The sequence below is a fragment of the Gossypium raimondii genome, chromosome 8, assembly GCF_025698545.1.
Source record: "Gossypium raimondii isolate GPD5lz chromosome 8, ASM2569854v1, whole genome shotgun sequence".
Classification (NCBI taxonomy): domain Eukaryota; kingdom Viridiplantae; phylum Streptophyta; class Magnoliopsida; order Malvales; family Malvaceae; genus Gossypium; species Gossypium raimondii.
This window is the reverse complement of record NC_068572.1, coordinates 9326241-9398329: the sequence shown is the minus strand read 5'-3', so window position 1 is coordinate 9398329 and position 72089 is coordinate 9326241. Positions and strand designations below refer to the sequence as shown.

Sequence of the window (72089 nt, the reverse complement as noted above, 5' to 3'; positions counted from 1 at the left end):
TTACTTAATTATGATAATTAAATGATTGGTCTAAAATAGTTTTATTTTAATATTAATCTCATTATAGATTCTTATTATATTTTTCCTTTTTTATATATATATATATAACATCTAAAACTATTCATAGCCCCTCCTCAACTCTTAAATACACTACACCAAAATAGGTTTTTAGCGGCATTTTTTTAGCACCGCAAAAAATGCCGCTAACGACAACGTCGCTAACTTTTGCAGCGTTTACAGAAAAAACGCCGCTAAAGATCACGTTCTTTAGCGGCGCTTAAAAAAACGCCGCTAAAGATCATGTTCTTTAGCGGCGCTTGGTAAAAAAACGCCGCTATAGATCATGTTCTTTAGCGGCGCTTTCATCCCAAACGTCGCAAAAAGTAATGTTCTTTAGCGGCGCTTTTATAAAAAACGCCACTAATTTTGGGATTTTTGTAAAATAAAATTTTCCATTTTATTAGCCCTCCTGTAACAACAAATCAAAAGCAACTAGATCTAAACCAGCCAAAAACAATAAAATTATATAATATTTCAAATTAAATGAATAAAATAATAATAATATCAATAAATAAAAGTGAATTCATACTTTTCTTTACAAAAATGTTAAAAGTTAAAATGATAAAAATATTTATGCAACACACTATGACGGCGGAAGTTGCGACTGCTGAAACATCTTCATCATAATCTGAAGCTGCTGTTGAAGTTCGTCGTACTTTTTGCTCTGTTCTGCTTCTCTCGATGCTGCATCTGCTTTAAGTTGTAGTTGGAGTTCTTCATATTTCTTTTGAACCTCTGCTTCTCTCGCTACAGCCTCTGCTTCCCTCGTTGCCGCCTCTGCTTTAAGTTGTAGCTGGAGTTCTTCATATTTCTTTTGAACCTCAAATGTGGTCGCTTGCATCTGAGCCATCTGGTCTTTTAACCTCTGAACTTCAGCTTGAGCCTGACTCCCCGAAGCCATGTATTTCTGCGAGCTGGATCCAAAATATTGGGTTGGACTAACAAAAGATCCTTGAAATCGAACCCGACCATATCTTTCAGGACCCAAAATTTCAATAATAATCCGGTTATCAATGTCTTCTAGATGAACAGAACTATCACTAGAAGCAATCGCTTCGTACTCCGCCTTTTTATCCTTTAGTTTTTCCTAATAAATAAATCACATAGTTAGGAACGCAATATATATTAAAAAAACAAATGCAACATAACAATAGTCGCATTACAAGCAATGAATTAAACCATTAGAAAATAAACACTATAAATAACTAAAACAAGTCAAATCGTATTAAGTAAACGTACCATAATTTCACCAGCTTCAGGAGTCATAGCAGATCCATCTTTTTTCCTATGTGTAATTTCAAAAAGTTGAAGGCGTCCAACTTTTTGACCGGATGACCGTTTCTACAATATAGTAGTAAAAATATTATTTAATGGAAAGTTATACAAATTTGACAATATTAAAAAATTAAAAATACCTCTGCCTCAGCTACATATGCAAAACTTCTCGACCCGGCTGTGTGAGTGAATTTTTGTTTCTGCTTGCTGCTTTTTCCAACTCGTTCACGATCCTATGTTATGAAACTTTTAGTACGTAAATAGTAAATACTATAAACCAAAATAATTAAAATAGTTTGGAAGTACGTCATACCTCGCCTTTCTTCGAATGCCAAAATCTAACCGCATCTTCCCATTGGTACCTCAGCATACCTAGCGGGACATTTTGCAATTTCTCATCGAGGGTTGTTTTTTTCTTATAATAATATTTCTTCAAAGTACTTTTATGGTCTCTCCATCTTTTTCCCAATGCCTTCTTTACATAAGCATCTGAGACCTCTAAAGCAAACTTCCCCTACAAAAAACACAAGTTAATAAAGTAAATATAAATGAAACTATGTCCCAAGCATTACAGATGACATTAACATTTTGTTACCTTAATATTATCGAGGGCTTGGTTTTTGTTGCTATCGGGCATTTGATACCATGACTCGTAGTTGATAGGCAACATATTCGCATTTCATGCTAAAATGCCCATAAGATACATCCATCCTTGAAGAGGAAGTACTAGGCGGGCATTCTCCATGAAAAAACCATTGTTTATAACCTCGAACAAACCCATCAACAATTAGATGCTCGTATACAACTTCACGATAATGCCAGTTTATGTTGACACACTTCTTACACGGGCATAGAATCGTGTTCTCTTGGCTTGCATATTGAAATGCAAAATTTAGAAAAGTTTGTACTCCATTTCGATAACCGTCGCTTACCCTTGACAAATTCATCCAAGACCGGTCCATTTCTTAATTCTTGAAGTCTGATCTTGACAATAAATCGCACGGGTTTAGGATTTAGGAATAAGTATAATTAAGCTATGTAAGTTATGTAAGTTATATAAGTTGTGTATAATGTAAGTTATGAAAGTTACGTATTATGTAAGTTATTTAAGTTGTGTATTATGTAAGTCATGTAGGCTATGTATTATGTAAGTTATGAAAGTTTTATATAAGTGATTAAAATGTATTATGTAATTTATTTAAGTTATGTAAGTTGTGTATTATGCAAGTCATGTAGGCTATGTATTATGTAAGTTATTATGTTATTATGTAAGTTATGAAAGTTATATATAAGTTATTAAAATATATATAAATTTTAATATATATATTAAAATGTATATAAATATTATTAAGTTATTAAGTTATATATTAAAATTTATAAGTTATGTAAAATATGAACTCATAAGATTTAATTTCTCTATAAAGTTATGTATGATATAATAATCGTGGAATTGTATGTATATATAATTTATTTGGGTGAAAGAAAATTGAAAATTTAAGTGGAATTGCAATTTGAAATCCTAAAGTTAGCATGGGTTTTAGAACATAGTAAACCTCATACTATTATTGCTCTAAACTTTTTTTTGGGATACAATTCTGCATCTTGCATGCAGTCGATTACTAGTACATTTTTCTTTTGGTTGTATAAACAGATTGATATCCTTATTTTATTTTATTACAACTGCGGATTTATATTTATATTTTAAAAACTGTTCAGCATTAATATAAAATAAGTGTTAGTGCAATCGTACGATACATTGTATTCTGAAGAAAAAGTATGCAAGTTTTGAATCTTGATAGAATTTTTCTGAATATTACCTTGGTCCGAACAAAGCTGCTCTCGAATGGTAAAAAGAAAGAAAATACTTGTGACTATACCAACAAAAATAAAGAGTCAAACTATAGTAAAAACAAATAAAATCTATAAATTATGAGACAAAGGACTGTTTTCTTTAAAACTTTGATTATGAAATTAAAACATCATCCCAAACACCTTTTACTCGCTTTTCTTATTTAAAAAAAAAATACTAAGAAGTAAATAAGAGGTCTTAAATCTCTGAGTAATTGAATTCGAGTCTCGCTTTTAATAATTACGATGTGTGGGTTTTTAGTCCAACATGTGTATGCCAACTTTTCTTTTTTTTTATTCTTCATTTGTTGTGTTTTGTACTGTTATATTTGTTCTAAAATATTTATAATATACCAAAATATCTAAGCCAAGGACCAAATGACAGGAATTAAAATATTAAAATATTTTATTTGGTATATTTGTTATTTAAATACAAGAGAAGATGGAATTGCAATTTGTATACTTTTATTTACTTTCTTTGGCTTATGCAAGTCTTATTTGAGTTGAAGTATAAACCAGTAGCAACTACTATTCTTCAAGAGTTTTATTGTTTCAGTTCCTTTCTAACCATTATATATTATTATAATATGACCAACCAAAACATCTTTAATCTTTAATTATACAACTTAGAAAAATAATTTTATTTCCTTTTTCTTTAATTGGCAGTGACAAAATATATAATTTTAAAACATTAAGTATAAAAAGTTCAATTACAAAACCTGGATTTCGCGCAAAGGTCGAACACATATCTAACTTTTTTAATGAATATATAGAAGGACAAAAAAAGGGTTCAAAGTTGCCCTAAAATAAATTTACAGCAAGCAGCAAACAGTATGCATATGGCAAATACATTCAATCAGCGTGCCAGTACCAAGGACATTCATTTTTAAACCCGCAAATATCAATGCGTTTCAAAATTAAATTTCATATTTAAACAGTCCAAAAACAAATGCCCGACTAGAAACTAACCGATGACGACGGCCGTAGTAGTCCGACGGTGACGGAGATGCTCGAGCTTCTGATGTTTGCACAGCAGGTGGTCGGCCCGGACAAAGACAACGGCGAATGGGATTGTCGATTTTTCAGATGGCGCAAATTGAATAGGTTTGGGGTTAGGGATTTACTGAATTAATCTGGAATTGGGGGAAAGCGGGAAAATTTGGGATTTCGAGTTTAAGTGAGGGAATGATATGGCTGGAGAGAAAACGACGGCGTTTTCGTCTACAACTTAACCCATTTGTGGCGTTTAAAGCTAAAACGCCACTAAACCCTAAACAAAACGCGGAAAGTCAAATTATTTTTTATAAATTGATTTACTTTTTGAACAAAATGGCGTCGTTTTGCTATGCAAATATTTTTTTCTATTTTTTATAATTTTATTTATTTTTTGCGGCGTTTCCGCTATTGCTTATCTTTTGCGGTGTTTTTTACAAAATCGCCGCAAAATATTATTTCATTTTGAACAAAATGACGCCGTTTTTCTATGCACAAAATTTTTTATTTTTTTTAAATTAATTTATTTTTTGCGGCGTTTTTATGGAAAACGCTGCTATTTCATTTTGAACAAAATGACGTCGTTTTGCTATGCAAATAAATTTTTTTATTTTTTATAATTTTATTTATATTTTGTGACGTTTTTATAGAAAACGCCGCTAATTCTTATCTTTTGCGGCGTTTTTCACAGAAACGCCGCAAAATATCATTTCATTTTGAACAAAATGACGCCGTTTTGCTATGCTAATATTTTTTTTGTTTTTTTATAAATTGATTTTTATAAAATAATTGTATAAAATTTTATAAAATTTTATCATTTAACAAATCTCAAGTAAACCTTAACCTTAAACCCTAAATTAACCATTCAATACATATAAAGTCTATCTATTATATATCTCTTAAATAATTTAAACTATACTCATAATTTCAATATATTTGATTTATTATTATCTCTTTTACAATTATATAAGAACATATTTAAAATATAAATTAAAAAATAATTAATCTAAACTCAAAACCTTAACTCGACCCCTGAATCCCTAAACCTTAAATCCCTAACCCCTAAACCCCTAACATCTAACCCCTAAACCCTTAACCTCTAAACCTTAACCCTTAAACCTTAAACCCCTAACCCCTAAACATTATATAATGAACCCTAATACCCTAAACCTAAACCAAATATGATAAACTAAATATATAATAGCCTACATTATATAATGCATGGTTAAGAACAAAACGCTGCGTTTTGGTTAAGATATTTTGCGGCGCTCTTGAATAAACGCCACTAATAATACAGCAAAACGGCCTCGTATCAATAAATGTTAAAACATTTTTGTGGCGTTTTAAGCAAAGCGCCACTAACAATAAATCAAAACGCAGTCGCTTCATCAACACTTACCTCAAACCGGTGGCGTTTTCGAAAAATCGCCACGAATAACATTTACAAAACGGAATTGTTTCTATAAATGTTAGAACAACTTTGCGGCGTTTTAAGTAAAGCGCCACTAAATATAAGTTCAAACGAAGTCGTTTCCCCAACAGTTTACTCAAGCTTGTGGCGTTTCCTGAAAAACGCCACAAATACCATAGACAAAATGACTACATTTCAATAAACATAATTACAATTTTGCGGCATTTCTTGTAAAGCTCCACTAATAGCAACGTAAAACAGCGCAATTTTATTAACTACCAACAAAACTTTGCGGCATTTTCTTTAATCGCCACTAATAGAGCAGAACAAAACGGCGCCATTCCCCTTCTCAGTTACAAGATACAAACATACTAGCACGTGAGTTGTCAAATTAGTGTCATCCAAGATTGAAGTTAAATTGATCCAAAATTAAAACCAAAGTTATAAAATGGAAAAATTAATAATAATAAAAAGGAGAGAATAATACATTTTAAAAAAAATATAGTCCATTAAAGTATAGTCCTTTTGCGGCATTTTGCAAAAAACGCCACCAAAATTTTGCATCAAAACGTAACGTTTTGCTGTATCAGGCACAAATTTTGCGGCGCATTTTTAAAAAATGCCACTAATTTCTATCCTTTTACGGCGTGTGGTTGAAAACGCCACTAAGAGCACAGATCAAAACGCAACGTTTTGCCGTTTCTGAAACAAATTTGCGGCGTTTTTTTATAAACGCCACTAGGAACACAAAATAAAACGTCATCGTTTTTCATACTAATCCATATTTGTGGCATTTTTTACTAAAACACCACTAATGCATAAACACTAAAATAAATTTAATTTCTGTCATTTTTTATTAACCTTAAACCCTTAGAGCCATAAACAGTAAGACACTAACTATAAAAAACTTAACCCTAAACCGTAAACCCCAAATCCAAATAACAAACATTAACCACTAAACCTAAAATACTAAACATTAAACCCTAAAATCTAATATGATATACCCTAACACCTTAAACTTTAAACCATAAATATATATTATAAGTTACAATTAAAAGTAATTAAAAAGAATCGTATTGCTTGTTTAAACCCTAAAATAACTTTATTTTATCAAAATCCATAACCTTTAAACCCTAATACCCTAACCCTTAAAACGTAATTAAACACTAAGACTCGACTATAAAACTAAACTCCAAACAATAAAATTTAAAACACTAAATCCCAAACCCAATATAACAAACCCTAAACCATAAACTTAAAATTATAGTACTAAACATTAAACCTTAAACTATAAAAGCCCTTAAACTATAGCCCTTAAACCTCTTAAACCCTAAACCATAAAATTTTTTAATCAATATTAAATACTGCTTCCACAATTTTTTATAAACATATATAAGCTTTTACATTAATATATATCTATGTGTATATACATGTACATCAATATCCACATGAAATTTTTAGGGGTTTAGGGTTTTAAGGATTATGTTTTAGGGTTTAAGGATTTTGAGAAAGCCATATGGCCGGCATCGATTTTAACAGCTTAATGGTAACTTAAATGAAAACTTCTAATTATAATTAATATAAATAAATCAATTAAATAAAAAATAGAAAAATAATTATTTTGCAGCGCTTCATCAAAAATGCCGCTAAATCCCCGAATGCTCAGAAAACGGCATCGTTGGGCTTAGGCTTTTTGCGACGCTTCCACAAAAAACGCCGCTAAATCCCTGAATGCTCAGAAAATGACGTCGTTGGGCTTCGGTCTATTTGTGGCGCTTACTCAAAAACACCGCTAAAGTCCTAAGCATTAGCGGCGCTTTAACGAAAACGCCGCTAAATCCCTGAATGCTCAGAAAACGGCGTCGTTGGGCTTTGGTTTATTTGCGGCGCTTACTCAAAAATGCCGCTAAAGTCCTGAGCATTAGCAGCGCTTCGCCGAAAACACCACTAAATCCCCGAATGCTCAAAAAACGGCATCATTGGGCTTCGATTTATTTGTGGCATTTCCACAAAATCGCCACTAAAGCCCAGAATGGACGGAAAACGGCGTCGTTGTGCTTAGGTTTTTGCGGCGCTTTATGGAAAACGCCGCTAATGATCGATCTTTCGCGGTGTTTGTATAAAAAACGCCGCTAGAATTGCCACTAAAAGCCTGTTTTGGTGTAGTGATAGGAGGATAATGCGTTTCAGCGCACTCAAACCTACGTCCTCCTACACTAGTAACAATGCCGATGCCAATCGTGCTAAAACTCAATCGACATACAAATAAGAATGTTGAATACTAATTAATTCATATTATTGAAATTAATTATGTGTAGTAGTAAACTAAGTCTGCCAATAATCTCTTAGTTTAATGGCAAGAGTATTTGTGTTTTGACATGAAATTTTGAGTTTAATCCCTAATAATTTTATCTCTAATTATAATAATAATAAAACAAGTTGTGTAGACAAATTTTAAACAAGAAATCTTAATAGATATATATTTCTTAAAAATGAAAATATAAATATAAAATTATTCAATTTTAAACCATTTAAATAAATATATATGCTCTTTTTCTATACAATATCTAGAATAATGTCATGTGCCTAATTATTTCTAATGTTTTAACCGTTTTGAGCCATATCTTCCTTTGAACTTGTACCGTCCTAAGTCTCAAAACATTACAAGCCTAGAAGATCAATGTGACTTAAGCATTCTCTGTGCATAATCTTCCAAAATTGCTAACAATTATACTTAATGAATATTTTTTTTATTCACATGATTGTGTCTGCTACTTATCTATTTGATTTATGTTAATGGTGATATTGTTAAAATTTTGGTCATGGGAATTACTTCTAAGTTGTTAGTAATGTAACTTTGTAAACTAATCCTAATTTACTTTTAAAAAATTTCAAGGCATTGAACTATCAAGATTAAGTTGCATGTGCAATAAAATTTGTTATACCTTAATATTTGACAATTATGTTCTTAGTAGTAATAAAATTTAAGGGACGCCTTCTTTTTGCATGCTATATGTCTAGACTTGGTTTGCTTGAGGACAAGAAAAAAGTTAAGTGTGGTGGAGTTCAAGTGTTGGAGTGTGATCTGCCATGATCTAGGTTCTTATTTACATCCATCTTTACTAACTCTACCTTGTTTAAAGAAAGAAATCAAGTCATTTTTATTTTAATTTTTTTTCTTTTCTATTTTTTCCCATATATCTGCTTTGGTTGCTTGAGGACAAGCAACAAATTAAGTGTCAGGGAGTGATCTATCATGAATTACATTATTATTTACATCCTCTTTTACACATAATTGTAGCTTGTTTAATAGTAAATCAAATCATCTTAGTATATAATTATGTTTTCATGCTTGAAGTGGTGATTTATGCTTTTTAGTTGTTTTTATTACATCTTAGATATTTAAGTAAGGTTACATGGTCTTGTAGGACAAATCGGGAGCTAAAGATGCATATTCGGGCCAAAATTGCTGCCTATGTAGCGACACAGAAGTAAAAAAAAGTCCTGGAGTGAAACTGCCAACTGTGTTGCGACACCGACCTATGTTGCAACATTATAGGCCTATGTTGCAACACAACTTTTGCGCAGCCCAAAAATCCCTACAAGTGACAACTGTGCTTCTTAAGGCAATTAGGAGTATTTTTCCTAGTCGAACTCTAAGTACTTCAATGGTAGTTTAAACACTTTAATATTTCGACTTTAGTCTATATAAAGACCATTGTAACTAGATTAAACACACCATTAGAGGGAGACAAAAATCATTCTTAGGTTTTTATTTCGTTCTTAGTTTTTTCTTAGTTTATGTTATGTTCTTATAATTGAAAGATCATATTCTGAAGTGAGATTTTCGTGAGCGGAGATTGTTTCAAAGCCACGCTTTCATCGATAAATCCATGAGCATCTATTTCCCTTATTCTATTCTTTATATTTATTTCTTGAACATTGTTAATTGAATGTTTGTGTAAAGATTAGAATCAATTTATGCTTTATACATATTTCGTGTGATTCAACTGTTTGAACCTAATTAATTGATTGAAAGGTAGAGTTTAATTTGGATTGGTTGGATCTAGTTGAGTGCAATTAAACCCTAGGCTTGACGACCCTAGGAAGTCATATAGGTGGGAATTAACCCAAAATCAGAATTGCCTATTCGTGAAAACCTTACCCTGCAGCGATCTGAACTATGTCACCAAGAGATAAATAGTTCTTGTCGACTAGTTAGGTTAGTAGATAGTTGAGAAGCCCTACTAGGATAATTAGTAGCCAATTATTTAGAACCCTACATTAATAATTAATCAAGTAAAACAATTAGGCTAAAGGGACTCGCATAGTCGAAACAAGGGATAGGAGAAGCCGATACATGAACTTAGGAGTAGGTTTAGGTTTAGTTCAATTCATTTTGTTTATTATTATTATCATCCTACTTCCAGATTAACACTACTAATTCGTGACTCAAGTAGACTAGTAGTTATTTTTGGTAATTGGCTTAACTGCAGTTTTCCCCAAACTGTAATTTTTAGGGTACGATCCTCAAAATACTTACTAAGTATTTCGTTGTAAATAAACTACCTGTATACTTGAGGACAATGCCTCAATTCCATATATCTTGTAGCAGTATTCACACTCTCGATGTTAGTATGTCAGGAGGCAGTCAACCAATTAGGAAGGTTAACTCGCTTTAGGGTTTGCAACTAACTTCGAATTGGGGTTCTAGAGTGGATTAGTAATTGATTAAGTAATTATTAACTTCCGGCTCTAATTAACTTAACCTATTGGTTGATACTCCTTTATCTCCAGACATCACTTTCTCAACCAGGATAAATTACGATTTACTCAGTTTGACTTTATCTTCCGATCTCATCTACCCTATGATAACTTATTAGGGCCTTCAAGCCTAACAATTTAAGAATACATAATTTACACCAATTAATTTATCTCGAGAAATCTTAAATCCTTCGTTAGTCACATCTTCATCCACTCGTTAATCTCCCCTGAGGGATTTAACCACTCGTATTATTCATAATCTCAACTTCGATTGAATAAACCATGTAAGAAACACGATCAATTAGGAGAAGAAAAGATATTTGAATAATTGTAGATTGAGTATTGAATGGCGAACAAAGTAGCAAATCTCTCAATTGAAATAATGAAATAAAACAAATGCAAAGAAAAATATAAAATGAATACTTTGATTAAATAAACAAGTCCTTAAAATAAAAAATCATTTAAGAAGAAAAACAAGAAAGTATCTAAAAATTGAAAATAAAATAAACCAAAACTGATTCTAAACTACGAGGGTTTTTGAAGGCGTCTAGGATGACTTGATTACATTCAATCTCTAATGTCTTATTTATAGAGGTATGGGCAACCTAAATTAGGTCTTCGGCATGTCCCAGGTCTTCTTATAAATTTGATTACACAGACAAAAATAACTTTAAATTACTTGGGTGGGACGTCGATGTGTGTTGTGCCACACCAAGGTTTTGGCGCGACATAATACCCAATTCCAGCCTTAGTCGATTGTTTGGTGCTTTGACGGCTTGAGAAGCTTGTGCATCACCCGTCCCTTGTTTCCACGTCAATTGGGCCTTTATATCTTTATCCTACACACTCAATTGAACACATTAGAACAACTTAAGGCTCGTGTCGGCCTATTAAGTCACAACACATACAAAATGTGTTAAAAAACACTTCTTTTATTAACTTTCAATCTTAATACCTAAATACTAAAAATGAAATATAAAATCCTAAATTTATTAGAAAACAAGCTCCTTAAGTGCGAAATTGACCCAAATTGACTACTACATTTGACGGCAAGTCAAGCCTCATTCCAAAATTTGTAAATATTCATTGGAACCAAACTCGTAAGAACTTATCACCAGCTTTGTACGAGTTTTAGTAGTAGTTAGATTTTTAAATTCAAGTTGTTTAAGTATGTAATTAAATTGGAAACATAAATATTGCTAAGTTATTCGAGTTAGTGTAGCATTCGGTACCCAAACCTGACGATCGAATCAGGTATATGATGTTACAAAATTCATATATTCACATATTCACATATATCATATTCACAAACCACATTACAAACCACAAGGACATGTTCCATAAGTTCAACTAACATTGCAAAACAACTATGTACATGCCACATAACCAAACGTAAAACGTTCAAAAGGTTATCGAATCACTGATAGGATAGCGTAAGCTTCGTTGCGATCCGACCGACACGTTTCACAAATTAGAAATCTACAAGGAAAATAAGAGACAACGGGTAAGCATTTTAAATGTTTAGTAAGTTTATACGAAACTTACTTAATTTACCTTAACATTTCAACAATTTATACAATAGCAATAGATTCATATCTAATATGGCATATTTGACAACGTTACACTTTCATAAGCATTTCAACAAATATATCAAATGAGTTAGTTCAAATACATATCATGAACTTATAACACAAATATATATAACATTCCATCATATCAATTTATAACATATATATAATTTCATTCATTTATATATTCCTTCCGACCATTTCGTTTCCATTTAATACCATTTCCATTTCTGTCTTTCATTCGAAGAACCATAGTACATTGAATTCAAATACTCGAGACTAATTTGACCACATATCCTGACATTATTGGCTACTAACACTAGCTTCAGACTAGGGTTGCTAAAACTAGCTTGGTTCGATGCTGCTAACACTAGCTTTAGAGAATCAGTAACATATGTTGGAACTCAAGTCATCAAATTAATACCTGATCACAACATCCATTTGTTTATACAAGTTGACATATTCGGGCTGCTAACACTTGCTTTAGATCAGGGTTGCTAAAACTAGCTTTAGAGAATCCGCAACATATGTTGCATCTCAAGTCATCGTATTAATCCCTAATCACAACACCCGTTTTTCTTTTCCGTATCATTTCAAACCCTATAGCCATATACACACTTTTCATGTATCGAATAGTCATTCATATACATCTTAACCTCGTAACATCATCATATACACATTTTCCAATCTTATAACAATTTCACATCATTCGATACCATATATCTATTAATGTTAACCATGTATTTCATATTTTACAATTTAGTCCATTCGATGTAAAAAATCATTGAAATTACAATTAACCTAAATTAATAGACATTATAATATAATTCAAACATAACATAATATAACATAGTAAGTTCCATATGAAATTACCTGAGAAAACAACAAACAAGGTGTTAAGGACTAATCCGTAATTTCTCATTTTCTTCAATTATCTTCCAGTTGATTCAAATCCCAATCCATAATAATTCATTACAATTTATCAACTCTAAACATCTTTTAACAGCCTATTATAACCATAAGTCAGTTTAATTTCACTTTTAAAAAGTTTCCCAGGGTTTTGCTTTTTATTCAATTTAGTCTCTAAAACTGAAATAGCTATATCTTTCAAATTTAAACTTCGTTTTTCAATTCGACTTCAATTCCATCCTTTTATAACCCTCTATTTTCATAAATTATAAAATTTAACATTAATTTTGAAATATTTACACTTTAGTCCCTATATACAAAAACTAGCAATTAAATTTTACAAACTAGTTCTTTTTCATATTTAAGCTTAAATTCTAACCAATTAACGCCAATTTCATCAAGTAATCAACAATGGTAACTTTTTAAAATTTAACAATTTTACAAATTGTAATTGCAATAAAACGACTAAATCGGGCTTACCAAATTAAGGGTTGCAAATTAACAATTTTATTTACTTTAAACTAAACTTAATTAATTAATTCTAAAGCTTAATTAATGGATGAAAATTTGCACCAATAGTAATTGGTTAAATTGCTCAATCGGTCCTTCACTAATTAAAATTCTAATGATTAATTTTACTACTTTTACAATTTAATTATTATGCCTTAATTAGTCACTAATTCGGAAAAATTACCTATCCAAAATTCAATTCACCTATAGAATAACTCTGTAAATATTTAATAAAAATATTAACGGGCTCGATTTATGGAAATAAGGTCCCGATACCTCATTTTCCAATATCACGACTTTCGAATCATAACACTTGTATCTTAACTAAATATCCAATTAACAAAATCATCGACCAAAATTCAACATAATACTAAAGTTAACTCGTAAATATTAATTAATAATATTTAAAGACTTGATTACCAAAGAACGAGTTTCAAAATCACTGAAAAACGAATTATTACATAAATATTTTTTAATTTATAAAAATATTAACTTGAATAATTTTAGATCCATATTTTTAAATTTATAAAAATATTATCAAATATTAAAAACGTTCCCATAATTCACCCTACAAATATTGCAACTACAGAAGTATCAACACGACAATCCAGGATTTTTTTTTGTTCATAGTATTTTAGGGAATAGCTCTCCCATTCGCATCACCTAATCAAACCATCGAGGCCACAGCTGGTGGACTTTCAAAAGTATAAATTCTCATTACTAAAAGGGCTGCTCTATTAGCCAAAATATCAACGGCTTTATTGCTTTTGATCTGAGATAATCAAATCATGGTAAGCTGACTTGCAAGGTTAGGTTTTATAAAAAAAAAGATTGCACTACTTTTTCTATCCAACATTGATTCTACATTATATGCAATCTAATAAACGCTTCTTCTTCTTTTTTTAATTACATTATCTTTTGAAATACATTCTAAATGGAACAAAATTTGGCATAAACAAATCGAGAGATATCCATAACTAAAATATATTTTTTTAAATATGCTTTCAATGTAAAATATATTTTTCTGAAAAGTATGTAATTTTCTTCTACTTAAGAGAAAATCTCTTTTATTTTTATTACTAATATTTCTTCTTTTAGAATTTTACTTGCAATAAAATGATTCAAATTTATTTATAATATCAATAATTAAATTAAATTTATAAAATATATAAAATACAATTAAAAGTAGAAATAATTTATTAAAAGTAGAAAATAATAAAAATAAAAGGATATAAAAACATTTCCTTAATTGCTTCTCTTACTACAGGACATTGTAATTATCATCTTTGCCTAAAATGTTTCTCTAAGGAATGTTGAATACTAATTAGCTCATATCAGTGAAGTTTGTTTGGATTCAATTTTAACAATTTTATTCTTATTTAAAATTGTGCAGTAAATTTTGAACAGAAAATCGTAATAGATATATATTTCTTAAAAACAATAAAAACAAATTTATTCCATTTAATTTTTTCTGTTAGCCAAAATCATGCCATCATTGTGATGATTTCTGTTTACATATCTCTTTCTTTTCTCATGAATCATCATTATTAAAAATAGGGTAAACTACCAAAATAGTCACTTTTGTTTGGCTCAGGTTACATTTTAGTCACTGAGCCGTTAGTTTCTGTTAATTATGTAATAATGAATCGATGTGTACGTGAAATCATCATTTCAAACAAAAATTCTAGGTTAATTTATACAATCGGTCCTCATATTTTTTCGTTTGGAGCAATTTTTTTTTTCTTTTCTTTTTTAACTTTCTTTCTTTTCCATTCTCTTATGCTTCTCCCTTTGTTTTCCTCCCTTCTCCATTTCTTTCAACGTAGTTTTTCTTTGTTTTATTTCTTTGAACAATTTAATTTTTTCGAGTGAGGCGAGCTTGTGGACTAGTTACAAATGGAAAGCATAGAAAAACTATGTTAAAAGAAATGAAGAAGGGAGGAAAATAGAGGGAGAAGCATAAGAGAATGGAAAAAAAAGTTAGAAGAACATAAAAGAAAATTTTTAAATTGTTGAAAATGAAAAAATATAGGAACCAATTGTGGAATCTAACCTAAAATTTTCGTTGGAAATGATGATTTAATGTGCCACATCAACTTACCGTTACACCATTATCAAAAATTAACGACTCAGTGACTAAAATGTTACAACACGATAACGTAAGTGATTAAAACGTAACATTTCAAATATAAGTGAATAAAATGTAACCTGAGTCAAACAAAAGTGATTATTTTGGTAGTTTACCCTTAAAACTATTAAAGAGTTAAAGGTAAGAGTTATTCAAAGAGATTTTTGTAATTAGAACCAAATCAAAAACATTCCTAAAGTAAAATTCAATACCAAAACGAAATTGTAATTAGAACCAAATCAAAAACATTCCTAAAGTCAAATTCAATACCAAAACGAAAACTATATATAGCCTCAAATTACCTTATTCTCATGCACCTACTTTTCAGCAAATTGCCCCCAGTCTCTCTCTCTCTCTCTCTCTCTCTCTCTCTCTCTCTCTCTCCTTTCTTGCTCCGGTTGCCAAATGACAAACATGTCTTCCCATTCCATTCACCACCTCTTCCTTTGCTCCTCTCCTATTCCTTCTTCTTCTTTATCATTCTCCTACAACCATGTTAGCATACCTTTTGCAGGTATAGTTTAAATTATTAACTTATTCGTTTCATCAGTATTTTCACTTTGTCTACTTCATGTAAGTTGAATCATGTTTCCCCCCATATGGTAGGAGAAGGGGAGGAAAAAAAGCTTTTTTTCTTCTTTTTTACTTTCTGTTTTTCCTGCAAATAACACAAAACTTGGGAAAAACTCTTTGGGACTTCTTAGTGATTGAATTGATCATCACTCTGAAATTCCGGGATTCGTTGAAGTTAATTATTATATCAGTAGACAGTAGTCATTTTAGTTCAACCAAGTACCAAAATGTGGTCCATATTATGTCCTTTTTCTATGTTCTTATATTGAAGGTCATAATCACTAATCACTGAAGATATAATAATACTAATTAGATTAATTAATTCGACTATAGGCACTTGGCAGTCATGGGGTAAAGACAAAGGACATAACGTTGATACTCACCGCTTATGCAGAGCTATATCCAAGCCCCGCACTCAAGGTACTTTGCTTACCTTAATTACAACTTGACCACTTTGGTTTTTTTTTGCCCTCTATGATTATCAACAAATTTCATATTATTTAACCAAGGCACTAAACTTTATTTGCAGAATATGCTGGTGTGTTTCAAAATGGTTTGCCTGTGATAAAGTGGAACGAGGTTGTGGATGATGACATCCAAGAAGGGGAAGCTTTTAAGGTGAATAATTTCAGCCTCCCACGAAAAGTGAAAAAAAAAACAAATTTTTTTTATTCATATGTAATCATAAGCATTATATATATATATATATATATATATATATATATATACACGTGGTAATGTGATTTGTTTGTTTATCCAAAAAAGAGTCTGGAATTGAGTAAGATTAAGGAACATGTGGAAAATATTAGATCCGTGTTGGGTTCCATGGAGGATGGAGAGATAAGTTGTTCAGCTTATGACACGGCTTGGGTTGCTCTCATTAAAGACGTTAATGGCAGTGGTTCCCCTCAGTTCCCTTCTACCCTTGAATGGATTTCCGACAATCAACTTCCTGACGGATCATGGGGTGACAAACACATGTTCGTGGCCCATGATCGATTGATCAACACTTTAGCTTGTGTTGTAGCGTTGAAAACATGGAATCTTCATCCAGACAAATGCCGAAAAGGTACTTCAAAGGTTCTCATTTTGAATGTTATATTCATATCCGATACTTATATTCAAACCCAACATTTTTTTTCTCTCTCTTGAAAGGATTGTCATTTTTCAAAGAGAACATAAGCAAACTCGAAGATGAGAAAGCAGAGCATATGCCAATAGGGTTTGAAGTGGTTTTTCCTTCGCTTTTGGAAATAGCTCGAAGTTTGAACATTGAAGTACCGTATGAGTCTCCTATCTTTCAAAACATCTACGAACAGAGGGATCTAAAGCTCACAAGGTATATATATAAATTCCCAAGCTTTCCACAATTATTATGTGTGCATAATGTAATGCAAGTATTATATGTGTGGGATAGGATACCAAAGGAGATAATGCACAATGTGGCCACAACACTACTACATAGCCTTGAAGGGATGCTAGACTTGGATTGGAAAAAGCTTTTGAAGTTGCAGTGTCAAGATGGGTCTTTCTTGTTCTCACCATCCTCCACTGCCTATGCTGTCATGCAAACCAAAGACGAGAATTGTCTTAATTACTTAACCAAAATTGTTCAAAGATTCAATGGCGGAGTCCCCAACGTATACCCCGTTGATCTCTTCGAACATATTTGGGCTATCGACCGATTGCAACGCCTTGGGATTTCAAGATATTTCAACCCCGAAATTAAACAATGCCTAGACTATACTTATCGGTACGTGCAGCATATAAGTAATTAATTTTCCTAAAGTTGAAACTGATCGTCAACTTTGGTTTTCTTTTTTTAAATTTCAGATACTGGACTGAAGAAGGGATATGTTGGGCAAGAAACACTCGGGTTCAAGATATTGACGATACAGCCATGGGGTTTAGGTTACTAAGGTTACATGGATACGAGGTTTCTGCCGGTATAAAGCTTTGGATCATTACATATAGCTCTGAAAATGGATTGTTGTTTAGGTTACTAACATTCTTGGACTTGATATGAATGGAACAGACGTTTTTCGACATTTTGAGAAAGGCGGCGAGTTCTTCTGCTTTGTGGGACAGTCAAACCAAGCAGTAACTGGGATTTTCAACCTATATAGAGCTTCGCAACTGCGGTTCCCCGGAGACCAGATTCTTGAAGATGCCAACCGTTTTTCATCCGATTTCTTAAGAGAGAAACAAGCTAGTAATCAACTTTTAGACAAATGGATCATAAGCAAAGACTTATCTGGCGAGGTAAATTATATATTACATATACAAATATGGAATAATCAGTAAATAATAACAAGTACTTATTGAATAAAACAAAATAGAATTTATAAATAAATACCAAGTTTATATTTATAAATAATAAAATAAAATATTCTCCATAATAATATATATATATGTCACTACTTTATAAAATTGATTCTCTTATGACTGATCTGTCAATATCGCCTATTAATAAGTGATTAGATACAATGTGTTGAACTTTTTTTTTTCCGTTTTCAGTTACTGTATTACTTTTATTTCGCACGTACTTTTGTGTGTGTTTTAAGTAGGGTATTAGGTTATCCCTCCACCCTTAATGTTCCATTTGAAAAATGAAAAGATTTGAGTAAAAATATAAGTAAAATAATTTGAAGTTTTATTCAAAAGTGAGAAAATTTGAGTAAAAATACAAGTAAAACGAGTTTGGATAAAAATAAGTTCCGTTTTTAAATAGGTTGAGCTTCAGATAGATTTTTTGGTTCGAATTTTGTTAACATTTCGTTATTATATTGTTACTATTTTGTTGTTATTATTTAGATATTGTTAGTTTTACTTCTATTTTAGAGGTATTTGTTTCCTAAGTTATAATTATCTTAATGTTATTTAAGTATAAATTTTTTTAATGTATTTTAATTGACTGAGACACATTTATTTGATATATTGTATTTTTTAAATTTATTTTTATATAAAAAATTAATATATAAAGGTTTGGGTTTGAGTTTAGCATTTTTATTTTGGATCAAACTTGAGTAGAATTTTAAATCTATTTCTCTACCAAATTAAGGTATAAAATTTTATATTGACTCGGCTAGAATCCGATTTAACTTGACCCATGATCGGATCTAGTCTCAACCAACCAACCCTGGTAGCTTATTTTTTCTATTTAGTTTATTAGCGCACTACTCCATCTCCATAGAGTGGGAGTTTGCAAGTTAAAAGCCAATTAAGTTAATTATAAAATATTTTTGTTTCTAAAAACTAGTATTTTATTTATCTTACAATTTGACAAAACATTAGGTCAAGTTTTGAAAGTTTAAATATAATCAAAAATTTGAATTAAAAAAAACCCTTGACAACACTTGAAAATTATCTTTGTATATTTTGATACCTATTAGTTAATTAACAGGTTGGGTTTGCATTGAAGTTCCCATGGCTTGCAAGCCTTCCAAGAGTGGAAACCAGATTTTACATAGAACAGTATGGTGGGGACGATGAAGTATGGATCGGAAAGACTCTTTACAGGTTACCTTTTCCTTTTCCTTTTCATAGTATAATTAAAAGTAGAAACTTTTATTATTCAAAAGAAATTCTATATAAAATTACAAATAAAAATATATATATTCTGCTGAAGACAGGAAATTAAATAGCTTACATTCCATTTAAAATAAATTACAGGATGCCGTATGTGAACAACAATGCATACCTTGAGCTTGCAAAGCTAGACTTCAACAATTGTCAAGCTTTACATCAGATGGAATGGAATGGCATGCAAAGGCAACCCCTTAACCCCCTTGCTTGCTCAATTATTTTAAATATATATCTAATCATGTTTACTCACAGTAACTAACAATAAAAATGAGTTATGGGTATTCTATGAGTTGGAGCAGGTGGTACTGGGAAATGGGTCTGGGTGATTTTGGAATGAGCAGAAGATCCCTTCTCTTATCTTACTTTATGGCAGCGGCCAGCATTTTCGAGCCAGAAAGGTCCCAAGAGCGGCTGGCATGGGCTAAGACCGCCTTCTTGGTTGAGACCATCGCCTCTTCTTTTCACAGTGGAATACACAGACCGAGCGATTATGAGCTCAGAAAAAGATTTGTCCAAGTATTCACAAGTTTGGATGATGCACCATTTAGCCACTTTAATGGAAGGTATAACCACAACTGCTTACATTAATTTAAGCTAAATCATAAAACTTATGCTTGTTCAGATTTTATGTAAAAAGCTGTACTGCTGTATTAGTCAAAAAAAGGAATTCCTGTAAGCCATTTATGTAGGGACAGGATGGAAAGACTGACCTGGGTCAATGTGACATGCCTAAGAAAGATTGACAAAGAAAGTGATGTTTACATGTGATTTATGTTGTAGGAAGTTGGACTCAAACAGGACAATGCAGAAGCTCATTGACGCTTTACTTCGGACACTCAACTACCTATCCTTGGATGCACTTGTGGCTCATGGTCGAGACATTAGCCGTGACATTCGCCGTGCTGTAAGTAATCATTCTATCCATATCTATCTTTCCAGTAAAAATAAAATCGGACAGCTAAACCTAGTGTTGGAAACTAGAAATTCCAATGTGGTAATTTGGTGCTTTCTAAATGTTAATATTTTCCTTGTGGGGTTGAAAAAAGTGGGAAAAGTGGATGCTGAAATGGGCAGAGGAAGGTGATAGGCACCAAGGAGTAGCAGAATTAGTGGTGCAAACAATCAATCTTACCTCTGGATATTGGCCCACGGAGGAGCTAGTGCCTCACCCCCAATACCCGCGACTATCCAATCTCATCAATACAGTTTGCCATCAGCTCTGTCACTACCAAAAGCAAGAGGTCAGTTGCATGAAACCAACAAATCTTTCTTATCAATTCAGCTGCATTCTTTCAGCATTTTCCTATATATGTCCTGACATAAGTATGAGGATATGATCCTCCAGGACCAACTAAATACATAGAATTCATAGATGCTTACACTCACCCTTAAATTCAAATCCAAGTAACATAATTTACATATATATCATAGATGCTTTCATTGATCTTATAGGTGATTTTTAAGGGTAAGGGGATAAGCAATCCCTCTTGATAGTTTCAAACAATTTACTCATCATTTATGATGTGAGGTGTTGCAGGTGCATGACAATGGGTGCTTTAATAACACTGACACAGATCAGAGAAGAACCCGGGAAATAGAATCTGCCATGCAAGAACTTGTTCAAGTGGTACTCGAAAATTCCTCAGACGACATTGACTCCAGATTCAAGCAAACATTTCTCACAGTAGCACAGAGTTTTTACTATGCTGCACACTGTGACTTAGAGACTATCATATTTCACATTGCTAAAGTACTCTTTGAGAAAGTACACTGATCAATCCTTCTTTTAAATTTGATGTGACTGTGATCATTCTTAAAGATTAATTCCATTTATGAACAGAGCAGGTTATAAAGCAAAACATAAAATAAAATCAATAATATCTGTTTCATGGCCACAAAAATTGAAATAAGTACTCCTCGATCAATCCTTCTTTTATGGTTGATGTGACTGTGATCATTCTTAAGAATTAATTGCCTTTATGAATAAAGCAAGTCATAAACAAATAAAAAAGAAAAAATCAATAATATCTGATTCCATGGCCACGAAAAATTGAAATAACTATTTTAAGTAAACAAATAGAAAATGATAAAAGCAATGGCTCACAGATATGAAGTCTTTGATAAGATCCATAGGTTTGTCCAATTATACCAAGCATCTGGCTAGATCATTTCTAAAGTTTGAAACTTCAAATCATGCATGCAAAATGAAATGACAATACCCAAAAGGAAAATGTTGGTCATTGTAAAATCCAAAATGAATAATTTTATCAACGTAGATGTTCATAAAATTCTATAAAGAAAAATCTCATTTAATAATATTGGTATTGGTATCTCATAAATTTGGAAAATAACAGCATGTTTAAATATCCCTCTCTCCCACCAAGGAAATCAATTTCTAATATAACTCCTTCATAGACTAATCTAACACTTTGCATAGTTATCATCATCAAATGGCTCTACTTAATTTCTATTTATAAAGGTAGAGACGATTTTATAAATTACAACTTATTAATTCAAAATTAAAATAATAATTCAAATTTAGTAATAAAATAATGATAATTAGTTTATTTCAAATTTAAAACTACATTATTGCGCCTCGTAAGATTGATGGTTGGTAGAGAACAATCTTGGATTGATGATGATGAAACAAAACTCCAACTAAGGACGTTGTAATAATAATCTCTTATTGCGAGATACATGTGACGGCCCGATTTCAGTGGTATCAAAAAATACTATTTCAGAACCCAATTTCAGTGAATCAAGTCTGTAAGGACGAGAAATAGAGATTAGGGAAGTTATTATGAAAATATATTGAAATTCAGTTAAACAAATTAACTAAGAAAGTAGTTAATTAAAGCTCAATTATTAAATTATAAAAGTTCAATCGCTATTGAGTTTTAATTTAGAAAATGCTTGAGGACCTAAATAGCAATTATCTAATGAACCAAAATAGTTATTTAACCATTGTCCATCATGACTTAGTGGATGATGATGTTGATTTGCACTTTGTTTAGGTAATGGTTGATTAAGTATAATAATAACTTAATTAAACTAATTAAGTAAGCTTAATAAGATTAAACTATGTATAAAAATGAAAATATGGGAAGAAAGATTAGAATGCTCATCTTCTTCCACAGTCCAAAGAAAGAAAAGGGGGAGAAAACTTCAAGTCCTCCATCCATTTATCCAAACCAAAATTACTTAGAGCAAGAATTGGAAAGAAGTGGAACAAGTAAAGGAAAAGTTAAAGTTGTTGATTGAGCCTTGAAAGATCTACTCAGTTTGTGTTTTGAAAGGTAAGTTTTCATGGAACTTACTATCCTTCCTTTTTTGATAGGTATGCTTGTATTTGTTTCATGTTAATTTCATCTATGGTTAAACTCATGCTAAGATTATAATGGAAATTGACATATTATCTAGGAAACATAAATGAACGGGGGTAACTTGTGATAAGTTTAATGATGTTATGTCTATTGAATTGTAGCTAGAAGATTGGAAAAAGATCTTTATATATATCATTAAATTGTAGGTGTGATTTGTACATAGCTACAATCTATGAATTCCGAAAATTGATATGTAAGGGTCACAGCATATATATAAATATATATATATGCATATATGAATGGTTGATGCCCATGTAAACTTAGTAGAAAGGCTAGGATACAGTTGACATGCCAATAGAGTCATATGTGCATCTATGTATGGGTTTGTTAACAATGTGGAGATTATGATATGTCGTTTAGGATCCAACATTTGTTGTGGATCATCGAGTATTCATTGTCTCTCTATAGACCTTGGTGTGGTGGAGGGATGTATTTGCATATGTATATGCATTTGTTGCCCACGGGCTTCGCACTCAAGTACTTTGGTGTGGTGTAGTTTATGCTCACATGAGCTATCTTGGTGTGGTGTAGTTCACCCGTGTGTCCAAGTCCATTTTTACTAAGATTGTATTGGGTAAAACATTAAATTGAATCTTGAAACCAGGTAATGGAAAAAAAAAAAGAACTTGATTTGCTAAACTAAAAAAGTATGCGGCCTGTAATGGCATAGACGAGTAGCCTAGTGAAAAGAATTGAGAATAGAATTATCTTACAAAAATTGGTGCATCTTTATGATGATTTGGTTATAGTTATGACGTTTGACACATGAGCATAAATGTTTCTTATGCTTATCATGTTCGTAATGTTATGTGCCTTATTTAGCTAGATTTTTGCTTAGTTCAATTGGTATTTAACATGTTCACCTACTATCAAAGTAAGTACATTAAATTCCATCTGAACTTACTAAGCATTAAATGTTGCTTACCTATCATTGTTTCTTTTCATGTAGATCCTTAGGCATTGGAGATCCCAAATCCAGTTTAGTGCAAATACCACACTATCATTAAGACGAAAAGAGTATGTTTATTTTTGTACTTGTCATTGTGGCATGTATATAGGGAGTCTTTCTTGTAGTGGTCAATCTTTTGTAATGAATGTTAAAGTTGATTTTCAAATATAAGGTTGGAAATGTCAAGTTTATGGTCAGGTGTTTAATGTCAGCTAAATTCTTTTGATTTCAAAAACCTCATGAGTTTCATGTGCATAAGTTTACTTAATAAGGTAATGAGTTGAATTGGTATTTAAGTTGAAATGTTAAATTAAGTGATTATGGATGAAAATATTGCTGACAATTGCATTATTTGGGGACTTAAAATCAATTTCAATTTTTCAATTTGGGTAGGTTGAATTGAGTAGGTAACATTTGAGGGAGTCTGCCACCAAAGTCGTGACACAATTTTAATGATGTCATGACGTCAACCTACTACTTTTCAATTCATGACATTGCGCATCTAAAGTCGTGATGCTGAGCCTCTATCGACGAAATTACAATGTGGGTTTACCATAGTCGCAACTCCAACTCACAAAAATTTGAAAACTTTGCATTTTAGCCCATATTAAATCTCTGAGTATCCAAGAGTTCTCATAGAGTTGTATAAAGTTAGATTATGATTGTAAAGCGTGTCAAGATTGTGTAATGATCATAACAACATTTGTAAATTGTTTATTTGAATCGCAATCGCTTGTTGTTGCTTTGGTAACGAATGTGACATCTCATAACTTAGACCCGGCGATCTGGTCAGATATTGGATGCTACATTTAGTGGTATCAGAGATTAAATTTAGTTGATTCTAGTAATAAAATGAGATATACATCAAGTCTAGAAATACATGCAACGATAGTCTATAATAGTGTGATGTATCTTTGATTTAAATTGGCTTTGATTTTCTCTATAGATTATCCATGTCGGCTAAATCAAGACAAGTTGTAAATGATGAAGTAGAAAGTAATGCTCTTGCCTCTAATTAAGGAGCTCAAAGTTTGCCTACCCCGCAAGGGCTAAGGGGTGATGTTCTTGCATCTGGTGCCCTAAGTGTAGTATTCTCATCTATGTACAATTATAATTTTGTCGAATAGATTGGTTAATAAAATTATTCATGAATTACGTTAATATCTTTTTTATATTGTCCTCAATGGTTTTTGCATGTAAAGAAAAATAGAAACAAATATTAGCTCATTGGTTGTCTAACATTTAACTAATACTAAGCAATATTACGTGGTCGGATCGTAAAACGGAAAGACAACTTATATTACTAGATGAACCTAAATATGTCCATAATCTAATCGAAAATGAGTAAACCAATTGAAAGATTAATATTCTGTCTATCAAGTCCAATTAGAGAGATGTTTTGTCTTAAGCATTGGAACGGATGACTTCCAGAAGATAAATACATAGATGTGACTGACTGGACTGACAATACACTGGACCAGACCCAAGCAGAATAGATCAAATCTTTTTATAGAATTATTCAATTGTGACATTCATAGTGTGACATACCTTAATCCTGAGTAGATGATAGACTATGCATGTGTGACTCATATATTTTGATGTAACTAAAAGTCTGAGTTCAAATAGATAAGGAACCGAAAGTTAGTGCGTTGGGTATACGACTTAGTGCGTTGGGTATACGACTTTTTCCGTATGTAACATCATTTACAATAGTGGAATTCATAACCCAAGACATGAGTAAATGATATCCTCTCATTGGTATTACATGATAGATGAAAAGTAAATGTGGTCATGGGTCGTTCGTTTTTGTAATTAATGACTTAATTACTATTTAATAGTAATTGACTTTTCATGAAGGAAGATTTAATGGTTACCATGAGATAAAATATGATAATATTGGGAGAGTGGATTTATCCCAAAGAGATTAAAGATATCCTATGAGGGTAACACACTTATGACAAGGCCATTGGACGAGCACTGATCGAGTTGTTTTCGTAATGGCATGTCATTAGGGAGAGCTCAGTCACGATACTATAGTGGAATGACTTCGTGACTAAATGAGTTTATAATTAATAAGTAAAAAGCTAGAACTTATCATTTAAGCCCTAATCACATATGCCCAATCGATCCATTCGTTAGCTCGTTGAAACCAGAAATAAATTGCATATTGGATCAAATGGACAGAAATTTATAGAAATGGTAAAGTTAGTGAAATGAAAAATATTCGAAAATGGATGTGGTTTTCTCACTAAGTATAGAAATGACACGAGAATTAATTTATAATTTTTTGAATTATTATTTAATTAATTAAATAATTAAAGTTCGAAAATGAAATTAAATTAATTGGTAATTGTGAATCCGTTGAATGTAGAAAGATTAAATATATTTTATTATAGATTCTTTTATAGTAAAGTTGTTATGATTTTAACGGAATTAGAATCGGTTTGAGAAAATTATTTAATTGAAAATTTATTTAATTAATTTCATTATTATGTTTATTTCAGAAAATAGAAAAATAAGTATTGGGTTGGATCGAATTATAGTGTTAGGTTAAAAGTTCAAGAAGCACTTATAATTAGATCCGACATGAGAGAGACCCAAAAGGCCCTCATGTTGGATACATGGGATGGAAAACCCTAGTATATTTAACTAGGGTTGCCGCCCCTCTCTCTTCTAGTTCAACTAGGAAGTTGTTTTTTTTATTAAAATAGACTTCTACTAATTCAACAAGGTTTTCACTTCTTCTCCCTATAAATAGATAGCACCGATAGGGCTAAATGCACAAGAATAAGTTTTATGCAACTTTGAGATATTTTTATTTTGTCCGAAAATAGTGAGAATTTATTTCTAAGTATAAATTATACTTTATGGAATAACGATTCTACTAGTTTCTATTAAAGAGAGATTTTTGTTTTCCCACTGAAAGTAAAATAAATCATTTTTGGTTTAATGTTTTATTCAAATTAGTACGAGCCCACACTCGAAACAATACGTGGTATGAGAATAGCGGAAAAGGTCGTCCGGTTGAGAGTTGAGAATGAAAAGGATCTATCTAGTGAAAAATAGATGCGCAATTTCGAGAAACATTTATTGTTATAAATATCACAAATCAACTCGATTTTCAAAATTTTAATTTTTCATTGTCCAAGAAAGCTATTTTTGAACCGAATTTTTCCAGCAACTAGGAATGTTTTTATTCAAATGATGAACCAATGGTTCAACCAATTTATGGGAGCAACCCTTTCAACTCTCCAACAGCAAATGTCACCCCCTCCACCTAAAGTGTCCCTAGTTGCGCAAACTAAACCTCAAGCTCTTACACTAACACCAATTAACTACCTTCTAATTGAAAAACTCTACAAGTATGGGGCAGAGGATTTTAATGGTAAAAAGGATAACGACCAAGAAAACATTGAGTATTGGATAGAGAGTACTTAAGGAATTTTTGATAAACCGATGTGCACACCCGAGGATAGTTTGAGGTGTGTTGTATCTTTGCTTAAAGAGAAAGCATACCAATGGTAGGTAAATCTAACAACAATGACCCTGAAAGATTGAGTAAATTGAGAATTCTTCCAAACTAAATTCAAGAAGAAATACATAAGTCAGTTATATTTGGAGAGGAAGAAAAAAGAATTTATGGAGTTGAAACAAGGGAATATGATGGTGGCTGAATATGAGCAAGAATTCGTTTGATTGAGTAAATATGCCCAGAACTTGTGACCACTGAAACAGAAATGTGTACTCGATTCGAATAGGGACTAAAAGAATGCATTCAAATGTTGATCGGAGCCTTAGAGCTAAAAGAATTTATCATTTTGTCAGAACGAGCACAGAAAATGGAGGATATGCGAAATAAGAAGTAACAAGCTAAGTTTAAAAACCAAAATTTTGGTAAGTGAAGTATGGTTAGAACATTTCCATCACCATGAGCCAAGAAGACCAAAGACTTTCAAAGCCATTCCTCTACTCCTTCAAGGATCCAAAAGAGAGAAGGACAAAGACAATGCAATCAATGATCTCAAGCTACATCAGTTGCTAACACTAGAAGCATCTAGAATATGAGTAGACCTACTTGTGAACATTGTGGGAAAAATCTTGCTAGAGAGTATTGGTTGATGAAAGGATTTTGTTTCAATTGTGGCTCCAAAGAGCACTTCATGAGTGATTGCTCGAAAAAAGATGAGAAAGGTAATGAATTGATTGCAAAGCTAGTGTCAGCATTGCAGAAAGGTAGAAAATCAAGAATAGGTAGTACCATTGGAGGTACCAAGGAGGAGCAAGGGATACTTCTTTAAAACTTGAGACTTGTGTGCTTGCTAAAGCCTATGCTATGAGGGCCAGAGAGGAGGTTGACACTACTGATGTTATTATTGGTATATTTTCCTTATTTGATATACTTGTGCATGCATTAGTCGACCTTGGGTCGGCTAATTCATACATTTTCATGTCATTAGTTGTGGAGAGAGATATACCAATAGAAACTAAAAATTTTGACATGCGAGCAACTACCCATTGGGCCAGAGTATTATTGTTAATAAAATTTGTAAGAATTGTCCATTGAAAATCTAGGGACATGAATTTCTGGCCAACCTTATGCTATTACCATTTGATGAATTCAATGCAATTCTTGGTATGAATTGGTTAACTTCTCACGATGTCATAATAAATTGCAAGTTGAAGAGAACCTCACTGAAAGTCATGGAAGATGAGCTAGTGAATGTTGAGGCAAATAAATCTAAATGTTTAACCAATATAATTTTTGTAATAATGGCTCGATAATTAATTAGAAAAGAGTGTGAGCTGTATTTAGCCTATATCCTAGATATGCATATATCAGGATCTAAGGCGGATCAAGTCTCTACTATTCGAGAATTTCCAGATGTATTTCCAGAAGAGTTGTCAGGCTTTCGACCTGATAAAGAAGTTTAATTTGCTATTGAAACAACACCTAAGACTCTATCAATTTCCATTGTGCCTTGTAGAATGTCCTCAACTGAGTTAAAATAATTAAAAGCTTATTTGCAAGAACTACTAGATCGAAGGTTTATCAGGTCGAGTGTATTGCCTTGGGGAGCTTCAGTTCTGTTTGTGGAGAAAAAAGATAGGACGTTGAGACTGTGTATCGAGGACATTGAGACTGTGTATCGACTACAGAAAATTGAATAAGGTCACGATAAAGAAAAAAATCCACTTCCCCGAATTGATAATTTATTTGATCAACTCAAGGGATCGATCTTGTTTTCAAAGATTAACCTTCGTTCGAGATATTACCAACTCAAAGTTAAATGTTTGATAAGTTCTTGTTAATGTCGTTTGGGCTTACCAATGCCCCAGAAACCTTTATGGATTTAATGAATAGAATTTTTCAACCATACTTGGATCATTTTTTAGTAGTATTTATCGATGGCATTTTAATCTATTTAAAGAATGAAAAAAAGCATGATCGAAATTTTAGAATTATGTTACAAGTTTTAAGAGAGATGAAATTGTATTCTAAGTTTAGTAAATGTGAGTTTTGACTTTGAGAAGTGGGATTTTTAGGGCATGTAATATCAACTGAAGGCATTCGTGTCGGTCCAAGTAAAATTTCAGCCATTATAGATTGAAAACCCCCAAAGGATGTCACGGAAGTGAGGAGTTTTCATGGCCTAACGAGGTATTATCAACGATTTGTAAAAGGGTTCTCAATGATAGCTCTCCCATTAACTAAGTTACTACAGAAGAATGTTATTTTTGAATGGTCCGAGAGATGTGAGCAAAGTTTTGAAAAGTTGAAGACGATGTTGACTAAAACACCAATACTAACACAACCTGAGTTAGGGAAAGGATTTTTTAGTAGATGCATCTTAGATCGGTTTAGGATGTGTATTGATGTAAGGTGGTAAAGTAATTGCATACACTTCTCGACAACCCAAACCTCATGAGAAGAATTATCCCATTCACGACTTATTGCAATTCTTGTTTTTGCTTTAAATATTTGGAGACATTACCTTTACAGTGAGAGATGTCACATCCTTACGGATCACAAGAGTTTGAAGTATTTTCTAATACAAAAATAATTGAATTTAAGACAACATAGATAGCTTAAGCTACTCAATGATCAGATAATTAACTATCATCCATGAAAAACCAATGTTGTGGCTGACGCTTTAAGTTGAAAGTCTTTATTAGCTTTGAAGGCAATGAACGCACATTTGGCCTCGGAGTGTGATGACTCTATTTTAGCAGAATTAAGAATTAAACATATGTTTCTCCAAAGAATCCAAAAACTGTAGAAGTCTGATGACAAGCTCGAAGCAAAACGAAGACTAGTTGAAAATGGGAAAACCAGTGAGTTTAAGGTAAGCAAATATGGGAGTTTATACTTTCAAAGTATATTATGTGTACCGATTGATGCAAATTTAAAGCGAGACACTCTTTAGGAGGCTTACCATAGTACTTATGTGATGCATCTGGGTAGCAACAAAGTGTATAATTATCTGAAATCGTTTTACCGGTGGCCAAGCATGAAAACGAATATAACTAAATATGTGACAATGTGTCTAGTGTGTCAACAAGTAAAAGTTGAACATCAAGTTCCCTCGGACTGTTATAGCCTATAGCGATTCCTGAATGGATATTAGAGCGAACCACTATAGATTTTGTGACTAGGTTGCCATTATCACCTAAAAAGAAATATTCAATTTGGGTAATTGTTGACAAATGAAAAACTTCGCTCATTTTATTCTAGTAAAAGTTGATTATTAGTTGGAAAATTTAGTTAAATTGTATATTTTTTAGATCGTGAGATTGCATAAAGTGTCATTGTCCATCATTTTAGATCGAGACCCAAAGTTTACCTTTAGATTTTGGGGTAAGTTGTATAAACCATTAGGCACTAAATTTAACTTCATCACAACATTCCACCCTCAAACTGATGGCTAATTGAATTGAGTAATGCAAATACGTGAAGATATGTCGCGAAACTATGTGATTGAATTCGAAGGAAGTTAAGAAAGATTTCCACCTCTAGTGGAATTTGCATATAATAACAACTACCAATTGAGTATAAAAATGGCACCATACGAAGCTTTGTATGGTCATAAATGTTGAACTCCTCTTTGTTGGATGGAACTGAGTGAAAGTAAACTAATTGCAATTGATTTAGTTCATGAAACTGAAGATAAAATCAAGATTATTAGAGATCATTTAAAAGCTGCTACAGATAAACAAAAATCTTATGACGACTTGAAAAGAAAAGAAACGAGCTTAAAATAGGTGATAAAGTTTTTTTTTAAAGTATCATATTAGAAGAAAATTCTACGTTTCTGTAGAAAGGGGAAATTCAGTCCAAGATTTATTAGGCCTTATGAAGTTCTTGAAAGAGTTGGACTCGTGGCGTACCGTTTAGCACTACCACTGGAGTTAGATAAAATCCATAATATTTACCATGTTTCAATGCTGAGAAGATATCGATCTTATCCCTCCTACGTTTTAACTCTCGACGAAATTGAGCTACAGTCTAATTTAACCTATGATGAAGAACCATTTAAGATTTTAGCTCGAGAAGTGAAAGAATTGAAAAACAAACGTGTGTCATTGATGAAAGTCTTGGCGCCATCACAGCGTGGAAAAGTCTACATGGAAGCCGAAAGAAACAATGAAATTTCAATATCCCCACCTCTTTCCAAGTAAGTTTCGTGGACGAAATTTATTAAGGAGAGGAGAATTATAACGACCCGATTTCAATTGTATCAAAATATGCAATTTTGAGACCTCGTTTCTATGAATCAAGTCTATAAGGATGAAAAATAGAGATTAAGGAAGTTATTATGAAAATATATTGAAATTTGATAAATTAATTAAGAAAGTAGTTAATTAAAGCTCAAGGACTATATTGTAAAAGTCTAATCGCTATTGAGTTTTAATTTAGAAAATGCTTGAGGACTTAGATAAAAATGATCTAATGGGCTAAAATGGTTTTTAACCATTATCCATCATAACTTAGTGGATGATGATGTTGATTCGCACTTTGTTTAGCTAATGGTTGATTAAGTACAATAATAACCTAATTAAACTAATTAAGTACGCTTAATTAAGATTAAACTATGTATAAAAGGGAAAATAGTGTGAAGAATTAGGGGTGAGCAAAATCCGATTCGATTCAAAAAATTCGATAAAAAATTTAAAATTTGAATTAAATAGTTCAAGTTATTCGAGTTAATCGAGTTATTCGGATCAACTCAAATAAAAAATTAAAATTTTCGATTTAACTTGAACATGAATTACACAATTCAAGTAATCCGAAAATCTAAATAAGAAAGGCAAAACTACGTCGTTTTGATAAATGTTTACCTTTTTGAAAGTTAAAAGTAAAAATCATTATGTTAAAAGGCAAAACTACGTCATTTTGATAAATGCTTACCCATTAAATTAAAAGGAAAAACCCATTATATTGTTTATGTACTTAAATAATCTTGTACTTCGTCTACTAGTTAAATAATCGGTCCATGTAAACACAACATTGAGTATAAATAATAGGATCCGTCAACTCAACTTGACTTGACTTGAAAATTTTTGACTTGATTCGATTCGATTAGAAAAATTTTCAAATTGAGTTCGGTTGATAAAATAGAATTCGTCAACTTGACTAACTCAAAATTTTTTTGACTCGATTCGACTCAACTCGATCAAATACTCACCCCTAGGAAGAATGATAAGAATAGTCATCTTCCACCATCCAAAGAAAGAAAAGGGGGAGAAAACTTCAAGTAAAGGAAAGGCTAAAGTTGTTGATTGAACCTTGAAAGATCTACTCATTTTGTGTTTTGAAAGGTAAGTTCTCATGGAACTTACTATCCTTCCTTGTATACTTGTGTTAATTTCATCTATGGTTAAACTCAGGCTAAGATTATAATGGAAATTGACATATTGGCTAAGTAACATAAATGAACAGGGGTGACTTGTGATAAGTTGAATGATGTTGTCTATTGAATTGTAGCAAGAAGAAAAGAAAAAGATCTTTAAATGTATCACTAAATTGCAAGTGTGATTCGTAGGTAGCTATAATTTATGAATTCCGAAAATTGCATATATTTGAGATGTGAGTTGCAATCCCATAACTCGGACCGGACGATCGAATTGGATATGGGGTGTTACATTACGACAATGTAAAAGTAAATCCAAGATGTAGTTCAACATCCATTAAGCAAGGCCCCTTAACTGACTACTAAGATAATTGGACACAAACCTTGACACTTTCAACTAATAGATAGAAGTTGATCATTGGCTGGTAATAAAGAAAACCGATTAGTTAGCTCTGGTGAATAAGAATTGGCGTTGTTTCAACCAAAAAAAAGTAAATAGTTAGAGATATATGAAGATCCAAGAATATACTTGTTTGAGGGAAAGGGTTAAAAAAGACATATAAGCCAAGATAAAAAATCATGTCATTAGACATAGCATATTGAAGTAAGGGGAGGTTTATGAAATGGCTCAACTTGGTTTTTAGACAGAAATCTTTATTTACATGAAATTCAAATTACTAATTCGAAAAATAAGATAAAATAACAATTTAAAACTAGGATAATGATAATAATTAATTTATTTCAAATCTAATACTACACTGTTACATGTAATATCCTATCCAGCTATGAGAACAAATTAAAACCATTTCAATAAAAACTCCCATGAAAATAGAAATTAAAATTTACTTTTGAAAAGAATGATTAAGACAAAGAAACCAAGATCTTTAAGCCTGGGTAGCAAAGGAACACAAGTCTTTTTACTGATGTCTTTTAAAATGATCAATTGACAAGTCCACAAGATCCAGCTGCTTTGAGCTTTGTTTGGTAATGCCTCCTAAAGTATACCAAACATGGCAGACAGCATCCAATAGGTTGGTGCTCTTTCAACATACGGTAGAAGATTAAAAATACCACATCCAAAAGATTTTGATATCCCAATTGGAATTTGTAAATACTGCTTCTCACATAAAAGTACCAATTCAACAAAACTCATTTACAAATATCAGTCAAAAGAAACTTCTATTGAAATTATTAAGTTTTGGTATGTCTCTATGTCCCAATATGAAACAGTTCATTGGTGCTCTGACTTTTAATTTCTTGTCACTAAGTTGTTAGAGATAATGATGATACAATAAAGTTGGCAAGCTTTATTTCTAAACCAGTAAAACTCTTCAGATAAAGCAAATTCCTTGACGACTAAACGTTATCAGGAATATCAATTCAAAGACTGTAGCTAACGTACTACATACTTTTAGATTGTCAAGCATTCCAATATGCTAAAGAAAAGCTGCTTAACAACTTGGAGGGGCACAAAATAGGAGCAGGACCACGTGAAATGAGTAATAGTCAAAGGGATTACAAGCCCCACATCAGAATCCAAAATTTAATAATGTGCAAGGGGCAGAGTAGCACAGCTGAAACTGACAATAGGCAGCACAACTGTAGGAATCAGGATCCTAACACACAAATCCCTTAATGTTGGCGGCATCATCAGCTCTTCATGGTTTGACATTTACTGGAATCATGAAAAACATGAAGAAAACCACCGGGCCACAGCACGCCTAACACCATGGGATTAAAGTTGGAACTATTCATCCGTGACCATGTTAGCCAGAAAACAAAGATATGGAGATTTCAGTGAGGGAAAAAATGCATGGATGACCTGAAAGCAAGAGTCTATATAAAAGCAGAAAAAAGTGAGGACCCTCACTGGGATTAAAACCCATTTTTAGCAAAAATCCACCAAAATGTGATCTGCTGCTCTGATGACTGATTGGTTCATAATTTCTTCTTGAATCAAAGGTTCGTGAGCCCCCTTTGTTTTCCGAAGAGGCAAACAGGCACGTGAGACCGGACCCAAAAGAAGTTATGGCAAACCTATTCCTGCCTTCCTAAGGGCCTCCTACCATTTTTGCACAAATTTAGGCCACAAAAACCATTTCCTTTGGGTAGATATACAGCTATAACTTTTCTGTCAACCTTTTTAATCATGTTTGACACTATACCGGTCTTACTAGAATAACCAAACAACTTTTTTATTGAAAAATTATACTGATACACAACCGTTTTAAAGAAAAGATGAGTTGGGTTTTTTCGGTTCAAGATTATAGTGTTAGGCTACTTGCTGAAAATGATCATTCAGCCCAACAGGGCACCACCTCTCAAATGTACATAGAAAAGGTTCCCTCAAATGTACATAGAAATTAGTCTTGAATAGAAATTTAGGAATAGAAATGTTATAAACAAACTTGAAGCTCCAAAAAGCAATTATCCATTGACATGCTTGCTTAAATGGGAGCTCTAAGAATCTACTCTGAACTTTATAACAGATCAGCAGGCACTTCTAATCATGAAAATTGAAAAGCTAGAAATATTTGGAAAAGGAAAATTCGGAGTATTGTAATTTGTAAAGAAGGATAACATTGTATAAAAGCATAATCCAGAGTTATACAAATACAAGGTACAATGAAAGATAAAGGTCACGATCACACTGAAAACATTAAATGTGTTCATTACTAAGAACATTTTCATGCCCACATGTTTGGCATACCTAAAGCTCTCCGATATCCGATCTCTGCAAAAACATGGAAATGTTCTGAAGCAACACAATAAAAAATAGCAGGGAGAAGTTCCATAGGAAGTGGATCTAATCATACTCCAATTCGTCAGGTGTCACTGGCCGTTTAAGGGGTATGATTGATTTCTTTTCAACATCTCTAGATAATGCTTTCCTCATATCTAAAACCAAACCACAAAATTAAAGTTAAGAAGCAGATATGCAGGCAAAAAAGAAACATTCTGGTTGGACATCAAAAGCCACATACCTAGCCCATCTTCCTCTCCGGAATAATAGCGTAGCACCCTTCTGTATATTACATATCCAAGCTGTAAAAGAAGAAAAAAAAGTAGGTAAGCCTTTCTTGCTTTATACGCATTGACAGGCACAAACACATGAAGACATCAGAAGACAGAGAGAAGAGCATCATATCATTACTGGCACTCAGAAATGCAAGCCATCAATCACGCAAGACTCTACCTGCAATCTTACTAGTCAATATAAGAAAAAATGATTTTGACAGTTCCCAACTAATTATTTATGGTGTAGAACCATTCCAAATCAAGAGTAATAAGTTCCAGAATTCAACCTCTACAATAGCAGATGCAGCTGGGATGGTACGCACTGTAGTGGTTGATATTATTAAGAAGCGAAAACTATAGATATGGCCTGTAAAAGGCATTTCCTAAAATAGAGATGGTTTAGGAGAAACCAAATTGAATTTTCAATAGATATGGAGCAATAAGCCATGAGCTAATGTTACTTAGACAAACCCAACTTACATTGAACTTAAGACAAGATAATGACTTACAACAGAAGTAATTTTGACTTTAACTGTATAATTTCTTCTCATGAGGATGGAAGGTAAATTCAATTGAAGTATTTGTTTAACCAACTCACATCACATAAAATTTTAGAGGGGCCTTAAATTTGTTTAACCTTAGTGTGATTTCTCCTTTCCTCTTTTTCCAATTTCTTCTTCTTCTATCTCTCATAACATGAAGAAGAAAGCATTAATACTGGTACAAGTATGACCATCCGTACTTCTCAGTTTTAACTCTGAATCCTAATTTTCTTAAAAAGCATAGAACTGAAGGTATTTTACAGATCTCATTAGCATCTCTTTTATCCGAAAATCATTGGTGCTCCATCCAATTCACTTGATCATGACTCAAGGTGATCAATTCATCCTCTGCAACATCATAAACCAATCTCATCCCCATGGAACATGCACCAGAAACAAATACGCATACAAAGATCAAAGATTAGAAAACAAAATTCTGGATTTACCTTGCTGTTACCCACTAGTGAAGAATAATGTGCAATTAGGCATGATAGCCACATTTTACAAACTTCACCAAATCAAACATTTTCTTGCCATTTTCCCTGATTCTAACAGGCAATGCTTAATTCTCATGCAAACATAGAAGACATGGAGTGCCTTATGCATGTACATGCAAACACACTTCCAATGACATGGGAAAACAGTGATTGCAGAACATAGGAGAAAAAATCTGAACAACAGCACCGACATACATCTCAAACTGCATGCCAGGCAGTACAATCTTAAGGGGAAAAGTATGATGTAATAACGTCCAAAATGGAAAGTTCTAGAATTATTACCTTCTCATACATCTTTATAGCTGGTGTATTAGAAGCTCTCACAAACAGATCCACAAAATATGCCTTGTCTCTGCCAAAATAAATTATTCTATTAAAAAAATACTAGAGTATATTAAACAAAAAAGAAAATCATGCATACTATATAATTTTGCATTAGATCAAGATGCATTATAAAATTGGCTGACATGAAAGTACAACGCAAGATAAAACCAATCAAGCATGACCAAATTTAAAACAACTTGAAGCTCGAAGTGCACTGTAAATTATTTTTTTAAATAATACCAGAAACAAAACAAAATCATTTTCGACTCAGCAATTACAAGTTAGTTTCAAAGGAAGATCTCCTACACAGAACTACAAGATGACCTAGCTTGTTAGCCAGTTACTTAACCTTCACCATTTGAACCAAAAATGTTCGTGTTCAGAAACTTGTATTAGTTTCATCATAAATATCTAATAACAAACCTTATAACTATCTTAGCAGTTCATATTACAGAATGAATAAAACATGGAGCAAATTTCTGAAAGGATGAAATATATATATTAAAGAATTTAGTAGTCTGATAATTTCTAATCTTGCAATCAGTCCTAAAATTTTATTAGAAAACTTAATACTTCTGTAATTTCTAGTCTTGTAACCAGCCCTTGCTACAGACTAGCTGCAGACAGAATTTACTCAAATCAATGAACAATAAATGTACTTACATCTTATCACTGATATCTTCCAAAAGGTTCATCAGTTTCTTAGCCAGCTGCTGCCTACGATATTCTGGCGCTACAGTGACTGCCGTTACATGGCCATGCCAAGACTCACCTTGCCCCTCAACTTTCCCCATAACTGCAACCAATTTCAAAGGAATTAAAGCTAGATGCACCAATCCCAAAACATCATTGCCAGTTAAAAGCATATCCCTATTCAAATCAAACCTTGAACGTGACCGATAAAATGTAATTCCAATTACTTATAGTAATAAACTAAATACAGAAGGCAATGAACATCAGAAATAGAACCCAAATCTTTCTTTTCACAGTATCAGTGTTAAAATTCCAGTTACATAAATAAGAAAGAAGAACAGAAAGCTTACTGTAACCCATTATTCGATTGCCGGGGCCTTCAGCTACATGAAAGTAATCGGGCCATCGAGCTAAATATGTCATGTAAAATGACATGTTAAACTGTAATAATAACACAATTATCATTGATGGAAACAATTTACAACTCGTCCAAGCATTTGCCAAGCTCAAAAAAAGAAAGATAAACTAAAAGGCAAGAGTTTTAAAGCTTACGGTTTCCGTTAAGTGGTCGAGATTGACAGATGCGAAACGAAGAAGATCATTGCAGCAAAAACGGCGTATAGTCGTCATCTCAATCTTCTTCGGCTGCCGGTAATGGAAGCTTAATGAAACGCAGGGCTACCAGAACGGTGGTTCAAACTTCAAAGGTCAATGATGCCATCGGCCGAAGAGATAAAGCAGGTCCTTTGGATTATATTTGGGTTGGGCCATTTAAATTCACATTTTTTGGTTTGGACTTGAAAATTCCTTTTAGGCCTACTCGAATCCATTTGAATATTGAAACGGTTAGTCAAGAACCTGAGAAAATGGCCGACCGTCGATCTTCCCTAACCGTCATTATCTTCAACGAAACTCAGATCAAGCCTCGGAGATGACCATAATCGATTCTAAATGGATCTTCTCAAAGAAGAGCTTCTCAAGAAACGGCAAAGTTTAGCTCAGAATACCGGCGGAAAGCGCGTATTCAAACGCTCCGAGATAGAACAAAAGCAAATCCAAAAGCTTCGCGAGCAAGAAAAACGCGAACTCGAAGCGAAATGTCACCGCCAATCCACTGCATCCCCCTCCAATGTCAGCGATACTTCCGCCAAACCTAACCCCTCCGCTTCCAGCACGGCATCCACAATTGCAACTTCCACCGCCGGTTCCTCCAAATCCCTCACCGATGAACAAAACATTGACAACCTCGACCTTCCAAGGCAAGAAGTCATCCGCCGCCTTCGCTTCCTCAAACAACCTATTACGCTCTTCGGCGAAGATGACGCAGCTCGTCTCGAAAGGTTAAAATACGTCTTAAAAGCAGGTCTTTTCGAGGTCGACAGCGATATGACTGACGGTCAAACCAATGACTTCTTGAGAGACATTGCCGAGCTGCGGAAGCGGCAGAAGACGGGGATTTTGAGCGATAGGAAGAGAAAGGATAGGGAAGAAGGGGAAGGAGGAGGACAGGATAGGGAAGAAGAAGGGGGAGGAGGAGGAGGAGAGTTGAGTGGTGATGGTGATGGTGGGTCCAGCGGAGTCGATATGGATAAGGATTTGAAAAGAATGAAGGCGAATTTCGATGAGCTGTGTGATGAAGATAAGATTCTGGTGTTTTTCAAGAGGTTGTTGAATGAGTGGAAACAGGAGCTGGATGATATGGGTGAGGCTGAAAAGAGAACGGCAAAAGGGAAGTCCATGGTAGCCACGTTTAAGCAGTGCGCTCGTTACTTGAATCCATTGTTCAAGTTCTGTAGGAAGAAGGTAAACATATTTTCGCTGATTTGAATTATTGCATCTTCCTTCTTTTTCTTTATATGTTAGCAAGTTAAATGGAGTATAGGTTTTCTAACTAAAGGAATTGAAATTTTACTTGACATACTAATGAAATCGGTAAGAATTAAGTTGTTAGACTAGCTGTTTGTTAGATCAAAACTAGAGGTACAGGACTTGTATTTGCTAGTTCAGAAGACTGCAATGTTGAGAGATGTTCTGTGACTTCTGTTCCCTTAATCTGGGGGTCTAGAGATGGGCGAAGCTATAGAAATTAATGAGTTGAATTATTACTCTACTGCTATTCACATATATTCATGGTATCTTCGAGTTGGAATTCTAGTAATCAAAGTGTTATTGGTGTCTGAATGTCTGTTGCTTTCTCATCGCTTGTTTTGAGATTTATTCCCTTTGAACGCTCAAACAGTTGCTTGGTTAGGGGACAGAAATCATGATGATCCGTAATTTTTAATATTTTCTTAGCAAGTGTTCCCCGCTAAGTGGCCACATCTACTTGTGTGATATCAAATGATCAAAGGCTTCCTGTTTCCCCAAGCTAATGGGAGCATAGGTTCTCTTACAGGTATGTGTAGGCTAGTGGAGGCTAAATTAGGAAGAATATTAATATTGTGTGCCTGCATGAGACTAAATGGATGGGCAAGAAAGTTAAACCCATTGGTAAATAGGGTCGCAAATTATGGTATAAAATTCAAGTTGAGATGGGAATAGGAATTGGATAGGTATAATTTAAGACTGCCCTTTATCTTTTGATCAGAAACATTCATTATAAGCACTAAACTGAATAACTAACTCAACCAACTTAACTAACTAGCTAACCAGAACTCACATATATACAAGGTGAGACTCAAACCTAGGATCACTAAGTTCTCTAGGCCTCTACCTTAGTCAGCCAAGGCTTCATTGGCTTAGACTGCCAGTTGGTTGATGAGGTTGTTGACATTAGGAGGACAATAGGATCTTGGCTTTAACTCATACTAGGTAGCAAGACTTTAAAATTTAAATATTATCAGTGCTTATGCACCTCCAACAGGCTTAGATATTCTAGTAAGCTACAATTTTGGGAGGACTAAGACAAAGTGGCGCAATTTACTTGGATAAAGTGGACTTGGACAATTTTGCGGCATTAAAGCTTGTCGGCTTGGCTTGGTTTATTAATTCCATGTAAAGAGTTACGAGACTGTTAATATGGTCAATAATTTCAAATAGCATTAAAGTGTAATGGTCAATGAAGTCTTCATGAAGAATTATTCAGGTGACTGTGTTATATAGCCAACCATTGGTAAACCTGGAGTTCAGATGGATAGGAGATTCATCTTTATAACAAGGTTTTGTCAGCCTCGTTGCATGGCTAAGTTGTTTACTGCCTGCTTTCTGGTTAGATTTATGGTCAACCATGTTCTGCAGCATTTATCTTGGTGGTCTGCTCCCTGAGTCCCTGTTTCTTTGTAAATAGAGTCACTGAACCTATAGTTTCTCTAACACAATTAAACAGGTTTAAGCTCCAAAAGTGCATACTGCTTCAGTATGATTCCATTCACGAGCATGACTCTCATCCTTTGCTGGATGTTATGAAGTTAAGTCACTTTCAAATATGAATTGATCCCCATGCTTTGAACTTGCATTATTGCCCCATACTAATTGTGTGAAATTGGTTTCTACAAAGCATTACAGTTCCTTATGGTTTTAGCAGTGTTTAATGGTTGGGAAGTTGCTTTTTTTTTCCCCAGCACCTTTTGATTCCTTTTTTTCTTTTCAATCTATGAGAAGATTAAACAGAGAGCCAACCAGTTATTTGTTGAAATTTTCTATTGGTATCCACTATGTTTGTTTGCGGCATTGTGCACAGAACTTAGATTTCACAAGACCCAGTATTTACTTGTCATGTTTTCGAATCGCAGGTGCTTCCTGATGATATCCGTCAAGCATTGTTGGTGGTGGTCGAATGCTGCATGAAGAGGGACTACCTGGCTGCCATGGACCATTACATTAAGATGGCTATCGGTAATGCACCCTGGCCAATTGGTGTCACTATGGTTGGTATCCATGAACGTTCAGCTCGTGAAAAGATCTATACCAATAGTGTTGCCCACATAATGAACGATGAGACTACTCGCAAATACTTGCAATCAGTGAAAAGGCTAATGACCTTTTGCCAACGACGATATCCTACCCTTCCATCTAAAGCAGTTGAGTTCAACAGCTTGGCTAATGGTAGTGATTTACAGTCATTGCTAGCAGAAGAGAGGGATTCCAGGGTTAGTTCCTCAGATGACAAGCTTAGGTTAATGCCCACTCCAACGGACACCTGATTATCTTCTTATTTTTCCTGAGGTTTTAAATTGCTATATTATTCCCGAGAAGTTGATTATGTTGGAGGAAATATGCCCAGAAAAGCAAAGAGAAGATCTGCAAGCTGACGCTTATCTCGTCATTAAAAAATGAGGTATAAGTTTTGATACATACACTATTGGTGTGTTTGGTAAGATGGATAGCATTGGATTGGATTGGATTAGGTCATCTTATGGTTGGTGTCTGGGCAAAGCTTAAAGCTTGGATGATTTTTGTTTTCATACTGTTCCTTATGGACAAAATTAAGAGTAAGAGTGAGAAAAATGATTGTTTAATTGATTTTTTATAAAATAAAATAAAAACTATTTTAGAAAATTCATTTAATTTTTAGAAAATATTTTTAAGTGAAGAATAAATTATTCTGTTCTTTTCTTTGTCTCATTTTCTTGTCTTTTTAGCAGCAAAAGAATTAAGGGAAGAAAAAATTAATTTGAAAAGAGAAAGAATCTAATAAAATTTAATAATTTATGATTAAATTTAAATATTTTAAAAAATATTGTTTTTATTTTTTAATAAAATCGATTTTTCAAATAAGTTTGCTGTCGAAGCAATTCTTTTCTTTATTCAAAAGAAAAATAAAAGAAGGAAAAGAAAGGCTTTAACAGTAAAATAGCGTTTGAAGTATACTCTGATTACCAGATTAACCTTTAATGTTTTTCTTTATGGTTTTTTGTCATAAGTAGTTCCTAATGTTGTATTCCGTCCCATATTTTTGACCTTGAACTATAATTTTATTAAACAACACATGGTACACGGAAAAAAATTTTAATTAAATTCTTTTTCTTTTCATTTTCTTCCTTCTCTCTCTCCCCCAATTGTATATGCTGCTGGAAAATAATTCAAAATATCATTTCCTAGTTGTTTTGGTTTAAATAAGTTTTTTGGCATGTGAATTGGAGTCAAAATAGTTTGTTTGTTTGTTCCTTTATTTATGTTAGATTCAAATCTTTGTGGGTTAGTGGTCTGTGTAGTTGGAGATGTGGCTGAAATTGTTTAGACTGTAAGGCAATATCTTTCCACTGTTTAATATATCCTCCTTTGACTGTTTTTTTACTTCTTTTGGCACTGTATTTTCAGTATTAAAAGATCTTTTTTAGCACTTTGGTATCAGAGCATATTCAATATTTGAAGTTTTAAGGGGAAACATTTTATTTGCTTTCATACAAATATTGGCTGAAACCTGACCTGTTTTTTTCACTTAGTAACACACTTTCCATCATCAAACAAGATAGAGATCCACTATCCAACAGTTGTCTGACACTAAGCAAGTTATGTGCCAAACTACAGCAAATAAAACATTTTGAATGAGTTTTATTTTGCCTTGACTAGTTTGGACAGCAACTGTGCCTTCACCTTCCTCTTGTATCTGCTTGTTATCACCAAGGAAAAATTTTCTTCTTTGTCATCTTGTCCAATTCCTTAAAAACGGACTTGTCTCCAGTCATATGATGAGAACAACCACTATCCACGAACCAAACACCAGCTTCTTTTTCGGCAACTACAGAACAACGTACTTTCCTCTTCTTCTTTCTCTGCATAACTAGCTTAATTATTCTTAGACCAACAATTTGCTTCAATGTGTCTAAATCTGCGACAATGATAGCATTGTACCCCGCCACGACTATTCGTCCGTTTGTATTGGCTTCTACCTCTACCATGTCCCCTACCTCTAAAAGTAACTCTTTCATATCCCGGAGTACCCTGCTCAAGTTTTTCATTTGAAGGAAGAATCGAACTGTAGTAGAGATGGCCCAAAGCATGTTGAAAAGCCAAGACCTTCAGATCAATTTCGGGCAAAGGCTGTTCGTACCGCAGTTTACTTGCTGAATATTTCTTCTACTAGAGCAATCTTGAACCGAACACCTTTTGAAGTTTGGATAGGTAGCATTGCATTTACTCTAGTGAATTGCCAATAGTTTCATAAGCTTGATAAAGGGTCTGAAAAGTGTATCTTTGTTGGATATTGTTCACAATCCAAAGCTTTTAGACCGTGTAATCCCATAAATGGGAAAATCATTATCAGAAGAGATGTGGAATTTGGTAAAGAATCATGCTGGAAATGGGAAAGCAGACAGGAAGTCTTAGAAGAAGATCCATCGTCCATTCTTAAAACATCTCATTTCAATGTTAATGGTACCAGACTCAGAAGATTCAAATGACACTCCACATAGGTTCAGATCACTTGCCGAAATTTATGAAATATGTACTTTTGCTCTATTTGGTTAGATCCTACTTACTTTGAGGAAGCTGCGGCAAAAAAGAGAGTGGAGAAATGCTATGGAAGAAGAGCTTGCATCCGTGGGCAAAAATAGTAAAATGTTATTTCCTTGGAATTAGAGTGAAACAAGGGAAAGATGGAATTTTGATCTGCAAAGGAAATATGTTGTTGATCTTTGGAAAATGTTTAACATGTTTAGTTGCAAGGTTGTTGGTACTCCAATGAATGTGAATTCTTGAAGATGGTACTGACAAGGCTGATGGTAGATATTTTCGAAGCTTAGTTGGAGGGTTGATCTACTTGACTCAGACACGTCCAAATATAGTTTTCTCAGTTGGAGTCATTTCAAGATTCATGCACAGCCCCCACGAGCATCAGCTTGGAGCAGCTAAGAGAATCTTGCGTTATATTGCTGGAACTAGAACTTTTGGGCTGTGGTACTCACATAATCCTAATTTCATTTTATGTGGTTTTACTGATAGTGATTGGGCAGGAGCCTTGGATTATAGAAAAAGCCTCTGAAAACTTCTTTATTCTTGGATCAGCAGCTATTTCTTGGAGCTATAAAAAACAACCAACTGTTGCAATGTCATCATCTAAAGCCGAGTATGTTGCAGCAGCATCCTCAGCATGTCAAACATTGTGGTTGAGAAAATTGCTTGCTGACCTTCACCAAGAACAAAAAGGAGCAATGGCAATTTTTCGTGACAATTTATCAGCAACAGCAATGACAAAAAATCCAGTTTCCCATGGAAGGTCAAAGCACATAGAGATTCGGTATTATCTTAACCAAGAGCTGGTTGCAAAAGGATTGATCAAGTTGAAGCACTGCAACACTGAAGAACAAGCAGTATATATACTTACCAAAGCACTTCTTAAAGCAAAAACACTACTACTTCATGCTTGGTCTTGGTGTTTGTGATTTTGAATTAAGGGGGTGCCGGAAAATAATTCAAAATATTATTTGTAGTTGTTTTGGTTTAAATAAGTCTTTTGACATGTGAGTTGAAAGAGTCGAAATAGTTTGTTTGTTTGTTCCTTTATTTATGTTAGATTCAAATCTTTGTGGGTTAGTGGTTAGTCATGGCTAGTCTAGCGGGAGATGTGGCTGAAATTGTTTGGACTGGAAGGCAACATCTTTTCACTGTTTAATATGTCCTCCTTTGACAGTGTTCTCTGCTCTATATTTTCGGTATTAAAAGATCTTTTTCAGCATATGCTTCCTGCTTTGATGGATCGTCAGTAGTGCTTAGGCTTGATTTAATGTATAAGAAAAATTTGCGGATTGTATAGCCTACGCAGAGGGCTGCTTGTCTAACTTGTTGGCTTGTATTTGCCTGTAATTTGTAACTACTGAATGATAAATGCTTTTCGTGATAAACTGTCATGGTTCATTTCCTATTATATTTCCATTACTTCTTATCGGGCTGGTAAATGAAGACAATGAATGTCAGTCATGCACATACAAGTTTCATGGATAATTTCCAGCAATATTTTTCTTTTTCTTTTATATTATCTTGATGTTGCTTGTGCTTCAAATTTTATTCTCATCCCTAGCTATTTTTTCACATCTAGTTTCATGGCTTCTCAGTGAAAAATAATTTTTTGAATAGCCTTTTTCTTGGTATGCAGGCACTTGAATGTCGGATTAGGTTGACCCAAAACTTGCCAAAGTAGTTTGATCAGCTCAGAACAGTGATGCCTGTATACCTAGCTAGACATTGCACAATGATTCCTTGACAGAATAAGCTCAACCATATTAGTCAGTAGAGGTTTTGTAGAACTAAAAAATAACGAAGGAACTGCTCGCATGGTGTCTGATCTACCACCGTGCGGATGGATGTCGCTAACGTAGGAATTTGCGCATCCGGGGAATCGAACCCCGGTCAGTACCGTGGGAGGGTACTATGATACCACTACACTAGATGCGCTGATTTGACCTTGTGTCCCATTAATCTTAATTTAACCACTACTAACTAATCAAGGCAGAAACCATTTACATGGGAGGAGAAAGAGGAAGAAAATAGTGGGGAGATGGAAAGAGGAGGAAGAAAAAGGAAACTAATTTAATTATTTGTCATGTGTTATGATTTGATTTGTCTAAATTGTCACATGTTTTCTTTAACGGAGTTATAGTTCATGAACCAAAATTAAGTAACAAAATAAAAAGTTGTCAATCTGAGTTCAGAGCCACTTTTTGTTCAATATAAAGGGACAAAGCCTAAAAGAAAATTACAACAAAGCGCAAGGTTTGGCCCAACCTGATGCGATTTCTTGAGACTTGGAAAGTTTAAAAAATTGCTTTAAGGATGGATCGTCTCAAATAGGTTCAAATTGGGGTGGAAACCTTGACTCGAAGTACTCGAATGATTTACGGAACCAAAGTTAAAATGGAACCCAACCTGCTTAAACTTGACGAATTACTCGAACCTTGGTATAAGGAAGTCACCACACTTCAGGATGGGAAAATGAAGTGATAAGACAAGGGTTGAACGCCACAAACTTATGAAAGCTTGATAAATTCGATAAGTTCGATTAAGAACTGTAGAAAGAAGAATCTCACAAAATATGTTTTTGTATTAAAAATGGTCTTCCCAAAATGTTCAATTACAAAGCTATTTATAAACTCTAAATTGCCTATTCAAATCCGGTATCTAGTTGTGTTTAACGTGTTCACACTCATAGCATTAAAATTAGGTTTATGCTTAAGGATGGTGCATGAATTGATCGAATAATCATGTTGTTTCACTTGGTGCATTCATGGATGCTTAGCCATGAAGCATTCTTCAAGTTCCATGAATGAGCAGCCCTTGAATTCACCTCAATCCCCCCCAGCCGAAAGTACATTGCATGGCTCAGGCACATCTTAATTTGATGATTTAATGCATCTTGAATACTTGAATGGACAACTTGAATTTGATGAATCCATCTCCCATGTTGCCACCGTCCATGCACTTATATTATAGTCATGAATCATTCACCTTTAAGGAATGTATGTTGACATGTATCTTGCACGCCATATGAACAACCACATGAACCTTATTGAAAGCTTCAGTCATGAAGATTCTGGAAGGTTCCTTTGTGCATGCATTTCGGCAATGAATGGCCGCCTACATCAAGTATAAATAGGCAACATTTAAGCACATTTTCTTCACTCAAAATTCAACTATGAACTTAGAAACTATACTTTGACTCACACGTATATACATATATTCAAAAACAAATGACTCAAACATGGTAAAATAACACATATTAAAACTAACTTAGCAACTTAGAGATAAAACATACGAACACATTCAAACTTGTGGAATAATTTAACTAACAAATAACTTGACACCTAACACGTTAAATCAACAAAATGTGGAAATATTAAGCTAAGCACTCATTTAAAGAATTTCATTTTAGTTTTAGGCCCCCGCTCTTGGGCCAATCTTAAGTTTTTCTTGATGAGTCACATGATGTGACTTGAATCACATAACAACCAAAGCCCAGTCCCAAAAAGAAACTCTTGTTGTTGCTCACTGCCACTGTTATTATAGTATGAGGAAAAGAGGGAGAGGGATTCGTGAGAGAGTAAGAGGTTACTGTAACTGCAAAACAGCACGTGCATCTCTAGCAGAGCTCAAAAAAACGTCGAAACTACTTCAGTGTAGAGGTGTTCATGGGTGGGTAGGGCCAGAAAAATTTCGGCTGGCCCCACCACTCAAATATGGGTCTAGAATTTTGCCCAGTGCCCCGAAAAAATTCATAAGCGAACCTGCCCGCCCGTTTTTAAATAAATACCAAAATTTATTTTAAAATTAAAATAAAAATTAAAAAAGTATTTTAAAAATATTTTAAAATTAAAAAATTAAAAAAGTATTTTAAAAAATTTAAAAAATTTTAAAATTAAAAAATTAAAAAAGTATTTTAAAAGTATTTTAAAGTTAAAAATAAAAATATTTATTATTCGGTAGGTAGGCCGGGCCCGGCCAAAAAGTGGTGCCGAGGCCTGCCCGTTTTTAATCGGGCCTCGTTTTTTGCCCAAGCCCATATTTGGTCTATATTTTACCCAAACCCTCCCATATTTCAAGCGGGCCGTCGGTAGGCCAGGCCGCCCGGCCCATGAACACCTCTACTTCAGTGCTGGCAAGAAAACCAAATGGAGGAGTCACAATTGAAAATATCGTCAAAATAGCCACCAAAAGCAAGTCTGGTAAACAATTAATTTTTTAATTTTTTAAATTTATTATTATATATTTTTTTGAAAATATTTATGTATTTTTATATATTTCTTTATTTTTTTTAGAATTAGGATCAAATTGAGATCATTTGTAAATTTTAAGGGTTAACTTTTTAAATTTATAACTAAATCAATATAATATGTAAAGTTGAGAGCTAAATTTATTATTATGCTGATTTTTCAACTAGCACATCACCCTCTCGTAAGTGTAATTAACAGAAATGGACCAAATAATAATAATCTCAATTAGTTGGGTGACCAAAGAAAAATCCATAGTTGGATTACCAATTTTTTTAAAACAATCATAGTTGAGTGACAAAAAACAATAGCCCATAGTTGGGCAACCTATGGTGTAATTTACCCTAAAAGGAAAAACTTGGGTCATTACAAGAAAAATCATTTTATCTCTTTAATTTCCTTTAATTTTTTTATTTTCTCGAATTAATATTTGTCCTTTTTCTCGTAAAAGACAAATATTGGGGGAGGGGTTTACAGGAATTACATAGGTTTTTATAGGAAATTTTGATTTTTACCAAAAAAATACTATAATTTTCATTTCATTTTGCCCTTCTAAAATTAATTTAAGTTTTTCTAGTAATGAATTACCTAGGATTTTACAAGGAAAAACTTACGTTTTACAAGGAATTGAGTTACAAGGAAAAACTTAAGTTTTACAATGATTTGAGTTATAAGGAAAACATAAGTTTTATCACTGCAGTTGAATAATTCAATTTTTGTAAAGATCTCTCTCTATATATATTAAAGTTGGGTGATTGAATAAGTATACAATAACGTTAAATTAACAATGGGTGATCAAAATGAGAATAGTTTTTAACCACAGTACTTAAAATGAAAATATTTTTTTATCATGTGCCTAAAATGAATATTTTATTTTTTAATGCTCAAAATGAAATTTATGAAAGTTGGTGACTAATTGAGTAGTTTTTTTTTTGAAAGTACATCTTATTAAATGCTTAAATTATATTTCAAATGTAAGTAAAATATAAAGTAAATAACAATCAACTTCAACTTGTGACTTATTGGTGGGAGTTCACTTTTTCAAAATTAACTTTGAATCATTATTGTATCAAATATATATATATATATATATATATATATATATATAAACTTAATAATAATGTATAAATATTTATTATCTACCTCCTTAAGATTAAAAATTATGAAATATATTTTTATAATCTTCATCTTTGAATAAAATTTTTAAGAAAATATTTTAAAAGATAATTTCATTCTTATTATTTATCTATATGTTTTTTATTATATATTTTAATTAAAAATAGTAAAATTTAATTACATATTAAAAATATTAAAATATAATAAAATTAAATATGTTTGACTTATTTCATTAAAAATATGTTTTACTTCAATTAAAATTAAGTATTTCAAATTTATATTTAGTTTCTTTATATATTAACCTTGAAAATTACTTAGTTATTATTATTTATAAGGTTTTCATAGAAAATAAATTAATTAAAATATAAAAGAAAAATATATTCATCTAAAAATTAATATAAAATTAAAATTAAGTTTTAATATTTAACATGTATTTACATAAAATATTTTTTTAAAGTAAAAGAGAATGACAATAACGAAACATAATTTTCATTGATGTTTTTTTATGAACTTACAAGAAATTTTAAGATCCTATATTTGAGTCTCACCTTATATGAAACATGTGTGAGTTTTAGTCTATATTTATCTTGGTTTATATTTCTCTAATGATTGATTAAATTCTTGTTGAGTATGCCACATATTTTAGTCAAATAAGATATTATTTGCAAGTTAAGTTAAACAAAATATATTTTCTTTCTAGAAGATTTAGTATTTATTAGTATAATGTATTTAGCATTTATTAGCATAATTTATTTGACCTATAAATAGGCTCTTTTACAACCTTAGAAAATACACCCATTAGAGATTAGAATTCATAACACTTTTGGAGAATTTTGTGTTTATGTTTTGAGGGTTTTTTGTTTTTGAGTTTCGGGATTTAGTTTTATTTTCATCTTTTGTACTCTTTATTTTTTTGCCATTATAGTAAAATTATATTTACCCCTGGTTTTTTATCCTCTTTGGAGGGGTTTTTCCACGTTAAATTTGTGTGTTCAATTTCTCAATTTCTTCCGCTATTTTTACTTATTCATTGCTTAATCGAGTCAATCCCCAACAAGTGATACCAAAACTAGTTCAATTTTCGTAGGTCAGCCCGTTCAGAGATGGCAACAACAAGGTTTGACATTGAGAAATTCGATGGTGTCACAAATTTCAATTTGTGGCAAGTTCAGATGATGGCAATTCTAATTCAAACGGGCCTGAAAAAGGTCGTTATCGGGAAAAATTTTGAGAATCTAGATCAGTCAGAATAGGAAGAGCTTGATGAAAATGTCTTGTCTGCAATCCAGTTGTGCCTCTCTAATAGGGTATTGCGGGAGGTATTGATGGAGAATACCATATTTTCCTTGTGGAAAAGGTTAGAAACTCTTTATGCGACTAAGTCTCTAGCTAATCATTTAGTGTTGAAACAACGTTTATTTATGTTTCGCATGAACGAAGGTGAGCTTATTAGATATAACACTAGTCAATTCATTACCCTTTTAGATTATTTAAAGAATTTTGAGGTTCAGATTGACGATGAATATCAGGTTATGCTATTATTATGTTCTTTACCCTCTTCATACAAGTCTTTCAAGAAGACCCTGATTTATGACAGAGACAAACTCTCTTTTGAGGATGTAGAGGGTCATTTTTTGAGTAAAGACAAATTCGACAATGAGTTTGGTTCAGATAGCAAGGCAGATAATCAAGCTTCCGTTTTTGGTAGCATCAAAGAAGTGAAACAAAATGTGTCGCTATTGTAAAAAGTTAAGTCACGTCAAAGTAGATTGTTATAAACTGCGATATAAAAGGGCTGCTGAGAGTAACGATGAAGATGTAGCTGGTGCTAATTTGGCTGACGAAAGCGGTGGTGGTTTCTTATTAGTGTCAACGAGTGAAAGCTCCGAGCTTACGTCTGAGTGGATCCTAAATTTGAGATGTTCTTTCCACATGTGTCCCAATAGAGAATGGTTCTCCACATACAATTCGATTGAAGGTGGAGTTGTGCGCATGAGAAATGATTCATCCAGTCAGGTAATTGGTATTGGTACTATTAAAATTAGGATGCACAATGGGACGATTAGGACACTCTCAGATGTTAGGTATATACCTGATTTACGAAAGAATCTAATCTCTTTGAGTATTTTAGACTTGAAAGGTTGTAGAATCAATATCGAGTCAAGCGACATTAAGGTGTCTCGTGGGGCTATCATTTTGTTAAAAGGTAAAAGGACCGACAACCTTTATATTCTGGAAGATTCTATAGTGACCGGTGAAATCGGACATCCCTCATCTATCACGGAGTCAAAGTCAACTTGATTGGAGCGGAGACAACTTGGTCATAGGAGGGGAAAAGGTATGACCGTTTTGTTGAAGAGAGGTTCTTTTTTGGATGCAAATTTTGAAAAGTTAAGGCACTGTGTTCGTGAAAATTAGACTCGCTTAATTTTGATTTGATAGTGCATAAGTCGAAGGCTAGAAGTCTTCTAGCTTCTAAGCACAGACTCGACTTAGTTAATTCCCTGCATAGTTCAAGATAGGCCTATGGCAGGCTTTGGCAAAGATGACGTTGTGGAAATACGAGTCAAGGTGAAGATTTATTGAATATGCCTCATATTTCAGTCAAATAAGCGATCAAGTCAAGTTAAACAAAATATATTTTCTTTCTAGAAGATTTAGTATTTATTAGTATAATATATTTAACATTTATTAGCATAATTTATTTGACCTACGAATTTAGCCTGTAAATGGATTCTTTTACAACCTTAAAAAATACACCCATTAGAGATTATGACTCATAATGCTTTTGGAGAATTTTGTGTTTATATTTTGAAGGTTTTTTGTTTTCGAGTTTTGAGGTTTAGTTTTATCTCCATCTTTTGTACTCTTTGTTCTTTTACCATTATAGTAAAATTATCTTTACTCGTGATTTTTTATCATCTTTGGAGAGGTTTTTCCTCATTAAATTTGTGTTTTCAATTTCTCAATTTCTTCATTATTTTTACTTGTTTATTACTTAATCGAGTCGATCCCCAACAATTTTAGTTATAGTTATTAGAGTTTATTTTTTGTAATTGAAATTATGATTATACATGTAACTTCCGATAAAAATAAACTAACATATATTAATTATGTTTTAGCTTATTAGATTTTTATTGTTTTAATTAAAAAAATTAATGTAAGAACGAAGATAAAATAAATAAATTACATTATGTTTTAATAAATTATTGGAATTTTTTAATATAAAGGTTGAAAATAACAATAATAAATAGAATAGATAAGTGTGTATTTTTCAAACCATATAATTGGATTTTTTTCATCAAACCTTAGAGCTTTGAATACTTTCCCCTAAAAATGATCCCCAAAAAAATGTATAATCGATAATGCAATTCTCTCTCCAATATTTATTTTTAACAATCTCAATATATTTATATGTTTTTTTGACATAATGCCTAAAATTACCTATAACAACTCCTCAATCTATAAATAGAAGAATAATGCACTTGAACGCACTTAAACACACATCCTCCTAGATCGGCAACAATATCCATGCCAATCAAGCTAACACTCAATTGGCCTCTCACCCATAAATCTTAGTCCTGGTGACAACTAGGGGTGAGTATTCAATCGAGTTAAGTCAAATCAAGTCAAAAAGTTTTGAGTTAGCCGAGTTGACGAATCCTATTTTAGTAACCGAACTCAATTTGAATTTTTTTCAAATCGAATCGAATCAAGTCAAAAATTTTCGAGTCAAGTTAATGAATCCTATTATTTATATTCAATGTTGCATTTACATAGACCGATTATTTAACTAGTAAACAAAGTACAAGATTATTTAACTACATAAGTAATATAATATTTTATCTTTTAACTTAATGAGTAAACATTTATTAAAACGACGTAGTTTTACCTTTTAACTCAATGGTTTTGACTTTTAACTTTAAAAACGTAAAATTTATCAAAACAACGTAATTTTATTTTTCTTATTTGGATTTTTAGATAACTCGACTTGTGTAATTCATATTCAATTAAACCAAAAAACTTAATTTTTATTCGAGATGATCCGAATAACTTGATTAACTCAAATAACTCAATTATTTAATTCAAAATTTAAATTTTTATCGAAATTTTCGAATTGAATCAGATTTTACTGACCATTATTGACAAACTACCTAATGCTCTAATAATTTAGAGAATATAATAATCCTGCATTATGTTTAAAAACAAAAAACCAATCCAATTAAATTAAATTTAGCATCAAATAAGAAATATAATGGGCAAAACACTAAAAAAGCCCTTTTTTTTAAAAATTTCCGAAATAGGCCGATTTTTTAATTATTTACCGGAATGGGCTATTTTCCCCAAAATCGCGGCCACATAAGCGTGATGTCAGGGTACGTGACAGGTCAGCGCTGACGCGATTTCCTTCCACGTCAGCAGGTCGCGCTGACGTGGACGCGCTGACCTGTCACATAGCGCGTTTTCAGGGACGCGATTTTGACGCTGGTTGCTATGTGGATGCCAAGTGTTCAAACGCCTATTTTGGACCTTTAAGCAATGCCAAGACGCATTTTCATACTGCAAGCCGTTGGTACAAATTGAGGGTACCTTCATGTTCGATAGGTACACTCATCGGCTATTGCTTGTAGTGGCACAGGACGGCGGTGGGAGAATTCTTCCAATTGCATTTGCAATAACACCGGGGGAGTCGTCTGATCACTGGGATTTCTTTCTCTCTAGGTTAAGGAGGCATGTGTGCCCCCAACCTAATATCTGCGTTATTTTAGATCGGGGCGCCGGTATACTAGCTGCATTTGATCGAGAGGGAAGCCTGTGGCAGCGTACACACCATAGATATTGCCTGAGACACGTTGCTTTGAACTACTACAGGCAATATCCATCTAAGATCGAACGACGACAAGTGACCAACATGGGTATTTACTATATAACTGTATTATTTCGTTTGTCATTTTGAATTAGTTTTATTGGTAGAAGTGGTATAAAATATTCGCTATGTTCTTATATTGGTAGGGTATGAAATGAATAAAGATCGTTTTCACGAGATGTTGGCAATCTTACGATCCCAAAACGAAGCAGGGGCGGACTACCTTTGCAACATACATTTCGAACAGTGGGCACAAGCATACGACGGAGGCCTACGATATGGCCATATGACGTCGAACCTGGCAGAATGCATAAATTCTGTTCTTAAAGGAACGCGCCATCTACCGATAACAGCGGTTGTGCGAGAGACATATTTCCGTTTGGCGGTGCTATTTCCAAAGCGAGCGGCAACTTATGCAGGCCAGATGCAGGGTGGGCATGTATGGTGCAGTAAGGTAGTTCAAGAAATTAACAAGGCGAACGCGAGGGCAAACACCATGCACGCAGTGTGTCACGATCAAGACAATTTATGGTTTCGCGTGACGGAGTTTGACAGACCGCACCAAGGTGTTGTTGGCGGGCAATATCGTGTACACTTGCGAAACATGACTTGTGACTATGGGAAGTTCGACGCACTTCGTTATCCATGCGCTCATGTTATTGCAGCCTGTCAAAAACTCCGTCTAGATCCGCTGAGTTATGTGGACGAAGTGTACAAATTAGAAAACATGTACCACGTATGGAGACACGTTTTCCCACCGGTCCCAGATGAACGTAAGTGGCCGCCCGTATCTCTTGCTCCTTTTAAGCTGTTACCGGATAGAGAATTGCGTCGCAAGTCGAAGGGTCGACCTTGCTTCACTAGAATACGGAACAATATGGATATCCGAGAAACTTCCAGTCAACAGAAGTTGTGCGGATGGTGTAGGAACCCAGGCCGTACAAATCGATCATGCCCTAATCGCAATAGTTGAATGTAATAAGTGATGCGATTACATTTTATTCAATTATTAATTGATAATTGTATTAATTTTTAGTTAAATTATCAAATTACGAAATATTTCTTAAATGTTAGTACAAGTCAAAACATTTTACGAAATCCAACATTATGTAAAACTGTGTAAAATTATTATGCCCAAAAACTTTTGTCAATGGTTAGTCAAATTATCAATTTATGTAAAATTATTAAGCCGGAAATAGTGTGGTACAAATTAGTAAGATTATCAAATTAGGTTAGGGTTTTTAATTAAATTAGGTTAGGGGTTAGGGTTAGGGTTTTAATTAAATTAAATTAGGTTAGGGTTTTAATTAAATTAGGTTAGGGTTAGGGTTTTTAATTAAATTAGGTTAGGGTTAGGGTTTTTAATTTAATTAGGTTAGGATAGGGTTTTAAATAAATTAAATACGGTTAGGGTTAGGGTTTTAATTAAATTAGGTTAGGTTAGGGTTTTAATTTAATTAAATACGGTTAGAGTTTTTAATTAAATTAGGTTAGGTTAGGGTTTTAATTAAATTAGGTTATGGTTAGGGTTTTAATTTAATTAGGTTAGGGTTAGGGTTTTAATTAAATTAGGTTAGAGGTTAGGGTTTTAATTTAATTTAATTAGGTTAGGGTTAGGGTTTTAATTAAATTAGGTTAGGTTTTTAATTAAATTAGGTTAGGTTAGGGTTTTAATTTAATTAGGTTAGGGTTAGGTTTTAATTTAATTAAATTAGGTTAGGGTTAGGGTTTTAATTAAATTAGGTTAGGTTTAGGTTTTTAATTTAATTAAATACGGTTAGGTTTTTAATTAAATTAGATTAGGGCTAGGGTTTTTAATTAAATTAGGTTAGGGTTAGGTTTTAATTTAATTAGGTTAGGGTTAGGGTTTTAATTAAATTAGGTTGGGGTTAGGATTTTTAATTTAATTAAATTAGGTTAGGGTTAGGGTTTTAATTAAATTAGGTTAGAGTTAGGGTTTTAATTAAATTAAATTAGGTTAGGTTTTTAATTAAATTAGGTTAGGGTTAGGGTTTTAATTAAATTAAATTAGGTTAGGTTTTTAATTAAATTAGGTTAGGGTTAGGGTTTTAATTTAATTAGGTTAGGGTTAGAGTTTTAATTTAATTAAATTAGGTTAGGGTTAGGGTTTTAATTAAATTAGGTTAGGGTTAGGGTTTTAATTAAATTAAATTAGGTTAGGTTAGGGTTTTAATGCATTCTTGGCGATTGGTAAAAGGAGAGCTCCCGACGGCCCCCTTGCGACCCTCCTCTGTGGCCTAGTAATCGGTGGTCCGCTTTCGGCATTACAGAAATGGAGTGATCCGAGCATTTGGCTCCAACCCCCATAGGATTCGGAAAAGGATACATGTACGGGTTAGGGTACATATAAGGGCTAGAAACATACCGGCATCATAAGGAAAGGCGATTGCGTGGGTATCATCTGTTGAATTGTCGTCGGTGATCAAGTCGGTGCTCTCGTTGGGGACGGTGATTGCATGGCCACTGATGATGAACCGGGTGAATGTCTAGGCCTCGTTGAGGGGCTACCCTCGTAATCTTGTCCCCTTGGATTTGGAGGCGGGCGCCTTTCCCTTCCGACACGTATTTGCCGCTGCCTCTCCTCCGGCGTAAGTAAATACGCCTTCCCATGGACCCTAAACCATGGCATGTATTCTGGAACACACGCTAACTCGGGAACGATAATTTGTTCCCGAGTAGGTAGATATTCATTCCGATTTTCCCACATTTCTATGTACTCTGACCAGTATCTAGTCCAATCCGTACCTAATAGCCGAAGGTCGATTTTGTGGTGCTCATCAAACACCTCAGGGTCCGCAGGGATCGGTTGTCTACATCCAAACTGTCGTAGGACTCTGTCTGTCTGGTGGGGCTCCACGGTTGCATAGTTGATCAACACCACTTTCACGTGCCAAGCGTTCGGATTTTGTAAAAACTCTTCCGGATTACGCCTGATCACGGATCCTCGTATGGTGTCCATTGAAACTACATGAACATGATAGAAATATTACATATATACATAATACTAAATACTAAATATCAATCCACTAGCGAATGTACGGAAATATCTATTTGCAATAATACTTACTTCTGCTTCCAACCATTGCTCCAATAGAAGCCGTATATCTTCAAGTTCAGACGGTAATCCACGATAACTTGCCGGATGGTTCCACCTAATTAAATAAATTTTTAGCATACTTTTATTCTTACAAAATCTACATAACAATTTCACAATGTAATATAAAATTTACCTCGTTACGAGTGGGAATGTATATGGGTGGTTCACTCGAGGACGTAGAAATGGAAAGCGAAACCGTGCCCATGATTGCAGTAGTGACAGGCAACCTCCGATTTTTGCCCTCCTCGGTTTGGTCGCCCGCACATCTCCCGATATAATGTTGCCAAGACGGCAGACCTCAACTAAATTCACCGTGCTCTAAAATCAACGAGTTTTAGCGACCACCTTAGATGTACACGGCTCGTGACGTGTCGACCATCGATAGCCTCCAATTATTTGAAGAATGTATGATCGGGCATATCAATTCTTTTAATTTCGGTTGAATTTTCATTCAGATTGGGAAGGTGGCACGTAATCAAACCCATCTCCACCTTACCTCCATCCATTTTATCCTAATAGTACCAAAAACTCAGAGCACACCGCCTCCCAATTACTAGATTGGGCAGACCCGGATTGGGTGCCCGATCCACCCAAGCAACCCCAAATGTAGATGGACATCTTCTAGAGTGATAGTGCACTCTCCACATGGAAGATGAAATGTGTGCATCTCGGTCTCCACCTCTCGATGAGCGACCGATCGGCTGGCCCAACTTGCATCCTCGGCCTCACGTCGCCACGTGCCAAAATCCCGCTTCCATAAGTAGTTCTCTACTAACGGTGATGGAGGACCATGCATATTCAAATATTGCATTCCAATACCCGATCTTCGACTTTTATAACAAAAATAAATTAATATTTATCTAAAAATACATAAATAAAAATATCTTAAATAAAATTTAAAATTTAAATTTAATACTTACCATTTTCATTTGCTCCACCCAGGTATGTGATTCCTATCAAGACGAATCAATGATTCGGCCTTTGTTGAAAATATAAAAATTTTAAAATTATTTTAAAAAAAATAAAAATATTTAAAATTTTCTTAAAAAAATGAAATTGAATGGACAAAGAAATTTAATATGGAGTTGAGAGATTTTTTGAAGGAAATTGTGAGGATTTTGAAAGGAATTTGAGAGTTTAAGATAATTTTGGAAGGAAATTAAGAGAATTTTTTAAGGAATTTGAGAGAATTTTTGAATGAAATTGAGATGGGATTTGTTTGTGAAAAAATAAGGGGTGGGGGGTTTTATAGTAAAAAAAAATCTGACCGTTGGGGCAACGGTCAAAAATTTGACCATTGGGGCACTGTTCACGCTTGCTGAAGTCAACAGCGTCCACGCCAAGAGTCACGCCGACGTGGGCGCGTGACTGTCACGCACTCTCGACATCGCGCTTATGTGGCCACGATTTTGGGGAAAATGACTCATTCCGGTAAATAATTAAAAAACCGGCCTATTTCGGAAAATTAAAAAAAAAAGACTTTTTTTAGTGTTTTGCCCAAATATAATGATTAGAAAAAAGTAGGCATGGGTAAGAGGGAAGCATCAAAATCCAGTATCCTATTGGTCCAACTAATATCATCATCTTATCCGAAGATCTAAATCCAAAACTCTACCACCCCCGTCAACATCTCATCCTCTTTTCTTTCATCAATCCAAGCTCTCCCCATAAACATCAATACCCCAACTGCACCTCGATAACACCCATAATCAGCATCCCCATGGCAACTCAAGCAGGTCTTTTCACTCCCACTATCACCACTTCAAAGTCTCTGGCTCCATGGAACCCATCTTCACCATTTTCATTAGCTACCCCCAAGTCCATCAACTTCTCCATGGCTCAGAGAACTAGCGTTAGGGCTGCAGCTGCAGATGAAGCTGCTGCTGCCGCTGCCACAAAGGAAGCTCCGGTGGGTTTCACCCCTCCAGAATTGGACCCAAACACCCCATCACCCATCTTCGGAGGAAGCACTGGTGGACTGCTGAGAAAAGCCCAAGTTGAAGAATTCTATGTCATCACATGGGATTCACCCAAAGAACAAATCTTTGAGATGCCAACTGGTGGTGCAGCCATCATGAGACAAGGACCTAACTTGCTCAAGCTGGCCAGGAAAGAACAATGCTTGGCTTTGGGTACCAGACTGAGGTCTAAGTACAAGATTAAGTACCAGTTTTACAGGGTTTTTCCTAATGGTGAGGTCCAATACCTCCACCCCAAAGATGGAGTTTATCCTGAGAAAGTGAACCCAGGTCGCCAAGGAGTTGGCCAGAACTTCAGATCAATTGGGAAGAATGTCAGTCCTATTGAAGTTAAGTTCACTGGGAAACAAGTTTATGACTTGTAAGATGAGAGAATGCTTAATTAGGGATCAAGATGTAACAACCATGATTATCTGACTACATAAAAGTCTCTGTTAATTGTTATATGTGGTACATGTACTTCCTTTTTCATTGCCCATTGGTTTCCTGTATTTCGTCCATCTTCATAGGCTTATGAATTATGTTTGAAGATGTAAGTGCTTGATGTCTATGATAAGCAAAAGGAGTTTCTGGTTGAACTTTGAAATTTCTACATTGCATCCTTAATGAGCGATAAAATAATATAACAATTTTCACTTCTGTGGGCATTTGCTTGAACTCAATGGTAAGTTCTGCATCTGCTATACAGCTAAATTCCTAACAGTAGACAAGCTTGAGCTTCATGAATGACCCTTATAATTGATGTATATAGAAGCCTAATCTCCGCATGGGCTTCCAAGTGACTCATGTGCAGACCTACAATCCTTGAAAGATGTGCAATTTTAATCAATGTGAAAAGTCAGTTAGTCTTAGCCATATTTAAACTTCTTCCCATTGAGATGTTGACATCCACCTCCAATAAATGTCATCTCTCCACTTATTTTCATCTATGTTATTGGGTTTCGGGGTGAATGTTAGATATGTTTTCTAAACAAGTTCGTTTTTTTTCTTCTATGTTTTTGGACTTTCGAAGATCATACCCTCACACTCATATCCAGGTGTAACACATAAGAGCCGGTAATGAATACTTTAGAAAAAAATAAAGAATTCGAGTAACATAGATTCACATTTCCTTCGTAGTTAGCAGATATCATGAGCCTTCACAAGGTCTGCAATCATGTCATTACGCATCCAGCAAACTATAATGAAACTAAAGCTTTTGAAAATTAAGTTCAATTAGCTTAGCTATAGTAGGGCTTGGTATAAGCTCTACAAGTTCTCTTTCCACCTTTCCTACCTTATAACAAAAACTAACTAAAATGCAAAGGAGAAAATGTACCACACCTATTCCATGCCTCCCATCATTTTAGGGCATGAAAATGTTCAATCTGCATTCATCCCCATGTCCTTCATTTCGAGGATTCATCAGCCTGCAATTACAGAGGTCAAGTTTTCATGCTAACAGAGAGCAAATGGGGGGAGCTTACAGCAATGCTTCCGCATTTTTCCTTCACAGTTTCCTGCAATCCATTAGTCTCCATAACAGCTCTCCAAAGAACTTTAAAAAAACAGGTTAGTGATCCAAATCAGCCAGAAGAAGTAAATGAATAACAACTGCTAGGTTTGCATGTAATATATGTTAATCACATATCTCTGAATTTCATAGCAGCAAGTACATTTGAAATCTCACAAGTAATTTCTATTCATGTTTCCAAGCATACAATATCAATGAAAAACCAAGTCCGTGTGCTTGATGATCTCTAAACTTTTGAGAGTAAGACCATGTCAATACAGATGGATCGATAACCGACTGGTTTGCCCACAATTTCTCAGCAGAGAGGCAAGTTTGAAACATGAAAACCGCATTGCCCAAAGCATTGCCAAATAGCCAGTTGTGCACATCCCAGAACACTTCCACTGGTAGTCCATCCACTAAAATGGTATGATTGCCGCGGAACTTCCACTTGAGCCGCTTCACCTGCATGACCGTCTTACTGTCGATGCGTATAACAAGGCATGGATCCATAAGATCGACCGTGTCACATTCAATTACCACATCATGCATCCGTCCCTTGTCGCAAAACTGAGCCTTGGCACCATAAAACTTCTTCCCAACAATGTGCTCTCTCTTTGCAATAAAAACAGCATTGGAATTGAGATGAGCACTGGTGTCAATCTTCTTGATAGCTTCCTTTTTCAAATCCCCAAGAAGTAACACCATTTCTTGTTCAAATGCAACAGCCAAGTAATACCCTTCAACTGGCTCTGGCCCAACACCAAATCTAGCATTAGACAAGTCCCAACATATATCAATTTTACCAGAGTCAACCTCTAAATTCTTTGATCCTTTCCTCTTAGAGAACAACCAGGGCTTTATATCAACTTTACATAAACAATTATTGGCTAAATCATCTATTACGACACTAAGGCCTTGACCCATCAGATTCTTGGTCCATGTAACTGTAATCAAGCATGAACGACCCTGTAATCTACACTGATAAACACAAGTAACCAAGTTCTGAGCAGCTTTAGCTGCACTTGACGACGATGACGACGATGAATCAGCAACTTGAACACCGTTTTCACCGAAACAAGAAGGGAAGTCCCTCATTATAGTAACCATAAAAGGCAAATTTTCTCCTTTCTTTTTACTAATCCTCTCTAGCTAAAGCAGAGATTTTGGTACCCTTTTGCTAACCCAAAAAAAGAAAAGAAAGAACAAATTGATAGCACAACAGTCCTACCTCAGATAATTGATGATGAACTCAAGAACCCACTTCCCGAAAAGCTTCAAAACTCAGTTTCTCAATCTGGGTGTCTGGTTTTCGGACAACTTTTAAGGTTGTACAGAAGAGAAAGAGAGATATATAGATAGAGCAGACTTAGATATGCTTCACTATCAATGTCCGCTTTAGTTCCATCTCAAGAATGGCCAAAAAATTTATTTTGATTTAAAAACAAAACAAAACACATAGGAAGAGAGAGGATGAGTCACATGGGAGAGATGGAGGGCAAAAAAAAATACAAGGAAAACTTCATGAAAACTGGCAAAAAGGCTGGGTTTTTAATAAAAGCGTTACACAAAAGAAAGAAAAGCTAAAAAAGGTATTTCTCTCATTCATGTACACTCATTCTTTTTTAATATTTTTTATCAGAATTTTGTTTTTTTATCTACTTCCATTTCTCCATTGCTGGGTTGTGCCCATAATTAAAGGCAAAAAAGAAATAGTTATTAATGGAATGGACCCTTTCCTTAAACTCACATCGCAACATGCCATTACTGTAAGGAAAAACAATCCAAAAACGCCAAACTTTGTTTTGAGAAATCTACATCATCCATTGGACACCCAATCTTTGTCTCAAGAGAAGGGAAATAATTCTACAATTGGATTTGGATAACACCAAAAGGACAGAAAAGAAAGGAAGATGTGTGGAGGGCTTGATCACGTTGTTGAGCATTCAATGTGAATGTATTAGCATCATGCTTTAGCAAAAGCATTTATATGGTGAAGTAATTATATCAAAACACTAAACTGGAACCCAGTATTCATTAGAATCTTCGTTTCTCTTTTACCATGTTGATGACCTTTTCTCATCATGTTGCTTTCATGTTTCAACAGATATGATAATGATGATTCGCGTGATACCACAAAAATCATTGGGATGCTAGTCAATGCTTTGCTTCAACACTTAACCATAGGCATTAAATATGAAAATGGGGTTTCCAAGCATTGAATTGAGGTTGCCTTTTTTTTATTGTTTGCTGCCATGGCGGTTTGACTGACTGACAAGACAAAGCTAGGAGTGTGAAGCAACTTGTTTTAAAAGCCGCCTGCTTCCAGTTACGTATGCAAACCCCATTACTCACGGGAGTTTTGAATTTGATTGATCCAATACGCTTTTTTTTGGTCTTTCAAGGACAATGATTACTTCATGTCGAGGAGAATGTGGAATTTATTACGGGCAATACCAAATACATCAAATGCTAAGAAAATGGTTAAAATATGATATTTTCGTATTGAATAAAGTTTAAGATTAACTGAAAAAGATAATATAGAAGTGAATGACCGGCGTTTACCTCTCTAGTTGGATTCTGCAATTTTGTCTCCCATGGAGAAGCGTTCTCCGATCAGAGATTAGAATGCTTTATTGTTGGGTACATAAGGTAATATTTTACACAAATATAACTCCAATTAAATACTAAAATCGAATTAGGAATATCACTATTAAATCGTAATGATCTAAATACAGTGAATAAACTCGATAAATAATTATTAAATATTAAATTGCGATAGAAAAATTAAGAAATACAAATAAAAACACAAATGAGAGAATTCATTAAATTTACGAGGTTCAGTAAATTGTCTACGTTCTCGGCCGCCTACACTAGATAATAACTTCATTATAAAAAAATACAAATTAATTAAATCTTTAATTAAAAAGATTTCTCGAAGTATACTAATGTATAGACATATGAGAAGGGAAGAGATTGGGATGCTTTAAACTTGTGGCATGAAATCTTTTTTATATAGTGGTTTAGGCAGCCACTATCTATTCCCATTCAATGTGAGATTTCAATGAGCCAAAATCAACATTCACCACCAAGATTCAACATTATGATAGGGTCTTCATGAGCTCCTACAATAAAGAGATCGAGGAATGGTGATGAGGAGATAATGTATGAAAATGAAGGGATACAAACGAATGATAATGAGACATTCTAGTTTGTAGGGGACCTCGGTTTTAAACAAGCAATCCTTTTAGAAGGTATCTAGCCAAATGGATTAGGAAGAGGTATTGCAAGAGTCGTCAAAGTCTAATGAGGATTGGAACTTTCAAGGTAAAGAAAATACTAATTGGCTTAGATTGTCGGTCTCAAAGGAAAAGCCTGAAGCCTTTTGCGATCCTTGGAGGAAAACATTGATAGCGAATGTGTTGGATAAGGCAATGGGGTATGGATTTTTGTTGAATAAACTAAAACAATTATGGAGACTTGCAGAAGACTTCTCTTTAGTATAACTTGGACATGATTTCTTTTTCTGGCAAGAGTTAACAACCCCACTGGTTACTTCTATATCTTATTTGAGGGTCATTGGATTGTAGCTGGGCGCTATTTAAAAGTGAGAAGGTGGAAACCCTTATTCCAGTTGAGCCAAGAAATTATAGAATTGATAGTTGAGTGGATTCGTTTTTGTGAATTACTAATTGCGTTCTTTAATTGAGAGAAACTGAGTTTAATGGGCAATTTGTTGAGGCATATTGTTAAAGTTGATAAGCCTATGGAGGATTCATCGAGAGGTAAGTATGCTCGAGCTTGTATTTGTTGAGAAGTTAATGCAGTTAGTAGTTAGCAAAATTAGGCAGTTACAAGATTAGTTAGTTAGTTAAACAAATAGTCTATAAATGTAAACATACTCTGTGTATTAAACAAGTAAGTGAGAATATTTTTTCAACATGGTATCAGATGCTATGGTAGTCGTTTTTTTCTGATAATTCTTTGTTGACGTTTTTTTGGATTGCTGGTTATCTTTGTTCTCTTTTTGGGTTCTTTCAGTAACAAAGAAGATGAGTCTCTCTGATTCTATTCTTGATTTCAATCACCCGTGTTATCTTCATCCATCAGATACTCCGGGTACATTGCTCGTCGCTCATCAGTTGACAGGTGTTGAGAATTACACTGTTTGGAGTCGGACGATGAGAATTGCGTTATTGGAAAAAAACAAGTTGGGATTTGTGGATGGCACATGTTCTAAAACCATGGTACCGGAGGATATGGGTCATCAGTGGGAGCGCTGCAATGCGATTGTCCTTTCTTGGATTCTAAATACTGTTAGTAAAGAACTCTCGGCGGGGATTGTTTTTGCGTCCAGTGCGGCGGCAGTTTGGAACGATCTTAGTGAACGATTTCACAAAATTGATGGTTCAAGAATTTATTTCTTGCATCGTGAAATTACTACCTATTCTCAAGGTACGGTCTCAATCTCTGCCTATTTTACCAGATTGAAGTTACTTTGGGACGAATATGACGCCCTTGTACCACCGGTTTCTTGTGATTGTGGTCAGTCTCGACAGAATGATGTTCATGTTGGACAGCAGCATTTATTTCAGTTTCTTATGGGATTAAATGAGTCATATAGTGCTATGCGTAGTCAGATTTTATTGATGAGTCCTTTACCGTCTGTTAATCATGCGTACTCGATGATTATGCAAGAAGAGTCGCAGAGAAAGCATAGTTCTAGTAATGTTGGGGATGACTTAGTTCCTTTTTCTTCAGTTCAGATGGTACAGAAAAGACGATTTAATGGTATTTGTGACCACTGCAAAGTTAAGGGACATAAAAGAGAGACTTGTTATAAACTCATCAGTTATCCTGCAGATTTTAAGTTTACAAAGAGGAAAATGAATGTTTCTTCTTCTTCGGCAGTGAATAATGTTTCTACCCCTGACTCTGCTTGTAGTAGTGAAGTACTGGACTCTAGTGGGTCATGTCCGCCAGCACCTATGTTTACACAAGATCAGTATAACCAGATCATGCGTTTGTTGAATAAAGACCCTGTTGTCGTTGAAGCTGCTACCAGTATAGCAGGTATGGTGGATCTTGGTAACAAATGGATTATTGACACTGGGGCCACTGACCATATACTGTCGGATCTTCATTTCTTGGAATCTCCTGTTGCATGTCCATTAGGGTCACCAAGTGTTAGCCTTCCAAATGGGTCTTCAGTCTCCGTTATTCATACTGGCACTTGCACAATTTTACCTAACCTTTCATTGACAAAAGTTCTTTATGTTCCAAATTTTCGTTACAATTTACTTTCTGTTTCCAAACTTACCACCGATCTTCATTGTATGGTTTCTTTTTATCCTCATTTTTGCCTTATACAGGATCTCTCCAGTGGAAGGATGAGGGGGATTGGTAAAGCACGAGGTGGTCTTTATATCCTGGATCCGTCTCAACAGACTATGGTTTTACCTCATTCTTTTGTTGCAATGGCTTCTACAGATTCATCCATTCTTTGGCACCATAGACTTGGTCATGCGTCGGTTTCGAGACTGAACAAGGTTCCTATTTTTTCTTGTACAAAATCTGTCGTTGATAGTATTCATAAGTGTCCTGTTTGTCCACTAGCTAAACAAACCAGACTTCCATTTCCTATTCATAAGTCTTGTGCTAATACTGCTTTTTCTCTTGTGCACATTGATTTGTGGGGACCTTATCGAGTTTCTACTCATAGTGGTCATAGGTTTTTTTTAACGATTGTTGATGATTACACACGAATGACTTGGGTTTATTTGTTGCGCTCTAAGAGTGATGCTCTTATATGTCTCAAACAATTTTTTGTGTTGGTTAAAAATCAATTTTCTACTGTAATCAAAACTGTTCGTAGTGATAATGGGTATGAATTCTTTAAAAATGAATGTACTGAATTTTTTAATATGTCTGGAATTGTTCATCAAAGTTCATGTGTTTATACTCCTCAACAAAATGGAGTTGCTGAACGAAAGCACAGACATTTACTAGAAATCGCCCGATCCTTAAAATTTCAGTCTCACGTGCCTAGCAAATTTTGGGGTGAGTGCGTTTTAACTACCTATTTTTTGATTAATCGTCTTCCTACGCCTATTTTAAGCTGGAAATGTCCTTTTGAGCTATTGTATCATAAGTCACCTGATTTTTCTCGATTAAAGGTCTTTGGTTGTCTAGCTTATGCTACTAATCCTAGCTACCATGATAAATTTTCTCATAAGGCTATTCCATCTTTATTCATGGGTTACTCTCTTGTACAAAAAGGATACTTGCTGTTTAGTCTTGAAACCAAAACCTTTTTTGTTAACCGAGATGTTGTTTTTCATGAAACCATATTTCCTTTTAAAATTCCCACCAAACCGGTTTTGCTTTTTCCTGATGTTGATCCTTCTATTTTTCTACAACTTGAACCTTCCTCTTCTTTGCTTATTCCATCTTCTTCATCTTGTGTACCCGAGCCATCTTTTAACCCTTCTATGCCTACTGCTGTTCCTTTACGACGTACTACGAGGTCTGTTAAGCAGCCTCCTTGGATGAAGGACTACGTCTGCTCTAACCAATCGTCCACTTCTTGTGCCACAGGTTTGTTTCCTATAGCTACTGTTTATTCTTCTTCTCATTTGCCTATTCATACTCAATTGTTTGCTGCTCATGTTTCTTCTTTACTTGAACCCCGTACTTATGATGAGGCCTTTTTGGATCCTCGGTGGGTTGATGCCATGCAACAAGAGATTCAAGCTTTAGAGGCTAATGGTACATGGGAGATTGTTCCTTTACCGCCTGGCGTTGTTCCCATTGGCTGCAAGTGGGTTTACAAAATTAAATATGCTTCTGATGGTTCGGTGGAACGCTTTAAAGCACGGCTTGTTGGTAAGGGTTATAATCAAAAGGCTGGTATTGACTTTCATGACACCTTTTCTCCGGTCGTTAAACATGTCACGGTTCGGACGGTGATAAGCATGGCAGCCATTCATAACTGGCCTCTTTTTCAGATGGACGTATACAATGCGTTCCTTCAAGGAGACCTATTCGAAGAAGTTTATATGGAAATTCCAGTTGGTTTTCGCAGCCAGGGGGAGTCTCATGTATGTCGTCTGCGTAAATCGTTGTATGGTCTGAAGCAAGCGTCCAGGCAGTGGAACTCGAAGCTTACAGAGGCTTTAATACGAGGAGGATATGTACAAAGTAAATACGACTATTCATTGTTCACAAAGAGGGATGGAGGTAACATGGTTGTTCTACTCATATATGTGGATGATTTATTAATTACAGGCAGCAGTGCTAGCATGATAGATGAATTGAAGCAGTTTCTGCATTTGAATTTTAAGATGAAAGACTTGGGTGTATTGAAGTTTTTTCTTGGAATTGAAATAATGAGATCAAATAAAGGGATTGTATTGAATCAAAGGAAATATGCTTTGGAGTTGATAGCTGATTTGGGATTAGGGAAGCGAAGTCGAGATGTACAATCACCGAACAGCAATTTGAAACTCACATCAATTGAGTATGATGAGTCGGTACAAACAAAGGTGGATGGAGATGATTTAGTCACGGATGTTACAATGTATCAAAGGTTATTGGGAAGATTGATATATTTGACAAATACACGACCGGACATAACGCTTTGCGGTTCAACATTTGAGTCGGTTCATGCACGCACCAAAAAATCGCATTTAGAAGTCGCTTTTGGTGGTACGATACATAAGGAAAAATCCTGGTCAAGGTATTCTACTATTTGCAGTAAGCAAGACACAGTTGATTACTTTTTGTGACTCTGATTGGGCTTCATGCCCCATGTCTAGGAGATCGGTGACTGGTTTCTGTATAAAAATTGGAGAATCCCTTGTTTCGTGGAAGTCAAAGAAACAGACCACAGTTTCCCGATCATCGGCAGAAGCGGAGTATAGAAGTATGGCAGTGGTTGTAGCAGAGGTTGTATGGTTGAACGGTTTATTGAAAGAAGTTAGTCCCAATCAATTTGATAAATCATTGGTTCTTTCAGATAGTAAAGCAGCGTTGCAAATTGCTGCTAATCCCGTTTTTCATGAGCGGACAAAGCATATAGAGATTGACTGCCATTTTGTAAGAGATAAAATCAAGGATGGAACGATTCAGATGCAACACATTGGAACAACCGAGCAACTTGCTGATTTGATGACAAAGGCCTTGGGCATCAAACAACATGAGTTTTTAGTATCCAAGTTAGGGGTTAAAGGTATATATCAACCCTCAACTTGAGGGGGAGTGTTGAGAAGTTAATGCAGTTAGTAGTTAGCAAAATTAGGCAGTTACAAGATTAGTTAGTTAGTTAAACAAATAGTCTATAAATGTAAACATACTCTGTGTATTAAACAAGTAAGTGAGAATATTTTTTCAACAGTATTGAAGTTGATTTAAGCAAACCTCTTATTGGGGGTTTAATGATTGGACCACATTGGCAAAAAGTTGAGTATGAAGGGTTACATGAGATTTTTTTTTTTTGGATATGGTATTTATGGTTATAAGGTTGATAACTTTCCTATTAGAATTCAAGTTGTTTGTACCCAAGAGAATATAGGAGAGGAAGTTAGAGTAAAGGTCAATGATGTTGGTCGAGAGAATAACCAAGTTCAACCACCTTTGTTTTTAACCTTTTGATGATTGTTGGGAAAAGAAATAGGTGAGAAGGAAATAAAAAAGAACATGTTGCTAAAGCTCAACAATTAAATGGAAGTAATAAAAGATTTGTTGTAGTTGATAATTTGGAGAGTGAATCAATGGTAAAAGATGTATAGGGAGAAGTGTGGCCAATGTGGGTCAGAAGGATCTTGTCAGTGTTAATGAAAGAAGTGAGTCTGCTACGTTGAAAAAAGGGGCTTTAAAATAAAGGTAAGGTGAAATTTTTATTTGATATTACCGATATTCAAAGCTCAAGATAGGTCCTTGATAAAGACTATACAATGTAGGTAGGGTTGAAGGCATTAGCTCAAGAGGGAACTTAGCAACAATTTTTTTTAGCTTAAAAATGATTCAGGGGGCTTGACTACAAGAGTTATCTTTAAAGGAACTTCTCGAGTTCATGTTGGTAATAGTTTTTCTTTCTCAAATTCTAACCCCTTGCATCATTTGGATAATATTGATCAAAGTGGGGAGGTAATGGTGTAAGAATTTTGGATAATATTGGTACTATGGATTGGTCCACAAACAAAAAGAAGACTTTAGCTGTAACATGTCAAACCCTATCCTTTAGGGTGATTCGAGTATAACGTGTCACAACAGAGAAATCATCTATCTTTAAAACCACTTTTGGCGTATACTCTATAAAAATAGAGTGTTGTATTAAACATTTAATAAAATAATATATAAGCCATGGGGCGTATAAGCTTTAATAAGATAATTTTCATCGTATGAAATATAGTACTGGAAAACCATTTCATATCTCAAATGAAGCTTCATTAAAACATAGTTTTTCAACATAGGTTTTGAGTACAAATTCTTCTCAAAATACAATCAGACATCACCCCCGTATGTCATGCATAGTACAAAATAACAAAAGTCTCACAGCAGCAAACGTCCTCTAGCGTGTCTAACAGAATTTTCCTTTTCTTTAACAGCAAGCTTGAAAAAGAAGGGTAACTAAGTAAGTTCAAAAGAACTTAGTGAATTCCAGAAGAAGTCTTATCAAACCACTAATACTTCAAGCAGATCATCTCAAAGAGTCAAACACAATCACACAGTTCACCAGATGGAGAGTACTATACATAGACAGTCTATATGTCGGTTCACTAGCTCTTTGGCCCATACATTACGTCCATATGACCAGACAAATAAACATCTTTCATGCCAGCCACGTACCCAAATCCTCAGTCAGATTCATATAATATATTCCATTCATATTCCTTTACTTGTATATTTTATCGTGATTTATCAATCTGGTTTGCAACATAAATTTGCCCTACCAGAGGCTATATAACTATTTTCATGCATCACGATCTGCCGGTTCAATGTACATTCCATTGAAGGCATCGCCATGAATAGTTTTCCTTAACATCATTTTCATGATTCTATCCATATCATTATTGTCAGAAGTAGAAGGTAGTGGCTTAAGCATAAAGAATAGTTCTACTCTTTAACAAAGATATTACAGACCCAGACTAACAACTCTGAACAACCACTTTCATATAGACACTTCACCTTTATAGAGCATAAGTACTTACCTTACACGAAATATAAAACAGGAATACTACACACATGGAAGTATGAAGGAACACAACAAAGTCTATATAGTAGGACCTTTGCCTTTATCACCCGAACCTCCTATATTATCTTGAGCTAAAATATAAATAACTAAACTTATCATATCATTACACCATTGAAACCAAACATGCATGCAAGAAACATTAACACTTAACCCAAAATCAAAAAGCTTCCTCCTTACATACTAATTTAACCTAGGGTTAAAAACACGTAAATAGTTATGAAAATAACCTAGGGTTCATCAGTATTTACCAGAAAGCTAAAACAAACCTAGGAGTTGGCTGAATACAGCGAACCCAACTTCAGACTAGTTTCTAAACTTAAGCTTTTTCAGAGAATATGGAGAAAATCAAGAAGAAGATGAATTCAAAGAAAACACAAAGTTTATCACTGAAGACACTGGTATCCTTATATACCTAAGCACAAAGACAAGGTTTAGTGGAAGGATCAAATTGTTCCACAAACACCCTTGAATCTCGTGATTAAGTGCACTTATCATTATTTAAGTCTTATCAACTATAGTATCTTAGTTCCATTCTAACCAGTTCTCACTTGGCTAACTAAAATTTCCTATTAAAATAATAAACAAATATATTAACTACAAACTTAACGAGTTCACTTAAACTTCTAGGATGACGTATACTCAACAGAAGAATCCGCCAATCCACAGATCTCGCCAAAACACACAATTCCTTAAAACACAGGATTTGCAAATTGGTGCATACACAAAATACTATACTTAGAAAA

General features: G+C 34.0%; 5 protein-coding genes and 1 non-coding gene across 10 annotated transcripts; 3 read left to right on the top strand and 3 right to left on the bottom strand.

Annotated features, from left to right (window-relative positions):
• The first annotated feature begins 15820 nt into the window (after positions 1 to 15820).
• Positions 15821 to 21457, top strand: LOC105790720 (ent-copalyl diphosphate synthase 1). 2 transcript variants are annotated; one of them, XM_052634467.1, is made up of 14 exons: positions 15821 to 15980; positions 16373 to 16459; positions 16569 to 16657; positions 16805 to 17108; positions 17195 to 17378; positions 17457 to 17792; positions 17873 to 17985; positions 18075 to 18301; positions 19461 to 19558; positions 19712 to 19810; positions 19924 to 20187; positions 20405 to 20528; positions 20671 to 20865; positions 21162 to 21457. In XM_052634467.1, the coding sequence occupies exons 1-14, from the start codon at positions 15872 to 15874 to the stop codon at positions 21396 to 21398; spliced, it is 2466 nt and encodes an 821-aa protein (XP_052490427.1). In that variant the 5' UTR covers positions 15821 to 15871; the 3' UTR covers positions 21399 to 21457. The 2 variants fall into 2 exon arrangements, with proteins under 2 accessions (XP_052490427.1, XP_012473916.1); XM_012618462.2 differs by having other exon boundaries at positions 19443 to 19558.
• Positions 21458 to 35368: 13911 nt separating this feature from the next.
• Positions 35369 to 38579, bottom strand: LOC105790719 (N-terminal acetyltransferase B complex catalytic subunit NAA20). Its single transcript, XM_012618461.2, has 6 exons — positions 38432 to 38579; positions 38230 to 38320; positions 37850 to 37982; positions 37145 to 37214; positions 35790 to 35850; positions 35369 to 35703 (listed from the first exon to the last, which is right to left on the bottom strand). The coding sequence occupies exons 1-6, from the start codon at positions 38507 to 38509 to the stop codon at positions 35612 to 35614; spliced, it is 525 nt and encodes a 174-aa protein (XP_012473915.1). The 5' UTR covers positions 38510 to 38579; the 3' UTR covers positions 35369 to 35611.
• A 251-nt stretch (positions 38580 to 38830) lies between these two features.
• On the top strand, positions 38831 to 46045 carry LOC105790718 (uncharacterized). Of its 4 annotated transcripts, none has more exons than XR_001132572.2 (3): positions 38831 to 39682; positions 41611 to 42155; positions 45912 to 46045. XR_001132572.2 is itself a non-coding variant. In XM_012618459.2 (2 exons), the coding sequence occupies exons 1-2, from the start codon at positions 38831 to 38833 to the stop codon at positions 42019 to 42021; spliced, it is 1263 nt and encodes a 420-aa protein (XP_012473913.1). In that variant the 3' UTR covers positions 42022 to 45660. The 4 variants fall into 4 exon arrangements, 1 of the variants encoding a protein (XP_012473913.1); XR_008198572.1 differs by lacking the exon at positions 45912 to 46045 and adding an exon at positions 44828 to 45660 and having other exon boundaries at positions 41611 to 44716; XR_008198571.1 differs by lacking the exon at positions 45912 to 46045 and adding an exon at positions 44825 to 45660 and having other exon boundaries at positions 41611 to 44716.
• A 94-nt stretch (positions 46046 to 46139) lies between these two features.
• On the bottom strand, positions 46140 to 46210 carry TRNAG-CCC (transfer RNA glycine (anticodon CCC)). Its single transcript has one exon. It is a non-coding gene; the product is annotated as a tRNA-Gly (tRNA).
• A 13035-nt stretch (positions 46211 to 59245) lies between these two features.
• Positions 59246 to 60177, top strand: LOC105790717 (photosystem I reaction center subunit II, chloroplastic). The gene has a single exon (XM_012618458.2). The coding sequence runs from the start codon at positions 59341 to 59343 to the stop codon at positions 59962 to 59964; it is 624 nt and encodes a 207-aa protein (XP_012473912.1). The 5' UTR covers positions 59246 to 59340; the 3' UTR covers positions 59965 to 60177.
• A 1005-nt stretch (positions 60178 to 61182) lies between these two features.
• On the bottom strand, positions 61183 to 63067 carry LOC105790715 (uncharacterized). Its single transcript, XM_012618457.2, has one exon. It carries the CDS (start codon positions 62199 to 62201, stop codon positions 61278 to 61280), a length of 924 nt encoding a protein of 307 aa, XP_012473911.1. The 5' UTR covers positions 62202 to 63067; the 3' UTR covers positions 61183 to 61277.
• Positions 63068 to 72089: the final 9022 nt, after the last annotated feature.

Coding starts and splice junctions, on each gene's coding strand:
- LOC105790720 (XM_012618462.2), top strand. CDS start 15,872: ATGACAAACATGTCTTCCCATTCCATTCACCACCTCTTCCTTTGCTCC. Junction 16,658..16,804: donor AAGAAGGGGAAGCTTTTAAG/GTGAATAATTTC, acceptor TATCCAAAAAAG/AGTCTGGAATTGAGTAAGAT. Junction 17,379..17,456: donor AGGGATCTAAAGCTCACAAG/GTATATATATAA, acceptor TGTGTGGGATAG/GATACCAAAGGAGATAATGC.
- LOC105790719 (XM_012618461.2), bottom strand. CDS start 38,509: ATGACGACTATACGCCGTTTTTGCTGCAATGATCTTCTTCGTTTCGCA. Junction 38,321..38,431: donor TCGACCACTTAACGGAAACC/GTAAGCTTTAAA, acceptor TTATTATTACAG/TTTAACATGTCATTTTACAT. Junction 37,983..38,229: donor CAATCGAATAATGGGTTACA/GTAAGCTTTCTG, acceptor AATTGGTTGCAG/TTATGGGGAAAGTTGAGGGG.
- LOC105790718 (XM_012618459.2), top strand. CDS start 38,831: ATGGATCTTCTCAAAGAAGAGCTTCTCAAGAAACGGCAAAGTTTAGCT. Junction 39,683..41,610: donor TCAAGTTCTGTAGGAAGAAG/GTAAACATATTT, acceptor TTCGAATCGCAG/GTGCTTCCTGATGATATCCG.
- LOC105790717 (XM_012618458.2), top strand. CDS start 59,341: ATGGCAACTCAAGCAGGTCTTTTCACTCCCACTATCACCACTTCAAAG.
- LOC105790715 (XM_012618457.2), bottom strand. CDS start 62,201: ATGGTTACTATAATGAGGGACTTCCCTTCTTGTTTCGGTGAAAACGGT.